Genomic DNA, 72,089 nt, shown 5'->3' with positions numbered 1-72,089 from the left:
TGTGCTGGTTTTAGGACAGGTCTTTTACAAACCCCGGCTATCCTGAACTTACTATAAAGACCAGGGTGGTCTTCAAATTCACAGAGGCCTCCTACCTCTTGCTATCATGCCCAGTTCAAGTGTTAACACTTTATGGATGAATTGTTAGTCCTAATGAATTAGTTTGCAACGTCCACTCCCTCCCTCTTGGTGGTGCTGAGGCTTCTTGGTGGTGCTGCTGCTTCATGCTAAGCAGCAAATGTTTAGCACAGAACTATGCTGAAACATCCAGACAGTATAATTCTTAAAAGATAGTTTATATTTAGAATTCAATTTGTACTTTTATGAATTCCCTGTACCAAGAGCTCCAACAAGCAGCGGACAAGTCAGACACAGATACTTACCCCAACCAATGGACAGAAGCTAGGGACCCCTATGACTGAATTAAGGAAAGGCTGAAGAAGCTGAGGAGGGGGTGACGCCACAAGAAGACCAGTAGTCACAACTAACCTGGATCCCTGAGATCTCTCAGACACTGAGTCACCAACCAGGCACCATACAATAGGGTGGTAGGAGGCCCCAGGAGATACCTGCTTGGTCTGACCTCAGTGAGAGAAGATGCACCAACCCTGAGAGACTTGAGGCCCCAGGGAGTGGAGGGTTGATGGGTAGGGTGAGCGGATAATGGGGACATCCTCTTAAAGACAGGGGAGGAAGAATGGGATGAGGAACAGGAGGGGGGATAACAACTGACTGTAAAAAAAAATTAAAAAAAATTAAAAACAAAAACCCCAAACCTAAAAAGGACAATTCTCTGTACCAACATGGTAAAAAGTAGAACATTTTTATTGTTGATTTCATGTAACCACATTAAGCAATGTAATGAATTAATTATATCCACATGCTCAAGAGACATCTTCTATGGTCAAATTCCAGCACAGACACTAGCGGCATGCATTGAACTGTAAAATGGATAGAAAAATAACAACCACCGTAGATTCCTTTAAGAAATCAAGAAATTCTCTCTGGGTGGGATTTGGGTATGGAGAGCTGTGGCACAGGCTTATCTCCGGGATGCAGATCGAAATGAATTAGGGGTAGCCACCAGAAAGTCCCAAATCTCAGGAAAGCCTCCAGGACCAAAAGGGGATGAGATTAGCTGAAATGTCCAACAGAGTGGACAGAGAACCTGTAGAGACCATATCCAGAGGTTAGGCACAGACCCTATCTGAGGGATGGGGCACCCAGCCATCTTCAAAAATTTAACCCAGAATTGCTCCTATCTAATGGAAGTATATAACATTTATTGTAATAACCACATCTTACAGTCAGGACAAATTGTAGGTCAAAGGTTCTGTGGCTGGGATGGTGTCTGGGCCCCTCCACTGGAAGCCTTAACGGGTTACAGTAGATGGCCTGTTCAGGCTCCATATATCCTAGTGCATAGAGTCTTAACCTTGGGGTTTCAATTGCACTAGATTTCTAGCTTGTTCCCAAGACACCCACAATTCCAGTTGATTCTTGAAGTACCCTTTCCCTCCATCTTCCTACATTCTGTCAAACGTTTTTATCTCATAGATTGATTTTAGTAGGGTTATTTCATTTGTTTAAAGAGTGTTTAAATGTTATTGAATTTTAACATGCGAGCCTCTTGTTTAATGACTTAAACCTGAGGTCATCTGAGAATAGCATAAATTAATCCACCTTAATATCAGTCTAGACTGTAACAATGAAAAACTATGTAAGAAACATTTATTTAGCACTATTGCTTTGAGATTATCTTCTAGATATTTAGAAACAGTATTGATGGCTAGCTTCTTTATCAAAAGGAGGTCTAGAGGCAGTGAAATATAAGGTCATTTTAGTGTTGGTGCCAACTGCTTCTTCAGTAGCAAATCTATGGATCTTAAATTGCTGTCCTTTTATTTGAACATTTTTAAGGAACAAATAAAATTTGTATTTGCTCTAAAGAGAGACTTACACTAGACTAAAGAGTATATCCTTATATCAACATTGAAGGAAATAAGTCAAAATTTTATGATTAAGAATAATGCAGGAGTGGGTTGGGGATTTAGCTCAGTGGTAGAGCGCTTGCCTAGCAAATGCAAGGCCCTGGGTTTGGTCCCCAGCTCCGAAAAAAAAGAAAAGAAAAAAAAAGAATAATGCAGGAGTATAAAATCTTAATTGCTGAGAGAACTTTAAAAATCTTTTAATTCCATTAGCTGCATCATAATTGCCTGACTCCTTACACAGAAAGGAAAATAAATAACCAACAAAAGTTTGTGATCAGACTAGGCATGCACTATTAATTTAAAATGTTTCTTTTAGTGAATTGATTATATTTTATGGTATAACCAGATCAGTGGAATGGAAATGTCAAAATGTTTCATTTGATATCTAAACAAGGGATAATGAAGGTCCTAAATGATCTTTTAAATAGAATAAATTGTTAAAATGTATAAGCATTTCATCAATGAAAATAAAGGTTTCTTGATAGAAAAAGAATATTCAGAGTTTATAATGACTGTTCATAGTTGATTTCATCTGTTAAATTTATTGTTCACATAAAGACTAACCTATTCTTATAATTTTAAAGAGTGATTATACAAGAATTTAAGAACAAAGGGAGTTACAAACCACTTTAATATCTGAATACTTATAATTTAACTGCCTGTAAGTTTCAGGAATTTTTTAAGATTAAGAAATGAGAGACTTCGTCTTCTGTAACTGATAGTTTTATTGGTATAACTGATTTGGAAATCTTTTTGTCAGAGAAATATATATATTCTCTGACAAAGGCATTTAACTTTAAATTTATAATCTTCAAATACAATACATGTATGGGGCAAATCACGAAGGTAGCTGAGTAAAATACCTCTCCATTGGCATGCATTCTTGAATAGCACATTCACTGAACTATCAGCTCAAGAGATATGAATATAAGAAGTTACAAGGCCTGCCTTGAGTAAATAGGATGAAGCTCATTATTAGCCTTCTCAGTGTAGAAAGAAGAGAACATTGAATCTAGGTCTACTACAGTATAACCTGTTGCTGCAGGGCAGATCTCATCAACTGCTTCCCAACTAGGCCAATAGCTGAAGACATTGCTAAGCCAGACATCCATTTTTAAACTATTTCTCTAGCACTGAGAGCAAAAATCAGGAGGTGGTGAAGAAAGAGACACAATTTTAGCTCTAAACTAAGTGTCAGGCCTATTGATGCAGTGTGACCCAACATTTCAGTAGATCCTGAAGTTTCTGTACATAACATCAAGCTTATAGACAGAGAGTACAGAACAACTTTGAAAGAAAAGATCTGAGATCTTTTGGGAAGTTTCCAGTTTCGTTCAGCATCAAGTTCAGGATTGGAAAAGATATAGGGAATATCTCCCCTCCTCATTTGAGTGTATAGGTCCATATAGCTATGAGATTGAGATGTAATCCGGATTAATGACATCTTTGTTAACCAAGGGACTATTTCTACCATTATTCTCCAAATTTTCATAGAATAGTATAATTTAAGACCACATTCACTTTGGATTGGATAGTGTTTTAAGCATAAGTCATTGCCCAGGACTTAGTCCTGAGGTGATGAAACATAACATTTGACTCCTACTCACAGACTGGATAAGATGTCTCTCAGACTAATTCAGTGGGAGGGAAATATGCACAATCCAGCACATATACATACAGTCACCAAACCTAGATAATATTGATGAAGGCAAGAAGTGCATGCTGACAGGAGCCTGATATAGCCCTCTCCTGAGAGTTTCAGCCAGAGCCTGACAAATACAAAGGCGAATGCTAGCAGTCAACAATTGAACTGAGAATGGGTTCCCTACTGGAGGAATTAGAGAAAGGACTGAAGGAGCTGAAAGGGCTTGCAACCCCATAAGAACAACAGTACCAATCAACCAGAGCTCCCAGGGACTAAACCACCAACCAAAGAGTACACATAGACAGACCCATAGCTCCAGCTGCATATGTAGCAGAGGATGGCCTTGTTGAGCACCAGTGGGAGGAGAAGCCCTTGATCCTGCCAAGGCTGGAGCCCCTAGTGGAGGGGGGTGGGGAGGCAGGAAGGGGTGGGTGGTTGGGGAGGAGGACACCACAGAGAAGAAGGGGGTGGAGGGATGGGATAGGGGATTTATGGATGGGAAACCGGGAAAGGAGATAACATTTGAAATGTAAATAAAAAAATCCAATAAAAGCATGGCAATAAAAGAAAATGAAATCAGAATCACAAAAAAAAATAAGTAGAAAAATTACCATGTATATAAAAAAAGGAAAATTATATGAAAACTACTGTATCTTATCTTTATTATTCCAAGCAGTAATATATTTGTGAATTTGGATCCCTCAGCTATTGCTTCTAACTTTACTCAATTGTTATTACAATAAATTAAGAGCCTTAAAAGTTAAAAAAAAAATACACACACAAACACACATATGGAATGGGAATATATACATTTATAAATATATTTATGTATAAACAAAAAAGTCTTAAATTTGACAGACAGCAAGATGGAACATGAGTTTGCAGGGAGGAAATATATGGTAGAAATGATGTAATTATAATATAATTTTAAAAAGTAAAAAAAAAATATTTAAATTTAAAAGAAAAAGAAATTCAAGTATACCTTGGGCTTCTGACTCCTTTTGCTTTTCTGATACTCACACTAACATAGATCTCCCATTTTATTCTCATTAAAAATAAATTACCATAATTATTTGCTAAAAAATAATATCATCCTAAATGAAGTAACCCAGACACAAAAGAACACACATGATATGTACTCACTGATAAGTGGATATTAGCCAAAAAGAATCTCAAAATACCCATGAAACAACTCACAGACCATATGAAACCAAAGAAGAAAAAAAATCACACCGAAGTGTGGGTGCTACACTTCTACTCAGAAAGGGGAAGGAAACAATCTCTGGGAAGTAGAGGGAGAGAGGTATCTGGGATGGAGAGAGGAGGCGAAGGAAAAATAGGGGGCATTCAGATATGGGAGGAGATGGGAGAGAAGTGAAGGGTCAGGCATTTGACAGTAGGTATGTAGCAGTGAGGGAGGGAGAACTCAGGGCAGCCACTAGAATGTTCCAGATGCCAGGGCCCCAAGAGGTTCTGAGGACTCAACGTCAGGGAGATTAGCCGAAATACCCAACAAAGGGGATTTAGAACCTGAAAAAACCATATCCAGTGGGTAGGCATGGCCCCCGGTTGAGGGATAGGGGCCACCCACTTATCTTAAAAATATTAATCCAGAATTCTCCTGTCAAACGGAAATGTAGGGACAAAGAATGGAACAGAAACTGAAAGAAAGGCCATCCAGAGACTGCCCCACCTAGGGATCTATTCTATCTGTAGACACCAAACCCAGTCACTATTGCTGATGCCAAGAAGTGCTTGCTGATAGGAGCCCAGTATAGCTGTCCCCTGAGAGGCTCTGCCAGAGAGCAACCAATATAGAAGCAGATGTACACAGCCAAACATCAGACTGAGTGCCAGGACCCCAGTGGAAAAGTTAGGGCAAGGACTGTAGGAGCTGAAGGGGTTTGCAACCCAATAGGAAGGACAGTATCAAACAACCAGAACCCTGCCAAGCTCCTAGGGACTAAACCACCAACCAAAGAGTACATGGGGGGTACCTATGGCTCCAGCTGGATATGTAGCAGAGGATTGCCTTATCTGTCATGATTGGGTGTAGAGTCCCTTGGTCCTGTGGAAGCTTGATGACTCAAGTAGGGGAACGCTAGGGAGCTGAAGCCTGAGTGGGTGGGTGGGTAGAGGAGCACATTCATAGAGGCAGAGAGGGGGGAGAGGTGATAGAGGCTTGTGGAGGGAAAAATGGGAAGGGAGATAACATTTGAAATGTCAATAAATAAAATAACCAATAAAAAGAAAAGATTCAAAAGTTAGGAATGGTATGCAGAAATATATTTTCATGTATTTTGTCAGTCTCTTTTCTTACTATGATCATGGTAAGTTATTTTTATTTCAAAGTAAATGGTAATCATTAGAAGATCATAACAACACAAATTAACAATCTAAACTCTCCCAAACAAAACAATAAGCAAATAATGAAAATATACTACTATATTTATTCAGTGGACTATGAAGGATACTTTAAGGGGTAGGAAAGGACTATGGCAGATTTAGAAACCTGTTATATGTAGCTGTTATATAAAAACTTACCTCTCAATAATGGACTAAATTCTTCAGGAAAAGAGTTGTCGAGTAAAAAATGAAACACTTAACTTGATATTATCAGCATAATACCTCCTCCCCAAAGAGAACATAAATGAAAGCAGGCTTGACCACATCAGTATCAGATTAAAAGAGTTTTGAAATCAAAAGCAGTACAAGGGAGTACAGGAAAATGTCAAGAGAGTATTTAAGGAACGAAGCCATACTGAGACTATACATTGTATAATTTAGTGCATGTGGATTTCTGTAAATGCCGTACTAGACAAAGATGTTAGAAATTAGGAGGGTAGTAGGCATGAGGGCAGTGTCAAGGGAACTGTTAAAATTCTACATCTTAATCTTTGAAATAGTAATAAATGTGTTTTACCAAAACTTCCCAAGGTATTTCCTTAAGATGTATATTTTCTGTACACATGTAATATCTTTGTGAAAATTTAAACATAAATATAAGTGGACTTTCACTGTGAAGACTTTCTATTGCCCAATTTTTCATCATTTCCAAACGACTTGCTTAATGACTTTAACATATTGTTACAAATTCTCATTAGTTTTTATTTTTCAAATAATGGAGGGATTATGTTAATCTTTTCCATTCCCTCAGTCTATTCATTTATAATTAATTGCTTGTGAAGGCATCAGGCAGGAGACAGAATTTATAGAGCCTCTCTATTTGCTTACATCAGGCAAAAGAATGTTTTGTTACAAACCTTACTGATTCTGTGACATTTAAAATGATACTTCCATGGGAACTTTCATGCCACCCTTCTGCCTAGAGTCATTTATAGCAACCATGAAAATTTTGAAATTAGATTGGGGATGTTCTGTCCCAAACCACATGGTCCTTGTAATAGGAAATTTGAAAAGTATACGGATATTCCTAATCCTGACAGTAATATCTAAGAACAATAATACCCTAACTACTTTGATATTATATCCCATTTTTCAAATAAAAAACCAAAATCTACCCTGCTGCACATCAAAATCAAGGTGAGGTATGTTTCTCGGTATGCATTAGGAATGAACATAAGTTCCTAGTAAAGGGAGGCCTCCTAGGTAAGCACAGGGCATATTCATTCAGATACAAAACCTTTCAACAAAGGAATTGCCACCTCATGAGTAGTGTGAGTGCAACCTTCCATTACTAGTGCATGTTGGAGTGTCTTCTGCATATTCTGCTAATCATTATGCTACATCACAGGCTTTTTGTAAGAAGTGTGATTTCCTCTGAAGTGGCTCAAATATGCTCTTCTTAGGCTTTTATCCCCATCCCTTACAGACAGTATCAAGTATATTAAGCTTCAAATATTAATTTCTTCTATTGCTCTCCAGAAAGCTCGTATAGGAAGATGCTGAGAAGCTAAAAATCTGAAGATGTTGCTGAGGTAATTTGTGGCTATAAGTGATGAAGCCTTTGGAAATGCAGGAATATTGGGGAAATTATTCTTTTTTATACTAAATTATAGCCTATACAATAAAGAAAACCCATGCATGGATAATCATTATGATTTAGGCTCAAAGCAAAATTAATCCTGAATACATGGAAATCACTCATTTAAATACTATTATAGATTCAGTGGTACTAAATAGCCAGATGGGATATGTAGAGTAATGCATTTGAGTGACTGTCATTCTTTTTTAAAACTATTGTACCATTCTTCCTAAACAGCACAACAGAACACAATTACAAACCCTAGTGGTAGCCTATGTGTTTTCACTGAGTAGAACACATGCTACAAAAATGATATAAACAGTATCATACCTTTATAATCACTTTCTCAAGTTGTTTATGATGATCTCTATTCTACCTCAAGATTATTCACTGTCTAGAATGATATGCATATATTAAATTTAAATACTCCATTTTAACATGAAGTTTGCCCTGCATTACAGGTTCGAATATAGTATCAAACTATGAAAAACTATCATATGCAAAGTTTATTCTGCTTTACTCCTAACTTTTCAGCTTACTGGTTTGCTTATTTTCACACACAGATACTCTTCATAGTAACCAAAACTACTGTTAAAAGTTCCGATAAGGCAGATAAATATCTGAGTTTCAGACCAGTTTAGTCTGCATAGCAAATTTCAAGACAGATATGGTAAATAAAGAGATGCCATTTAAAAAGAAAGAAAGAAAGAAAATATGTTCTGATCATATTTTTAAAATATTATTTCATGACAACCAACAAATAAGAAACCAACCCTAGAAAAAGAATTCATACTATATCTATATTTTAATTTTTCATGTGGCATGCAGTAAGATAGCAAAAATATAAAATAATTTCTAGTATACCATTCCACTGTTTTTATAATTCATACACACACACACACACACGCACGCACGCACACACACACACACGCACGCACACACACACACACACACACATACAATAAATAACTTTACAGGTTTAACTTTCTCTGAACTTCCACAAATGTTTTCTGTGTTATTCAGTCCTATACTACTATTTACTTCTGAGAATAAATAGCCCTTAGTTGCTTATTTTAGTACAAATAAGTATGCTGATAAATGTTATAACTTGCTACTGTGTGTACCTTTGCCAACTGGAGCTTAGCAGTTCATCATGCAATTTGGTGTGTGTGTGTGTGATTATGTGTATTCACATGTGGATAAACTTATCTGTGCACATAGAGAGGCCACATAAAAACACTGGATGTCCTGATCTATTGCTCTCTGTGGTTTTCCCTTGATACCATGTCTTTTCCTGAATCTGAGCTAAGGTAGCAGCCAGCAAGATCTACCAATTCTCTTGTCTGTGTCCACTCATAGCCACTAAGAGTACCAGGCCCTATCACTAGACTCTATCCTTCGTCAGGAATTTAGTCTTCAAAATTCTAACGTGTGCATAGTTATCATTTCATGTGGTTTTAATTTTCATTTGTTAATGACTAGTGATGATCAGTGTCTGTGCATGTCTCACATCAATTCACATTCTTTGCTGAGATTCTTACTCTTTTGCCTGTTTTATTTTCACTTGGTTGTATTATGTGTATGTACATACACATATTTATGTGTATCCTAGATTAAAATCACTTATATATCAATATTATAGATATTTTATTATCTTAATTTGATGAGGTCTAGTAAAATATTAAAAACTATGATAAAGAGAAGATACTTAGTTGATAAGTTTTGCTTTCGCAAAGTATTTTCTGAGCAAAGTCACCATGGATATAAAATAAAATATTTGAATTAATTATTTACATTAAAACCACAATGAATAAGCCTGTGTGCATTTTCTGTTTATCATAATTATCTTGAATTTATTAAGTGCTTCAATACTTGCACAGAGTATTACTGTCAGTCAAATGACATAAAGTCCAGCCATGAGAACAGGGCTTACAGAATCAACCAAGCAGGACTTGTGCAGGTTCACAGAGACTGAAGCAGCAATCACAAAGTTGGTATACATCTGTGCCAAGTCTTCAACATATATATTACAGTTGTTTAGCTTGGTGGTCCCAAGCAAAATGAATAAGCTGGAATGAAGAGAGCTCATGGAAACATTGGTACACTATTAAAAGTACAAGTTGCAAGGTAGCTGAACTGAGGAGGGAATTTAGAGAGGCAAAGGAATTAAAAAAACAAAAACAAAAAAACACCTTACTGAAAGAAATAACAAAAACTTTTCAAGTCTAAAGAAGGTTAAAGGTCTTGGTACTGCCAAGGCTGGACCCCCAGTGCAGGGGAATGTTGGGGGTGGCGGGAAAGGGGGTGATTGGGGAGGGGGAACACCCTCATAGAAGAAGGGGAGAAAGGGACAAGGATGGGATAGGGGGTCTGGAAACCAGGAAAGGGAATAAAATTTGAAATGTAAACAAAAAATATCCAATAAAAAATAAAAAAATAGTTAAAGGTCAGCATGTAGAACAAGTGAAGTCTGTGAGAAGATATAATTGAGCTCTGTTAAAGCATGACAAGGAAAATATGTTCAAGCAGCGAAAGAATATAAATTATATATAAAGGTGTTCCAGTTTACTTTTTTGTCACAATGTAACACAAACAATAAAGGTAAGAAGCTAGCAAGATGAGATTTCTAAAATTCTAATATGAATAAAAGTCTAATAAGAATATTTTATCCAGAAAAGCTACCATTTAGCTATGGAAAGGAAAGAAACATATTAAAAAAAATAGAAACTGAGAGAATATAGAACTATCATTCTGGTTCTTCACAAAATAATGAAGGAAGGTATTGGAAAGATGGATTAGCAGTAAAGAGCTGTTGCTGTTCTTGCAAAGAACTGAAGATCAGCCTGCAGAAGTAATTTACTGCTACTCACAATCACTTGTAACTCCATCCACAGGCTATCCAGTGCCCTCTTCTTGAACCAGAACACACTCACACATACATATGTTCACACAGAGAAACATGCATACATCTTATGAAAAATTAAGATGTATTAATCTTGAAAACTAGAAACGATGGGTTAAGAGCACTTGCTGCCCTTCCAGAGGACTTGAGTTTGAATCCCTTCACCCATATCAGATGGTTAGTTTGCTTCCTTCCTTCCTTCCTTTTTCCTTTTCCTTTTTTCTTTTCTTTTTTTAAGATAGGATCTCACTCTGTACCCTCTGTAACTCTGGTTGACCTGGGACTTGCTCTGTAAATCAGTCTGGCCTTGAACTCACAGATTGGCCTGCCTCTGCATTTTGAGTACCAGGATTAAAAACACACACCATCTGTTTGTAACCAACTGTGACACCCTCTTCTTGTCTCTTTTAAGAGGTGATTGGAAAAGCGAATTGCTGCATTTCTCCCCAGGAACATTACTCACTGATAAAAAGGAAATGAGCTATGAAAGAAAGACCTGGCAGAACCTTGTGTAGTTACTTCTAGCTAAAGAATGTAGAAATACGAAATGCTAATAAATTTAAATTCTATTAAATCCTGTAAAAATGGAAAATTATAGACATATTAATAAGTCTAGTGGTTACTTGAAGTTCTCATGGAGGGAGCAAGCTGGGGGATGATCAGATATAGAGGAAATTTAGGACAGTAAAGTTATTTTATTTAATACTGAAATAGTAGATATATGGTATGTTACATTTGTAAAAACCCATAAAATTCATCATGTAAAGAGTGATCTCTAGTATAAACTGTAGAACTTTAATTATAAGATATATAAATATTTGCTCAAGAATTTTAACAAATTAACATTATGATAACAGTGGGAAATTTTATGTATTATACAAAATGATCACTTGTGTCATTCAGGAAAGTTAATATTAAACTAGAATATTTGATTTGCAGTGTGAAGTTTATTCAAATGAGAGGAGTGGGTGATTTTGCATACATGAATTCAGGCCTTCGCCATTTCAGAAGTGATACTTTATAGCAGTCTCATCTTTTTTGCCTTAAAAATATCGTATTTCTTGGCTTATATAAATAACTTAGATAACAAAGTTTCCTAAATCATTACTTTTCAAATATCAAAGAATGTTGAAAAATGTATGTCTTTCTATTACTTATATAATGAAGTTCAACATTTTTAGTCTAAAATTAATAGCTTCTCTTGCCTTTGTAGCCAAGGAAACCAAAGAAATGGGCTTGTTTATTCTCATTCAATATTTGCTTGCTGTGGGTTAAAGATGAGCTAAGAAAATGTTTGGGGAAAGAGGGCTATTGATTACAGCTTGTAAGAATAACTAGTTGTTTTGTTGTTGTTGTTGTTGTTGTTATTGATGATGATGATGATGTTTGATATAGCACCAATTTTCTTGTAAAATTATAGAGGATATGAACTAGGAATTACTGTCTAATGCAAATCCATTCTAAGGTAAAACATGTCATACCTCAGAGATATTCAAGCTTCTATGGTATTACTGTGTGCATCACAGTTTTAATGTAGGCTTAATTGTCTGTATTTATAAATTTATACTATAAATGTGTGATGCTAAGGGATCTGAAAATGCACATGAAGACACAAATATGATATGTCTACTGGTCTAAGATGTTTGTCAAAAATGTAAACTCCTTGATGGCAGGGCACTGTCTGCTTCTCCTTACACTTCCCATCATAATTTCTATATGCTCATCACTTAAGACAGACTTGTATTTTAGTCTATACAGTGAAATATAATGTTGAAAGCTAATAAGGGAGATGGATCTAAACTTAGTGAAATAAATGCATTTCCTATTTTAACAATAGACTAAACATTTTTGGAGCAAATTATTAGTTTTCTTTTTCACTTGCATTAAATTAATATTTTTGTTTTTATGAATGAAAAATAACAAAATTATAATATTCATAGAAGCAAAGAAAAACCAGAGAAAGAGTTTAGAGTCCATTTTTGGTGATATGCTTATTATCTATCTATAGCTTATGAACAATATTGTCTTGAATTTATTCATTGCCAATATAATTTTATATTATATTCTTGAAATAACAATGCTATCTATTGTATATAATTATTTCTGAAGCAGTTAAATATGCTGCTGGACACACTTCTTTTTCCAGTTTTCTTCAATGTCACTGGCTATATCACAGTATAGACCAAAGGGAGTATTAAATGCTTGACCTCATGAAAACCACAGCTTGACTACAATCTAGTATTATCTAAATTGTATATTGTTCTTGTCAATTCCATATGGAAAAGAACAATGAAATAAATAAAAGGGCAATTTAATCACGAATGGGTCTATGTTCAAATTTTTGCTACTAAAGTTCTTAATTTCTGTTTTTTAAAACCTGAAAAATGAGAAATAACTACACATTCCACAGAATATATACAGAACTAAAACAATCCAATAGAAATGGAAATATAAGAACAAATAATATATGCAAAAGTGTATCCAAGGCCTGAACAGTCCCTTTCCAAATAAGGCTTGAAAATAGACAAATATCTATACATTTTCAGTGTCATTAATTACCAGGAAAATATAAATAAGAATTATAGTGAAATATTGCCTCACCCTAAATGGCTGTCATCAAACAGACAAAAGAGAAAGAATGTTGGTAGGGAAATAGAAAAAGGCAAATCTTTTATGTGCTTGATGTCAATTACTATTGGAAAACAGAGCAGAGGTGCCTTAAAATATCAACAAAAGAATTACAATATGATTTAGCAAACCAATACTTGTTCTATATTCAAGAAAAATGAGTCAATTTATCACAGAGATACCTATGCCTCATATGTTACCTGAAATACTATTCATCACATTGAAAGTATAGGAGCATTCTAAACACCCATAAACTGAAATATGATAAAGTACCTATAAAAGAATGAAGTGTACTAATTTCCAATAACATGTATGAATATGGAGAAAACAATGTTAAACAAAATATGTCAGCATCAGAAAGGCAAGTATACACCCCTCATGCATGCATTCTACATAAGTTGATTTCATAGAAATTGAGACAAGAATAGCAATTAGCAGAGGATAGGATGGATGACAGGAAGAATGGGAAATAGTGGTCAAGTGATATACAATTACAATAAGCCAGGAAGAATAGGTCTCCAAAAATGTGTATCATGGTGATTACACCAAATTGTCATGTATTGCAAAATACATAAAAGAGAATTTTATGAATTCTCACAATAATTGATAATTATGTGAATAATATTTTTAATCAGCCAGATGTAATCATGCTATAATGTGGATATACTTGGAAATATATCTTACATAATAAATGCACAATATTTTATCTTTCAGATAAATTTTATCTTTTAAAATAAAAACAATCACAGTATATCACTTTCTCACAACAATAAAAGATTCTTATCTTAGTTTAAAACAAAGGAACTTCCCATAATTTGGTACATAATTATTGGTGTATTAGCTCTGCAGCTATCCAAAAAATCTTTTTATCCTTATTCTTAACAATTGCTAGCCTCCTTTCTTTAATTGAGAATACTGCAATTGCTATACTGGAACACTATTTTCCTCAGATAACCATGTGATGTTCTCAGCTACTTCATGTAGGCTCTGACATGTAACCTCATCAGAGGATCCCTGTCATTACCAGTGCTAAGTAGTAAATAGGTAGGTGTACATGTATATTTTCATCCAGCACCAAGTACAGTTCTAGTTGAAAACCTTTGTTCATAAAAGTAATATCCCAGTATAGCTGTGTTTTCTTCTTAAATGGTTTATTGAGAATCATTTCTGTGCTAACAAATATATGTGTGTGTACACACACACACACACACACACACACACACACACACACACACACACAATGTAAAGAAATAAAAGAGTGATGGGGTGTCCCGCGCTATCGTCTCACCAGCAAGAACACGCGTGGACACCAGGATCCTTCTGTAGCAAAGCATTTATTACATCTTGAAGAGGAGAGACCGGGGCCCAGAAAGGCGCTGCTTATAAAACCCTAGCACGGCGCGTCCACGCCTGATTGGTCGCTTACCCATGATCTCACTGGCATGCCCCGGGGTGGGCAAAGACTTGGCGCGAACACACTCTTGCACATGCGCACACAGCTAGTTTCCTAAAAGGAAGTCGGGCTGGCGAGCGAAGCCAAGCGCATCTTGTAATGGCGAATGCACGCTATCCCGGCTTTCCGTGGGGCATGGCGGAGGCAGCGCCATCTTGTGATGGCCCGAATGTTATTATGACTTTCCACAATGGTGTCCTGTGGAATTGAGTTGTGTTAATTTAGAAATTAATGATTTAAATTCAAATTAGTTATTAGTACTTTGAGCCAAGTCCCTATGTATTACCTCACAAGGTATTTCCATGAAGCATAATAAGTTGCTGGGGTCAGTGGTTCAGCACTTGTTCTGCATTCCCCTAGGGACCATTTCCAAAAGTGATTTCTGTGGATCTTGCTGATATATGCCTGACATCTTGCACACAGGAGGATCTCCAGTCAAGGTTAGCCTGGTGTACATGGACTGAAGATAGCCTGAATAACACAAAGCAACTCTGTTTAAAATAAAAGTAAAAATACTAAAGCAAGCAAGAAAAGAACAAAACAAAAGTTTCCTTAAGCAGATGATTAGATCTTAGGTTTCTCTAGGAGTTCTGGAATTGATGATTTGTATTTCTAACAACTTCCTGAATAATGGCCATTATGCTGGTCTGGGGAATCATACCTTGAGAAACACCATTACAGAGTCATAGTTTCCTGTCAGACAGCAAAAGGCTCTTTAAAATGTTAGAATTTAAATCCAGATGTGGTATAATAGCTGTGAGACCAAGAAACTCCTTCATCCCTGTCATTGCCAGTAGGGCAATTTCACACTCTCCTGAACCTGTAAGAGATGTAATTCTTGTGTGAATTGTTAATTAACCAAATCACTAGTGAGACAAGGAAAATAAGGAAGGGAGAAACAAAGAAATGTGGTTCCTAAGTCTGTATCCTGGAACTACAGGTTAGGCTTTTATGAGAGGAATTTTTAGACACAAAACTGAACTCTTATTCTCTATGTCTAATGTCAGGCTATAAAATGGTCTGGTCAGATTTCATGGTTTAGCCTTAGGGAGTCAGGCTAAAAGGATAGAAAAACTGTCTACAGGCATATTCTCCAAATGTTTATGCTAATCACACACTACCTTCATTCACATTTAAATGTAATTTCAAGTTCAAATTTTTTCAATATTAAGGATTTTTTTAAAAGAAAAATATAATAGGAAAGCAAATTTCAAAATCTGCCCACTTTTTGTTGCCTGCTGAATGCTTTAAAATGACATGATGTTTCCAAAATCTAGTAAAGATTATGATTTATTTAAATATACCCACAATGATATTGTAAACATCATGTCCACAACCAAGTAAAATAAACTAAAATGTCCTTGGCCCTGAAGAATCTCTCTGCTAATGAGGTATTTCTGTGCTCTGTGTCACTTTCAAGCTTAGTGATTGGAACAATGAAAGCATGTCACATCCTTGCTCAGTGATAAGCTACATGGATCTAGATTAAGCATCGTTCATCTCATTCTTGAATTTTTTTGCTCCCTAGAAGAACTGAATGAAAGGAAAATAGGTATTAGGAAAATAACTGCATAAAGTGGTTGAATAATTGCTGAGCATAACAGCACACTATAACTTTAAGTGACATGGATAATGCTCAAATAGGTAGAAATAAAAAATGTTATACACACAAAAGAATACTGATTAAGCAGAGAATGTTAAGGTAAGTTTGCACTCTCAGCTTTAGGAGGCTAAGACACAAGGGGAAACATTCTAAGAAATTTATTACTTTAGCATTATTAGATATTGGCAAAATTCAACTTTAAAGTGGCTAAGAGACCTTTTTAAATTTTATTTTTCTTGGATATTTTATGTATTTACATTTCAAATGTTATCCCCTTTCCCCCCTCTTCCGTACCCCTCCCCCTGCTTCTATGAAGATGCTCCCACTCCCACCCACCCACTCCTACCTCAATGTCCTGACATTCCCCTACACTGGGGAAATGAGCCTTCACGGGACCAAGGGCTTCTCCTATCAATGCTGGACAAGGCCATCTTCTGCTACATATGTGTCTGGAGTCATGGGTCCCTTCATGTGTCCTCACTGGTTGGTGGTTTAGTCCCTGGGAGCTCTGGTGTGTTCAATCCAGATGTCCTTCAAAGAGGAATGGATACAGAGACTTTTTAAAATATTGTATCTGGGCTTCCCCACACTTTGTAGCTTTAGCTATGTTTGTTTTAACAATATTTCACTATCATTTCTTGTTTATAATATGAGGAAGGGATATTACAGAGTGCACCCAATGTCACACTGTGCTAGAAGTATGACTATCTGGGTCATGTGCTAGTTCTATTTTAAATGTTTGTGAAATTTCCAAACTGATTTCACAACGACTGTGTTAATCTGTACCCTTGCAAAAGTGAATAAGGATTCCTTTCTCTCAACATCCTCTTGAACATCTGCAATGATTATAGATATTCTAATTGGGGTACTGTGATATCTCAAGAGTAGTTTTAATCTTTATTTCCTTTATGGGTATGGATGCTGAACACTTTATTAGTTATCTTATTTATTTATATTTCAAGTGTTATTCCCGTTCCAGGTTTCCCTTCCTCAAATCCTCCATCCTGTATAAGCACAGGGATCCATGTTGGAATCCCCAGTGCCTATGTAAGAGGCAGGTACCTGTAACCCTGGCACTGGGGGTGTGAAATACAGATAGGTGCCTAAAGCTCATTGCTCAGCCAGGGTAGCATAGCTGGTGAGTCCCATGTTTAGTGAGCTATCCTATCTCACAAAATAAGACGGAATGTGACTGTGAAAGCTGCCTAATACTGACCTCCAAACTCCACATTCAGGTACATACGTGGGAATAGAAAATGGATGACTTTATAAATACACACACAAAGCATTATTTCATTTTTTCAAAGCGTATTCACATTTGGATGTTGTTTTCTTTTTTTTCATTTACTTAAGACTTTTTGTCTTTAATTGAACTCATTAAGTATCACAGTTCAAATTACTCATCCTTTCCTAAGAGATATGACTAGTAATGGTTATCCATATATATATCATATAAATGGATATATAAAAATAATGAATATAAATAATGAATATAAATAATAAAACATAATGAATATAAATAATGAATCGTTAATTATATATTCAATAAAAAAATCTCCAAAGATATTTGGGCAGATAAAAGTGAAAATCCGGGGTTGGGGATTTAGCTCAGTGGTAGAGCGCTTGCCTAGGAAGCGCCAAGGCCCTGGTTGGTCCCCAGCTCCGAAAAAAAAAAGAACCAAAAAAAAAAAAAAAGTGAAAATCCCTGTAACAACTGATCAAACAAAACTTTATTTATTTATTTATATATGTATTTCTTAAAACTATGTTTCTAGGATATTAGAAAGAACTGAAGTACCAATAAAAGCCAATTCTTTGTATATCAACATAGCAATGAATTAAAAAGACAGTTATATAAAAAAAAAAAACTCCATTTCACTGTCCTATGATTTTTCTGTGTGCCAACAATGGCAAAGTGTGTTTTTCAATAAATTAGCACCATAAAGTAATAATTTCTGTTCATTTTCACTCTATTAAACCACCAATCATCTTTCCTGACTTAGTCTCTATCCCCAGTATTGAATAAACCTACCTGTGTTGCCATCTAATACTAGTGCATTTTGCTGCCATATATTGATGCATTTACTGATGTATTTGACTTTCTCTACATTTAAAAGCATACTTTCTAAGAGTAGTTACTGTTCTAACAAGAACACATCATGAGCATCAAATAAAGTCTATCGACATGGGTATCTTAGGCATAAACATATATTCTAATAATTCAACTATTACTTGTTGAGTGCACAGAGTTGTAGCTAGACATTAAAATCTAAACATAATAGAGATATATTTTTACCATTATATTGAGATCTTGTTGGAGAGGTAGATTTTTTAAAAAGGTGTATTAATGCAGCACAATAATTGATGGATAAAGACATCCATAGGCAATATAGGTACAAAGCCTAGAATGCTCAGAAATATGTTTAAGACATATTCTTTTGGCAAGAAGTGTGGGATACATTCAGATAAAAATACGTGTAATATATTTCAAGATAGTTTTATTTTTCTCTAAAATTTTCTGAATATTTTGGAAGAAGACTTATTTGCTAATTTTCTTTTAGCAACCAATGTTTCATAACTTTATCAGTTCTGCTTCTTTGTTCTAGCACTTATATTGCCTTCTTCAATATTTATGGTAATAGATTCAGAATATTACTTCTGTGCTAACAAAGAATGGTACATTGCTCTTTTGTTTTCCACTTCCTATGACCTACTGATAAGTTACAAAACCTTTCCTTAAAACTAAACATATTGGTTTGTTAAGTGAGTTTAGTAAGATATATACATACATACATACATACATACATACATATATCTATATCTATATCATATATATATATCATATATACTGGCTTATGGAGTTATTGAAGTTTCCAAGTCACAAAATCTTGAGCCAGCAAGCTTCAGTTTGTGTTAGAAGACATCAGAACCTGAAGAGCTAGTACTGTGGTTCTTGTCTGCATTTCCCAGAGTCAAGATGCAGAACGAATGATTTTAAAATTCCCATATCTTACTAAGTAGCCCTTGGAACAAGACAAGTTTTCTCTTCTTTAGATAAAAGGGATACCTCTTTGGTGTATTAGGTCCAGAAATTGATGAACAATATGCTTTTACCAGTATATCAAATTGAAATTTTAAGATCATTATAAAACCTTTCATTCAAACCCAAACAATAACATTTGACTATGTTTTAGTAACCTGTATCCATGTTATATTGGCACCTAAAATTAATTATCATAGTTGCTTTGAGGGAAGTCAGCATTTCAATATTATTGTAATTGAGTCCTAGAGGGAGGCCCAAGCAGGAAGACATCAGACAATATTAATAGCAACTTGCTAGTTGTGTGAGTGAACTATCTTAGAACCAGATCTTTTAGGTCCAATCAAGCTGTCAGTTAGCTGCAGCATGTTTCTCTTCCTGAGAAGCCTGACTCTCTACTTAAAACAAGTAAGCATTTACCTTACCAGGCTTTGTTCTACTGACTGCCAGGGAATTTGGTAAATCAGAAGTTTGTAGCAAAATAATCAATCCCCATATATTTCTAATAGGCTTTGGCCAGCAGGGAAATCAAGTGGTCTATTTTGGAAAGCAAGCTGAATCCTTTGATTGACTTTTAACAAGTGACTTGTCAGGAAGGGTGCCTCATACCTGTAGTCCTTGCACTCATGAAGTTGAGGCGGGACGATCACTGTGACTATGAACCCAGCCCTGGGATACAGTGTGTAGCTCATGCCAAAGCATCTCCCTATCACAAAAATGAAACCAGATATTAGAATATGGAATCAATTAATGCATAATTGAAAATATATGAACTATATTAGGTGAGACTTAGCTTAACTGCTAGGAGTTTGTGTGTGTGTGTGTGTGTGTGTGTGTGTGTGTGTGTGTGTGTGTGTGTGTGTGTGTGTATGTTTGACTGAGTGTTGGGGTGGGCCAAGTTGGGAACATGGATCTGAGCCTGGGTGGAAGCTAAGCTTTATTTTTTAAGAATTAAACAGACAAACACAAATTATACATGTGCCATTTGCAATTGAGAGAAGTGCAAACACATGTTAATGACACATTATTAATTATACTGCATAAAACTATAATATGGGTGGATGTTTTAATCAGCTTTCAGTAATTGTAATGTGAGATAGTCAACACAAGGAAAGGAAGGTTTTTTTTAATTTTCTTATTTTCTTTTATTGGATATTTTTGTTATTTACATTTCAGATGTTATCTCCCTTTCCAGGTTTCCCCTCTGGAAAACTCCTATCCCATCCCCTCCTCCTGCTTTCCATGAAGGTGCTTCAATACCCCACCCCCCACTCTCTCCAGCCTTCCTGCCCTGGCATTCCCCTAAACTGGGGTATTGAGCCTTCACAGGACCAAGGGCCTCTCCTCCCACTGATGCACAATAAAGTCATCCTTTGCTACACATGCGGTTGGAGCCATGGGTCATTCCATGTGAACTCTTTGGTTGTTGGTTTAGTCCCTGGGAGCTCTGAGGTGTCTGATTAGTTGACACTGTTGTTCTTCCTATGGGGTTACAAACCCCTTCAGCTCCTTCAGTCCTTTCTTTGATGACTCCATTGCGGACTCTGTTCTCAGTCCAATGGTTGGCTGTGAGCATCCACCTCTTTATTTTTTAGACTCTGGCAGAGTCTCTCAGGAGACAGCTATAACAAGCTCCTGTCAGCAAGCACTTTTTGGCATCAGCAATAGTGTCTGGGTTTGGTGTCTGTATATGGGCTGGATCCCCATGTGGGGCAGTCTCTGGATGGTCTTTTCTTCAGTCTTTCCTCTACACTTTGTTTCCAAAATCCTGTGAGGATTTTGTTCCTCCTTCTAAGAAGGACTGAAGCACCAACACTGAGGTTTCAATACTTTGGTCCTGTTGCACTAGGCATGTTGGATACATGTAGTTTCATGGTGGATCATGGGTTGAGACCTCTTCCCTCATGTGACCAAGTAGCAGACAAAAATATGAAGAGGCCAAAACATCAACACTAACTTCCTTCTACTAAGTTCCACATGTAATGTATCTGCCACCTTCGAATAGAACCATGAACTAAGAACTAAGCCTCCAGTGACTAGTCCTAATGGGGCTATTTCAGATCTAACATGCAGGTATAGGCTTCTGGAATAGTTCCATTATCATTTCCTGATGCTATTGCAGTGAGTAGGGTACTTAGTATTTGCCCTATAACACTGATCTGTCTGTCTCTGTCTCTGTACCTGTCTCTGTCTCTCCCTTAAATTTTTTATTGATTCTTTGTGAATTTCACATCATACATCCCAGTCCCACTCCTATCCCAGTCTCTTTCACATACATTCTCTACCCTTGCAATCTCTTCAACCCCACAAAAAATAAATAAATAAAAAGAATTTTAAAAAAAAAATCACAGTGAAAGTTTCAATGACATAGTATATACCCTTTTACCCAAATAGCTTTACTTGCAGCTGTTCCTTGCAGTGATTTATATGTCTGAGTTCAGGCCCCTGGCTTCTGCTACAGTATCAATATGGAAACTTCACTGGGACTCCTATTGAATATTCTGTTATTGCCCTATACTGTGGAGGTCCTGCAGCTTTGGATTGGCAGGACCAGCCCCTTCACTTACTGTTTCCCAGCAGCTCATAGATTGGGTAGATTTTGGGGGTGGGCCAACTCAGAACCCTGGCTCTGGGACTGGATAGAAGCTGATTCAGTCACCCCCCCCCAGTGTTCCTGCACTCATAACACCAGGGCCAGCTCTTCAGCTGTGCCCATGCAAGAGGTGGTACCAGCTCTCCCATCCTTGGCTGGCTCGTCCATGCTCAAGCAACCATGGCCAGATATACTGTGGTGCCCAGGCTAGGTATGGAGGGTCAGAGCCATAGAGCTGGGTTTAAACTAGAATGAGGCCATACAACTAAGTTTAAGGCAATGAATTGTGAGTAAAACTATGTAACTTGAAAGTTAATTTTGGACATGTTTAATTTATGACACCTATGATGACAGAAGTTTAAACACTGGATTATTATCTTTGTTTAAATGCATAAAAGTAGAAATGAGATTTTAGTGAGAGACCATATTAAACACAAATAGGTAAATGAAACTTCCCTAACAACAGCAATGCTCAAAATTGAAGTTTTACCTAAAGAAATGTTCAACATCTTTAGTCATAAGGGAAATGCAAATCAAAACAACCCTGAGATTTCACCTCACACCAGGAGAAAGGCTAAGATCAAAAACTCAGGTGACAGCAAATGCTGGCGAGGATTCGGAGAAAGAGGAACACTCCTCCATTGTTGGTGGGATTGCAGACTGGTACAACCATTCTGGAAATCAGTCCGGAGGTTCCTCAGAAAATTGGACATTGAACTACCTGAGGATCCAGCTATACCTCTCTTGGGCATATACCCAAAAGATGCCCCAACATATAAAAAAGGCACGTGCTCCACTATGTTCATAGCAGCCTTATTTATAATAGCTAGAACCTGGAAAGAACCCAGATGCCCTTCAACAGAGGAATGGATACAGAAAATGAGGTACATCTACACAATGGAATATTACTCAGCTATCAAAAAAAATGACTTTATGAAATTCGTAGGCAAATGGTTGGAACTGGAAAATATCATCTTGAGTGAGGTAACCCAATCACAGAAAAACACACATGGTATGCACTCATTGATAAGTGGCTATTAGCCCAAATGCTTGAATTACCCTAGATGCCTAGAACAAATGAAACTCAAGATGGATGATCAAAATGTGAATGCTTCACTCCTTCTTTAAAAGGGGAACAAGAATACCCTTGGCAGGGAATAGAGAGGCAAAGATTAAAACAGACACAGAAGGAACACCTATTCAGAGCCTGCCCCACATGTGGCCCATACATATACAGCCATCCAATTAGACAAGATGGATGAAGCAAAGAAGTGCAGGCTGACAGGAGCCGGATGTAAATCTCTCCTGAGAGACACAGCCAGAATACGGTAAATACAGAGGCTAATGCCAGCAGCAAACCACTGAACTGAGAACGGGACCCCCGTTGAAGGAATCAGAGAAAGAACTGGAAGAGCTTGAAGGAGCTCGAGACCCTTATAACAACAATGCCAAGCAACCAGAGCTTCCAGGGACTAAGCCACTACCTAAAGACTATACATGGACCCGCCCTGGGCTCCAACCTCATAGGTAGCAATGAATATCCTAGTAAGAGCACCAGTGGAAGGGAAGCCCTGGGTCCTGCTAAGACTGAACCCCCAGTGAACGTGATTGTTGGGGGGGAGGCGGCAATGGGGGGGGATGGGGAGGGGAACACCCATAAAGAAAGGGAGGGGGAGGGATTAGGGGATGTTTGCCTGGAAACCAGGAAGGAATAACCTTTCGAAATGTAAATAAAAATACTCAAGTTAATAAAAAAAAAATAAGTTTTTTCCAAAAGCTTGATTGTCTGGGAAAAAATTGATACTTTTTTTCACAGCATTGTTTTACTGAAATCTATTTTTTCTATGTATTCTTAAAGGTCCACATTAAACCACTGCAAAAGTCTTCCTCAAACTTGTCGGCTCAAGTAGAACTATTCTGTTCTTTTACACAGAAAATATTTTGGTAAATGAATGAGCACAGTTCCAGTGAAGGCATCCAGGATCTTCCCACTGTTGAGCATTTCAGCTAATGTCATACCCAATGGGTCCTGGGAACCTCTCACATCCCTGGTGTCTGGGACTTTTCTAGAGATTCCCCTGCCCCCACCCCCCACTGCTACTTATCTCTATTCATTTTCCTGGTCCTCTGAGCTTCTGTCTTTCTCCTTACCTGATCTTCACCACCCCTTTTTCCTTATCCCTTCTCTCCCACTCATGTCCCTCTTCATCTGCTACTCATGATTATTTTATTCCCCTTCTAATTTGGATTGAAGTATCCACACTTTGTCTTCCTTCTTGAAACTCATATGGTCTGTGAATTGTATCTTGGGTTTTCTGAGCTTTTGTGTTAATATCCACGTATCAGTGAGTGTATAACTTGTGTATTCTTTTGTGATTGGGTTACCTCACTTAGTTCCATTTTTTCTAGTTCCATCTATTTGCCTATGAATTTCATGAAGACATTGTTTTTGATAGCTGAGTAGTATTCCATTGTGTAGATGTACCACATTTTCTGTATCCATTCCTCTGTTGAAGGGCATCTGGGTTCTTTCCAGATTCTGGCTATGATAAATAAGGCTGCTATGAACATAGTGAAGATGTATTGATTGTATATAATCTTTCTTGTTTTAGGCATTTTCACAATGTAAATAATGTGTTTTCATCATATTCATAGCCTTTATACACTTTTCTTCTCTCACTAAAACTCATTCTCTTTCTTCTTTCTAACTATTCTTTCTTCTGATTTCATGTATTTTTCTTTTCCGTGGAATCAGTGAGAGTCTCATTTGTGTTCATTTTCAGAGTATGAATCCCTCTAAAGTACTATTAAAAAAAGTTATTATTTATTGATGACTCTAGCCATGAACTATCTGTTCATTTGATTAGCATATTTATGATTGATTAGAAGTTTTGGTGTTTAATTACACAACACACACACAACACACACACACACACACACACACACACACACACACACACACACACAAACCAAATTTCTTTCCTCATCTTCAGGCTCTCTGTTTACCAATAATTTATTTTGTTATATAGGAGCCTTTTAAGTTCATGCAATCTTATCTGTCAGTTCTTTAATTTACTTCCTATGCTATTATAATTCTGTTTAAAAAGTTCTAACCTGTGCCTGATCTTGAATTTTGTCTTCATCTTGACATTCAACACTTCAAACTTTAAGTTAAGGTGTTTGAGTCATTTTGAACTGCTTTTGTAGGAGGTAAGAGATATAGGGTTAATTTCTTTCCTCTGCAGGTGAATAACAAAACATGGAGAACAGATAGTGCCAACAAGTCTGGTTATACGTAAGAGATATATTATCCCCCAGAAATGTTTTTATCTATTGAAAATTGCTGTGGTTATCATTTTTTGACCTCATCAATAATTTTATTAAAAGTTATTGGATTTAAAACCCAAATACAAAGAATAGTATCTAGTAATGAACTTGCTGAGAAAGAAGGTAGAAAAATATCATATTAATAATAGTTTGAAATACTAAAGTATAAATTCTATGAAGAAGACTTAAAAAGTGAAAACTTTAAGACATCCCAAACTAAATTTTAGAAGACACTTGATTTTGAAAAGGCTGTCCATGCTACTGGATTAGAAAATTTAATATTGTAAAAAAGTTATATTATCAAAAGTAAACTACAGATTTAATTCAATTAACAAAAATTTCAATAACATTCTTAACAGAAATAGAAAAAATAAAATGGAATGGAATAAAAACATATGTATCTCGATCATTTGTCTTTACAGTTTGTATGTGAATCCTTCCAAAGCCCATGTTAAACCTAGAAATCCAATGCCTACTATCTTATTCTTCAGAATTCTTCTGTTCCCCTATACTTTATGAATTTGAAAATAACATCTTGCTTATGTGTATGGTACTAACAAATATTTATTTATATTTCTGAAACGTTCTTAAATTCTTACTCAGTCATCTGGTTGTCAAAAAACTAATCTTCCTTCACTGGCATAAACATACATACTGCGGATGCTTTAAAGCTAAACGCAGCTATAGCATCTATTATTTGAAAAGCTAAGGAAATGCCTTTGTATCAATGTTACATTTACTTAGTGGATATTTGCGTCGTTACAAAAGAATATATCTTTGAACACAGCAGCCCCAGAAATGTACTTATGGATTAATGAATAGGATGTTTGGAATATCTCTATAAAAAGAGATGGAGACAAACAAAAAAGTTGACACAATGTTAATAATTAGTTGAATCAATTAATAGGCTCTTGTGATATCCTTCTGCAATATTTTTACAAATAAAAGTTCTCTCTATGTAAAAAGTTTGGGGGCAAGACCTCCATACTAATAAATTTTTTGTGACCATTAAATGCAAATGTCACATGAATTACTTTAATCATAATGTGAAAAGTAGCAGAATCCTTATTAATATGACCCATTGGCTGTGTGATCCTCGGGAATTCACTTGACCTTTCTAGAGCATTGTCATCATAAGTGAAACAGATAATTCTATTGGATTTTGGGGCTGGTGAAATGTTTCAGTGGTTTAGAGTACCTGTTGCCCTTCCTGAGAACCTGAATTCAATTACTAGCACCAACATGGCAGCTCCCAGTTGTTGTAACTCCATTTCCAGAGAATTCCTTGCCCTTTTCTGGCCTTGCCTGGCGACATACATGCACATGGTTAACATATATACATGTAGACAAATATTGGTGTGCGTATATACATATATATATATATATGTAAAATAAACTTTTAAAAAGTAATTGAAATGAAAAGACGCAGTATCCTCAATGAGTATAAATAAGCCAAAGGTGTCTGCACATTTAATTCAACCACTAAAAATATCGAAATGAGCTTGAAGGGGCTCGAGACCCCATATGTACAACAATGCCAAGCAACCAGAGCTTCAGGGACTAGCCACTACCTAAAGACTATACATGGACTGACCCTGGACTCTGACCTCATAGGTAACAATGAATATCCTAGTAAGAGCACCAGTGGAAGGGGAAGCCCTGGGTCCTGCTAAGACTGAACCCCGTGAATTAGATTGTTGGGGAGGCGGCAATGGGGGAGGGTGGGAGGGAACACCCATAAAGAAGGGGAGGGGGGAGGGGGATGTTTGCCCGGAAACCGGGAAAGGGAATAACACTCGAAATGTATATAAGAAATACTCAAGTTAATAAAAAAAAATATCCAAATGACATTTTTTCTAAGTAATGGAAAAATCAGCCTAAACATAGGACACTATGTAGCAAAAGCTTACTATAGACATGTGACATAAGACTCCTTCACACTAACATTGCTCACCTTCTGGTATGTTTTGTTTTAGTAAAAATGTTAGAGGTAGTTTTTATAGAAACTCTCAGACAAGGATAAGTGTTATTTGAATATCTTGGCCTTTCACACAATTATTGAATTATTTTGTATTGTGTATATCAGAAATAAAAGTGTCACATTTATCTCATTGAATAGTTTTTATTATTAAACTAAAAATAGTTTTATATAAAACAAAAGATCAAACAATTATAAATGTAACAAAGATATTCATCAGTATTCAAAACTAAGCCTACTAATCTTACTTTGTGAAGTGATTTTTCTTTTAGCATGTTATACACTAGAAATCTAAATTATATTATTGTATATAATGATGATTTTCCAAGATATACACATGTCTAATAAAGTCCTCCACTTTAATATTAATCTTTTTTCTGCTGCTTATGCATGATTTCATTTTTCTTTACTTCTCTGAAAAAGATGTATAAATTTATTTATTTATCTCATTTAAAAAATTCTACTGATGAAACACTAGCATGTTAGCATTTTAAATAAATCACTCTCCCAACTTCTGTGTGTCTAGAACAGCATTATTATTCTTGTGATGTTGCAACTAATAAATACAATTATATAATTAGTAGTAGAACCTATGTTGAGAGAAGAGAATTTCTGCTTTTAAAAGTAGAGTTTTAAATTAGCAATAAGAGCTTATCTCTTAATATGAACCTATTATGGGATAAATTTTCAGTGTCACTTAGGTCTTGAATATTGTTAAAATCTAGAATATTATCAAAACACCAATTTACATTAGAACAATAAGTCATAACTTCAAATAGGATTAGATTGTTTTACAAACTTTTTAAAAAATTTTACAAAACTTTTACACTTCACTGTTTTTTGTACAAATTTTGCAAAATGTTTGCTAACATAGGAATAAGTAAAATTTCCCAATATAAAAGCAAAGAACACCATTTTAAGTAACACTTTGTTTTTACATATGAGTGAAGAGTATACATGCACATTTGGGGGTACTTGTGTATATGTGGGTGTGCATGCATGCACTTTAAAAGTGCGAAGTTGATGTCTAGAGGTGCCTACTTCAACCAGTCTTCATTGTATTTACTTAAAAGAAGTCAGTCACTGAACCCAGAGCTCACTGGTTATGGATACTCTAACTAGCCAGCATATGCTAATAGATCCATCTCTTCCTCTCAAGTGCCAATATTAAATGTAACTGCCTGTATTTCATATGGGTTCTGAGATCTGAACTTTAGGCTTCAAGCTTGTAAACACACTGAACAATGTTCTAGCCTCTTGAATGTATACATTTTAGTCAATAGTTTATCTATTGATATGCTTTTTACACAATCTGTAGATGGGAACTTATGTCTCCTCATGTTTGTCAGGAGGAAAATATCACTAAAATAGAGAGTGATAGATATTCTGGTTCCATGTTATATGGACTCGAAGTAAGGGTAATTGTGCTACACCATTTTGGGATGGAAGGACGAACAATATCTACTATGAGAAGCATGGTGTTTTCTCAATTAATCCCATAGATATAAAAGTGAACAAATGGACAACTCATGGGCAAAGTGTTAGCTCCATTTCTAGTACTCTTCTATATGTAAAAAGAACATACTAAAAAATGGATGGACTTAAGTTGAACTTAGTATCATTAAAGAGTGTATCAAGACAAATGTTATCTATATCTGTTTAATTAATTACTTTTTGAATGTAAAATGTTGCAGTCTCTAAGCTTCTATCCAAATAAGTGCTCTATTGAACTTTAATAAAACACTGAGATCAACTCCCCATGAAACATGCAGGAGAAAGACATACCTCCATGAAAATATTCATCATAGTTCCTGATTTGGTCCCATAGAAATTAAAAACTTAAAGTAAAACAAATGTTTCATTAAAGATGAATCTACATTTTCATCATAGAAATATGTATCCCAAAGGAATAAACATTAACTGCCATTCATAATTTATCTACACTGATAGAAATGAGAGATATTACTCTTTCCAAATCTAAAAAATGTATTCCAGTGAAGTTGATGCTGAAACATCCATTTTTGCCTTGTGAAAATGAATCTAATGTGGAGTATATTAAGTTCCGTGATGTGTGCATATTATGTTAAAACTTTCAAGTTTGTAAAAATAATGGAGGTAAGATACAATTTATACATTTTTTTCTGGTGAGCATATGCAAGATAATTTTCAATAGTTGGTACATTGTTTCTTAAATCTCCCTAATATAATACATTCTGGACACAATTCTAATTTCAAGTAATAATTTGTTATAGATGTAATATTTCCAAATATATTTGGATATCGTGTGTGTGTGTGTGTGTGTGTGTGTGTGTGTGTGTAAGATTTCTTTTGATAGAATAAGTAAATTGATAGGGCTTTTATTTTATAATTCAATTTTATGGGATATTTTCTTTATTTACATTTCAAATGTTGTACTCGCTTCTGTACAGCACACACATATTGCAAATGTTATACCCTTTCCCAGTTTCCACTCAGGAACTCACTATCCCATAACCCCTTACCCCTGCTTCTATTAGGATGCTACCCCACCCACCCACCCATCCACCCCTCCCTCCTCATCTCCCTAGCATTCCCCTACACTGGAGTCTCAAGCCTTCACAGGAACAAGGGCCTTTCCTTCCACTGATGATAGACAATGCCATCCTCTGCTGCACATATGGGGCTGGAACCATAGGTCTCTCCATGTGTACACTTCGGGTGATGGTTTAGTCCCTGGGAGCTCTGGTTGGTTGGTATTGTTGTTGTTATTGTTGTTGTTATGGGGTTGCAAGCCCCTTCAGTTCCTTCAGTCCTTTCTCTAACTCCTCCAATGGGGACCCCATTCTCAGTTCAGTGGTTAGTTGCTAACACCCACATCTGTATTTGTCAGGTGCTAGCAGAGTCTCTCAGAAGACAGCTGTATCAGGCTCCTGTCAGCAAATACTTCTTGGCATTAGCAATAGTGACTGGATTTGGTGTCTGTATATGGGATGGATCCATAGGTGGGGCAGTCTCTAGATTGCCTTTCCTTCAGTCTTTGCTCCAAACTTTATCCCTGTATTTCCTATACACAGGAGCAATTCTGGGGTAAAATTTTGGAGATGGGTGGGTGGCCCAATCCCTCAACTGGAGGGCCAAGTCTAACCTCTGGATATAGTCTTTTCAGGTTCTCCCCTTTGTGGGCATTTCAGCTAGTATCACCCCCGTGGGGTCCTGGGAGGCTCTTGATTTTCTGGCATCTGGGACTTTCTGGTTGCTACCCCAGTTCCCTATCCCCCATTGCTACATGCCTCTGTTCAATTTCCCGACCCTCAGTATATCATCCCTGTCTCCTCACATACCTGAGCCTTTCCCTCTCCTTTTCTCTTCCCCTCCTTTCTTCTTCCCAAGTCCCTCCCACCCTCTACCTTCCATGACTTTTTGTTCCCCCTTCTAAGAAGGACTGAAGTATTCCCATTTTTGTCTTCCTTCTTCTTGAGCTTAATGTGGTTTGTGAGTTGTATCATGTGTATTCTGAGCTTTTTGTGTAATATTCACTTATCAGTGAGTGCATACCATGTGTATTCTGAGACCAGTACTCTATGGGAAACTGCTCAAAGAGGATATCAAATTTTCTCTATGACAACGAATCTGGCTCCATTCTGCCTATATTGTTAAAATTTTAGTGAGGCTGAATTAAAGTAATGGATTAAATTGTTGGGCAGAAAACATACCAAGTGACAGAGGACATTTCAAGATCAAGTACAAATAGGCTATAGTACAGATATAGTCTTTGTTTTTGTTTTGTTTTAAAGTTTGTAATAAAACTTCGAAGTAGGAAATATTGAAGATGTAGAAGTATAGTACAAGGAGGATCAGAATAAATCTGAAGCTGGTATCAGAACCTGGCAGCATTGTCCATATGATGATAATTTTGCAAACATAAAATTTTGAGAATTATGGGGTCTTGGGGTTGGGGATTTAGCTCAGTGGTAGAGTGCTTGCCTAGCAAGCACAAGGCCCTGGGTTCGGTCCTCAGCTCTGGAAAAAAAAAATTATAGGGGTCTTTAAGGAAATGTGACCAGGTAATACAGTCTGTGATAAGAAAGTCACTCAGAGGATACCATGTGAAGCTATCAAGATGTGATATAAGTTGTGATGGTTATTTTGGAGAAGCAAGGAATATGGGGAGTAATTCTTAAAGTATGGAGTGGATCCAGCCCTAGTAAAAGGTTCTAAGTTCTGCAAGTGCCATAACTGGAAGGGTAATACTTCTCAGTTCTGTTTTAGGTCAGATGATACCCTCGACAGCCCCAGATACCAGAAATGGAACTATGTGATACGATTTTTGCTCTTATGGGTCTAGATATTGTTTATGTTGATCTTTTCTTATTTTCCCACCATTTCTACCTTTCAGAATCAGAATATTTACTCCATGGCATTGCACATTTAAAGTATGCCACTTTTATTGTTTGTTATAGCCAGAAAATAATTTATTTTAGATTCAACATGCAAAGACAATAAATTTAAAATATCAGTGTAAAGAATCAATGTCACAAAATTTGGTACTCTGAACACTAAAATAGAGTGTGACAAAATTTTGTCTAAATAAGCCAAATAAGAAAATAAGGAAATAAATAATATTTGACATTTCACCATTAAACAAATGTCCTCTTGAGTACCAGAAGAGACTTTGAGGCTTTTGAACAATGTTAGAGCTGTTAAGAATCTGAGATGAGGGTACAGCTCTCCCCTGAGAGGCTCTGCCAGAGCCTGACCAATACAGATGTGGATGCTTGCAGGCAACCATCGGACTGAGTACAGGAACCCCAATGGAGGAGGTAGGGAAAGGACTTAAGGAAGTGAAGGGGTTTGCAACCCTATAGGAAGAACAAGAATTATCAACCAACCAGACCCCCAGAGATCCCAGGGAATAAACCACCAACAAAAGAGTTCACATGGAGGAGGCCATGGCTCCAGCTACATATGTAGCAGAGGATTGCTTTATTTGGCATCAGTGGGAGGAGAGGTACTTGGTCCTGTGGAGGCTCAATGCCCCAGCATAGATGGATGCTAGTAGGCCATGAGACAGGAGTAGGTAGGTGGGAGAGCACTCTCATAGAGGCAAGGGAAGGGGGATGCGATGGGGGTTTGCAGAAGGGAAACCAGGAAGGGGAACAACACTTGGAATGTAAATAAATAAAAATAACCAATAAAAGAAATAAAATTTTAAAAAGACTCTGAAATGAGTCAAATGTATTTTTCATTATAAGATAGGTAAGAGCCTTTTGGGGAACAATGAGAAATAATGTAAATGGAGGTGTCAAGTTGACAAAGGATAATTTTATGATATTATCTTCATTATCAATTTGTCTGGATTTAAAATCACCTAATACATAATTCTTATGTACCCATATTTGTCTTCAGGGATGTTTATGTGAGAGAAAAACTATCCTGAATATGAGTAGCACCATACCATAGCCTGGCATCTCAGATGAAATTAAAAATATTAAAAGAGAAAGCATGATCACTAGCGTCCATCACTCTTTGCTTCCAGACTACATTTGCAATATAACCATCTACTACCATTCCTGCCACCATAATTTTCCTACCGTGGTCGATTGAGTCTAATGAAACTTTCCTTAAGTTACTTTAAGTGTCGCTCTCTTCTTTTGAATTTGTTGCAAGAAAATTATTTCTTGTTTTTGCTAGGTATGGTTTCCCTATCCTTTGCAGAGCTGGATTTGTGGAAAGATATTGTGTAAATTTGGTTTTGTCATGGAATATCTTGGTTTCTCCATCTATGTTAATTGAGAGTTTTGCTGGATACAGTAATCTGGGCTGGTATTTGTGTTCTCTTAGGGTCTGTATGACATCTGTCCAGGATCTTCTGGCTTTCATAGTCTCTGGTGAGAAGTCTGGTGTAATTCTGATAGGTCTGCCTTTTTATGTTACTAGACGATTTTCCCTTACTGCTTGTAATATTCTTTATTTGTTTTGTGTGTTTGGATTTTTGACTATTATGTGATGGGAAGAATTTCTTTTCTGATCCAATCTATTTGGAGTTCTGTAGGCTTCTTGTATGTTTATGGGCATCTCTTTCTTTAGGTTAGGGAAGTTTTCTTCTATAATTCTGTTGAAGACATTTCCTAGCTCTTTAAGTTGGAGTCTGCACTCTCTTCTATACCTATTATCTGTAGGTTTGGTCTTCTCACTGAGTCCTGGCTTTCCTGGATGTTTTGGGCTAGGACCTTTTTGTGTTTTACAATATCTTTGATGGTTGTGTCAATGTTTCTATATCTCTGCCCCTCTTTTTATTCTGTTGGTTATACTTGTATCTATGACTTCTGGTCTCTTTCTTAGGTTTTCTATCTTCAGGGTTGTCTCCCTTTGTGCTTTCTTTATTGTTTCTCTTTCCATTTTTAGATCCTGGATGGTTTTGTTCAATTCATTCAACTGTTTGGTTGTGTTTTCCTGTAATTCTTTAAGGGATTTTTGTGATTTCTATTTAAGGGTTTCTACTTGTTTACCTGTGTTGTTCTGTGTTTCTTTTAAGGAGTTATTTGTGTCCTCCTTAAAGTCCTCTCTCATCAACATAAGATGTGATTTTAAATCCAAAACTTGCTTTTCCGGTGTGTGGGGATATCCAGTATTGGCTTTGGTGAGAGATGTGGGCTCCGATGATGCCATGTGGCCTTTGTTTATGTTACATAGGTTCTTGCCCTTACTTCCTAACATCTGGTTATATCTGTTGTTAGCTCGTCTTGCTATCTCGGACAGTGGCTTGACCCTCATGCAAGCCTGTGTATCAGCACTCCTGGAGACAGGTTTTCTCCCAGTGAGATCTGTGTACCAAAATCTGTGTGACCAGGTCAGTTCTGGCCACAGGCAGAAACCTGAAGGATCCTGTCCCAGACTGCTCCTGGATTATTTTGTCCTGAGTGTTCCAGGCGGGTCCCCCAGAGCAGGAGTGGTGATCTTACCTCTGCTCTCATGTGTGTCAGTGCTCCTGGGGGTTGGCTTTCAGCTCTGGGTACAGGCAGGGACCAGAGCATCCTGTCCCTGCCTGTTCCTATGTTCCTGTGTCCAGAAGGCATCAGGCATGTTCCTTTTGGTCCAGGGATGTGAGCAGAAGTGGTGGTCTCTCCTGAACTCTCAGGATTGTCTGCATTTCTGAGAGTCCAGCTCTCTTCCCCACAGGACTTCTAAATGAACATTTTTAAAGATTTTATTTTTATTTCATATATGAGTCTTTGACTGAATGTTTACAACAGTATTATGTGTCTACCTAGTGCCTACAGAGGTATTTAGAGGGAATATTCACCCTCTGAAATAACTGGAATTACAGATGATTGTGGACCACCATGTGGGTAAGAGGAATGGCCCAGTTCCTACAAGAGCAGCAAGTGTACTTAACCACTAACATATATCTCCAGCCCCATGTAAAATGTATTTTTAAAAATATAATGTCTATATGCTTTATTTTCTACTTTGAGTTATGATAATAGGGTGAATTAAATGTGATTAATAAAAAATCAAACTATGAAAGTCTACAATGGGCCGTTCTGTTAAAGATTATTTTTAATTACATTTCCTATGTGATTCTTTCCAGAAACTATGTTATTGCTCTGATTTTAATGGAAGAAGCACTTTCAACATATACTCTCTAGAGCATTTGTGTTTTCTGCTACTAGTGCTTGACGGTTTTCCTGGAGTATATCTCACTCTCAGGGAAATATGTAATAGTAAAAAAATGTAGGAACAATCGAATCATTTACTTCTGCATCATATGTATCCATTGTTTCTTCATCTCCAAGGAAGGAGTGCTATTGTAACAATCCAAATATAAAATAACTGCATGTGTACAGTAAACATAATGCATGAATTTATGATAAAATTTGAATTTTAATGAGGTACAAATATTTAGCCAGATAATTTATAGAGCAGTGACATTCAACAGAAATTTCTGTTGTGGTATAAATGGTCTGCACATTGTAATAACATTCTAATATGTTAGCCACAATCTAGAAATAATGATAAATTGAAATGAGACCACTGTAGCCAAATAACTGATTTGTAAATTAGATTTAAATAATTTAAACTTGAGTAGACAATCTGGCTATCAGATACAGCAGTGAACCAACACATCTCTAAGAAATGTCCTTGCTTCTATTATCTAGTGTTTATTTTTACAGCAATGGAAATGTCTAGAGAGTTAAATCCAGGGTCTCACCATAAAAATTGATTAAATTACTCTGAGCTTTAAAGTACTACTCAAGAAATTCCAGCCATCATCAGTTATATATTATTTTTCTATATGAGGCTGTCATTGACCTTATAAGCATAGCTAACTAGGTCATCTGATTTTATTACAGTCATAATATATTCCCCCAATTATGTCAATCTTCTATAAAAATATAATATATGAATAATTTATTGCAAATCCAATGCTTAGCATCTTTTAAAAGTCTCTTTCCCAAAGCTAAGTATTTTAATGAACCAACTTTGGTCTAGATAATATAAAACCACATTATCAAAAATTGAAAAAAATCACTTTTAACTATAATGAGCTTTGAAAAATCATTTGAATAGGTACTCTACTTGCTCAGCGAGGCATTATCTTAAAAGTACAATTGATGAATGAAATTTAGTTTTCTTCATGGGTAATATCATAATAGGGGTAATATTTGAACTTAATAGCCAATAAGATGAATAGATAATGGGCTAAAACATTAACATGATTTTAGTGTTTTCCTTGCATATGTTTAAAACAAGTTAATTATACAATAAATTATCTAGTAATATTTCTTAGGCAATTGTGTTTACACATGTAAGAAATTATCTTTAGGTTTCAGTTGCATAGTTATTACAATGCTATCTATTTATAATTATAGTTGATAAAAGTATAGGCAAAGGGTTTATACTAAGATTTTGATATCTCTGCTATCCTCTGATTAGTTTTAAATTGCTTATTCTAAATTTATTGATATTTTGAAATTATAATACAGATTATCAGTGAAAGGGGGAAATTTACACAATGTCTTTAGTTTAGACAATATTTTTAACACAAATGTAAAAATTACTTTCAAGGTCCACATCATAAAAAAATTACTTTCACAATAATTTGTTAACTTCATCATTAGAAATGTCCTACATTATTTTCTGATACTGTAAAAAGAATGAATTACGAAGTGCCTCTTAGTATCGTAGAAAAAAAATGGAGAATCAACAAAACTAAATTCTGCTCCCAACAGTAGTAGCCTTGTTATTCAAATCAAAGTGATTCACACACACACACACACACACACACACACACACACACACACACACACACACACACACACACACATTTATATATACTGATTTCAGAATTTTAAAAAACAAAAGAAGATATACAAAGAACTTGCCAAGATGTTATTACTACAATAATGCACCAAATGATGCTATTGTTTTAATACTAGTAGTAACAGTAGTTGGAATCTATTTTGCATATTGTTTTATCTGAAGAACATTATAAAATTATGGAAGGTTATTTTGACATTCACATACATAAAAACAATTTGGAGTTTTTATGTCAGGGCATGACAAATACAGAGGCAGATGCTCACAGCCAATCATTGGTCTGAGAACGGGACCCCTGTTGGAGGAGTTAGAGAAAGGATTGAAGGAGCTGAAGGGGTTTGCAACCCCATAAGAACAACAATACCAACCAACCAGAGCTCCCAGGGACGAAACCACTACCCAAAGAGTACACATGGATGGACCCATGTCTCCAGCTGCATATGTAGCAGAGGATGGCCTTGTTGGACATCAATGGGAGAAGTCATTGGTCCTGCCAAGGCTAGACACCCCAGTGTAGGGGAATGTCAGGGCAGGGAGGTGGGAAGGGGTGGGTGGTTGCATGAGAGAACACCCTCATAGAAGAAGAGGGAGGAGAGATGGGATAGGAGGCTTATGGACGGGAAACAGGAAAGGGTGTAACATTTGAAATGTAAATAAAAATATCCAATAAAAGAAAGAGAAAAGGGAAGCCATGAGAATATTGGAATACCTAGCTATTCCAAAAACATCTGTTTAGATGATCTGTGTTGGAACAATGTAGACTATGGTAACTGGAGGTATGCCTAAAGGCCTTGTATCTTTTGAGCTCTTGGTGAACATAAATTTGTCAGAGAATTAGGCAGGCAGGCAGAAGTTTCCATAAGCTAACAGTCTAAGTGATTCTCATACTGAGCATTTGTTTCTTAACCACTCTAAATTTCTTATTTTTGAGGCATCTGTGAAGTTACTTGTCGATAAAATTCAGAGAGAATTAGACAACTCTACTTTCTTCACAATCATGTTTCCCCTCACCCTTTCCAAGTTCTCAGATGATTGCTTCAGTAAGGTTGCTGCCTCACACTGGGGCATTCTTCCACCTCACCACAGGGTAACATGTTAACATTTGGGCTGATACTCTTTGCCAAGAACTAAATATACCCCATAAAGCATTAGGAATTGTGTCCATACCAGTTGTGCGATGTTATTCAGTCTCCAAAGCTTATTTATCCTATCCCTTTACCCATTTTTTTGGTAGAAAAATATCGAATTGATATCTTGTTTGTATACTACAATATGTAATTCTATGATATTTATTAGAAAATCTAAGGGAAATAGCAAAAAGGATGGATGGGAAGCAACAGAGGTGTTAGTGTAGCTCTGAATACGGATGCTTCACTCCTTCTTTAAAAGGGGAACAAAAATATCCACAGGAGGTGATAGGGAGGCAAAGATTAGAGCAGAGAGTGAAGGAACAGCCATTCAGAGCCTGCCCCACATGTGGCCCATACAAAAACAGCCACCAAACTAGATAAGATGGATGAAGCAAAGAAGTGCAGGCTGACAGGAACCGGATGTAGATCTCTCCTGACACAGCCAAAATATGGCAAATGCATAGGCGAATGCCAGCAGCAAACCACTGAACTGAGAATGGGATCCCTGTTGAAGGAATCAGAGAAAGAACTGGAAGAGCTTGAAGGGGCTCAAGACCCCATATGAACAACAATGCCAAGCAACCAGAGCTTCCAGGGACTAAGCCACTACCCAAAGACTATACATGGACTGACCCTGGACTCTGACCTCATAGGTAGCAATGAATATCCTAGTAAGGGCACCAGTGGAAGGGGAAGCCCTTGGTCCTGCCAAGACTGAACCCCCAGTGTAGGGGATTGTGTTGGGGGGGGCAGTAATAGCGGGTGGATGGGGAGGGGAACAATTATATAGAAGAGGAGGGGGAGGAGTTAGGGGGCTGAAGGACAGGAAACCAAGAATGGAAATAACATTTGAAGTGTAAACAAGAAATACCCTATTTAATAAAAATGGAAAAAAGTCTTAGAGCAAAAACTCATTGGAGCACTCTAGAGTGAGCAGAATGATTGCTTTTAGAGCCTCTACTTTGATGGGTACTTTCATTAGCCATGTTGGATAGATTCCAGATATTATTCAAACACAAACCTAGTGTGATGATGTGAAAATATGTCATGGATATAACTGACATCTAACATCCCATAAACTTTTTATGAGGAAAATTAGTCTCAATAATCTTTGAGGGTTTCATTTAAATATTTTAGGTCTAGAACCAAAGGTTTTATAAGTAAAAGAAGTTCCACCTGTAGTCTAAGGATTCAGCTAGTGCCAGACTTCCAGTCTTCTTCTCCTGACAGCTCACTGCGCTGGTTTTGAAATTGCCTTGCTAGTCCCTAGAATGTAAGCCAATTCTTACTGAGTCTGTTTCTCTAGTGGAATGCCTATCCTGATCCATCTTACCAGTGGAAAGACCAGGGAGGCCTAGTGCATCAATAGGAATGCTGTAGAAAACACCAAATTGATGGCAAATGGTATCCAACCACTACTTATTTCAGGAGCATCTCACTTGAAAGATCTGAGCAGCCAGGCTTCATAGCTTCCATATGCTTTTATAACAATCCATAAGGAATAGAAAAGTGGTAAATCAGGGAATTACAAACAGGACTTAAGTTATTTAAACTTCTGGCAAAACTTTATTATTCTTCTGTTTCAGAATCTTTTGTTTCCTCCTAATCTTTGGCTGTTGTTTCCATATCACTTAATGGGATAATTTGCCTTAATTGGTTTTAGATGATATCTCAGTTTGAGATGACCCAGATATGGACTTGAGTGAAAGTAGCTCATTTGGGAGGTGAGCAAAGACAACAACTACTAGTAAAATATAAAAGTGAGACATGGATGGAGGGTTTAAAAAATAAAAACAGGTCATTCTAAGCTTAGTTACTAAAGTCAATAAATGCAGTTTTGTCTGGTTGTAAAATTCTGGGTCTTTGGAATGCAATGTCTCAGAGCTATTGTATGCCAGAAAGTAAGGTAAATGGAATATTTATGTACCAGTTCCTGGCAGCCATGCTAAATGATCCTTATAGGGGGCTTAGGAGTTGGCATCAATGCACTTGGAACCTCCATGATGCCATATATGCAGGCAGAGTAGCATCCAATAGCCAGGGAAAGAACTCTCACAGTCACTGGCAACTGGAATCTTTGTAATACAGAAACGTGCCATGCCAAAGAAACGTGGGTGGAATAGTGTTAGCATCTGTTCTACAAGACCAACACAGGACACAGAATAGATGCTAGAGTCTTTCAGTTATTAAATGGACATGTATTCTTGGAAGATAGGTTTTATATTTGTGTGTGGGCTTATTTGTGTTCCTAAGTAGATTTAGCTGTAACTCTTATTCTTCGACAATATGACTTTCAAACTGAACAAGACTATATATAATGGTTTTCTAAAGCCATAAATCTCTGGTGTTATCCTAGTTTATAGTCACTGTCAAATTTGGCTCACTTGAAAGAAAATGGTAATTTCTGTCCCTAACTTTGTAATTCTTCAGAGACTATAAAATAAAAATTTAATGTAATCTAGCAAAAATCTAAATAAGAAGGTACAGTCTGTGGATAGGCATAGAAAATATGAGACATTTTAGAGGAACACTGTAGGAAAAGGACAAGCATCATTTTAATTAATGTTTTCCAAGGTTTTTCAAAAGGGAGAATACGTTATGACAAGAACAATTACTGAAGAGTTTTAAACCTTCAGGGCGCTTTCAATGCACATTCATACTACCTTGTCATCATGGTGGCAGGTTTAGTAAACAGGTATTACTTGAGAGGATTTCAGGAATAAAATGCATTAAACTGCGAGAGAAACTGGACTGTTGTTAAAAGTTAGACAATTGATTTACATTGCCTATGGGAAAAGTTCATAGCACTGAGCTACAAAACAATCCTTTGCTCTGACTACTCTTCTCTATGACGCACAGCTCTTTTGAAGAATCAATTCTTCACACTTTTACAATATACAAAGTTATTAGGAGAATAAATAGAACATTTAGCAAATATCTGCTACTATTATTATTAGTTTTAGTATGGATTTATGGGATCTGTTTCCAAACTTACAAAAATAGTAATGGTACGCCAGAATTGTCTTTATGGTGAAATAAATAGTAAATACATGTGTTAAAGTGTGGAAGTAATGGAGTCACCAACTTCTTTTTTATTTTATTTTTCTTGGATATTTTATGTATTTACACTTCAAATGTTATCCCCTTTCCCCCCTCTTCCATACCCCTCCCCCTGCTACTATGAGGATGCTCCCACTCCTATCCACTCATTCCAATCTCAATGCCCTGGCATCCCCCTACATTGGGGAATTGAGCCTTCACAAGACCAAGGGCTTTTCCTCCTATCGATGCTGGACAATGCCATCCTCTGCTACATATGCAGCTGCACAAATATCTGTGGGGTTATCTGTAAAAGGTCTATGGTACATGCCTGACCCAAAAGACTTTCAATGAATCCATTGGGAGGACCAGCTCTTGGTCCTGTGATGTCTTGATGGCCCAGTGTAAGGGAATGTCAGGGTGGGGGGAGGGAGGGAGTTGGTGGGTGCTTGGGGGAGTACCCTCATGAAGGCAGTGGGTGAGAGAATAGGATAGGGGGTTTCCAGAAGGGAAACTAGGAAGGGGGATAACATTTGAAATGTAGATATAGAAAATATCCAGTAAAAATGATATAAAAGGAATGAATAGCATTTGAATTCTAGAGGAATGGGGAAACCCATTTTTCTTCCGGGGTATGGTTCCTGGTATACACATGGTCCAATGTATAGCCAGGCACGCCTGCATATATGTACAGTAGGAGGAGGAGGGGGAGGAAAATTTTGCTAAAAAGTTTGTTTTGATTCATTTGTTAAAGTTTCTGATACACTTAAAAACATTTTTATCTCAAAGAAAAATATTTAAATTTATGTCATCCATTACAGCCACATAGTTTACAGTTAAATAAAAAAATTTACCAAATAACTTTCTCAATTGTAATTTCTCTGAAAGGTGGCTTGCTCAGTCAGGTGCAGATTATCATCCTCCATCAAGTTTCTTTAAGCAGTATGTACTCAGAGCGTAAGAACTGAGAGTCTGAAAACAGACTGGCCTAATTTGAAACCTTAGCTTTCTCAAGAGTAGGTACTTAGGTGACCGACTTTTATTAAATTCACTATTTTATGTTCTCTAAGTATAATTTTTAATCTATAAAAGTTAAATGCTAGCAGGATGTGAGAAAAAGATTTGCTGTGAGGGTAAAGTGAGATGATTATGTGTGAATTAGCATGACGTACCTTAAATTCTACAACTTTTAGATTATTTATTTTTTAAACTGTGTGCTTCTCTATTCAAATGCGGACAGTGATCAGGTAAGGTCTATATATGATAGTTTGGAATATCCCCTGTACCCAAGCAAACACACATGCACACTTATGCATCTTAAAAAGTAGGAAGCCATGAAAAAGTAATTTTTTAGTTTTTAATTATTTTTACTTTTTAATTTTTGAGATTATAACTATAATTACATTTGTATCTTGTCTTACCTCCCTTGTACCCATCCCATATACCCCTGCAGGCTCTCCCTCAAATTCAGAGCCTATTTTTTTTTACTGTTATTGGATGCATGCATATATTTGTATAGACATATATATTCCCAACTATTACCTGCTCAGTTCATACAATGTTGGTTTTATGTGTTTTCAGGGGTGACCATTTGTCACTAGAGAATGAATAGGTGTTTGTTTCCCTGGGGAAACCACCTCTCCTGATTCAAGCTTCCCTCAGTTACGATATTTCTTTCGATTGGGTTGAGTCTTGTGGGCTTTGCTCCATCTAGTGTGACATGTTCATTGGTGTCATCTTTGTTTAAATCAGATTTGGGTGGTCATAGTGAGACTTTATGGCTGTACCTTCTGATATTACTAGGAGACATAATCTCACAGCCAAACTCCCATATTCTCTGGCACCTACAGTCTTTAACCCCACTCCTCCACAATGTTCCCTGAGCCTTAGGTGTGGGGCTGTTTTGTAGTCTATTAAGACTGAGCTCCATAAGTCTGCATCTTGATTGGTTGTGGGTTGTTGTAATGGCTTCTGTATTTTACAAAGAGAAGTTTCCTTTATGAGGAATGAAGACTACACTTATCTGTGAATATAAGGATGAATAGTTATTGGCTGTTCTTAGTGATTACATTAGGTTAGTAAGTTAGAGGATGTATATTCTCCCTCAATAGCCATCACTTCACTGGCACAGAGTAGGCACTGGGATTCCAGTACCAGTCATAGTATCCTTTTGTTAAGCAGGTCTTAAGTCCAATTAGATATCTGTTGATGCACCCTTAGGGTTATTGAAACATTAATGTTTTCATAGATACCACTGCTTGTTGAGCTCTATGTTGTTTTCCTCCTTTGAAAGTTTGTGATGCCTTCTGGGACCATGAAAGCGAATCCTCAAGGAGATAACATTCAAGTCAGTTCCAGCTCAGGACTTTCTGGGCTCTATTTCTGAAATGCATGACACCTTTAATAACAGGGACTTATTTTCCTTTCACCTCTAGGGGCCCCGAAGGGCAATAGCAACAAGCTATGTGTTTTGGGATTCTCTTGGAAAGCACTGAACAACTCAAAAGAGGGCCTCTCTTGTCTGGTACTGGGCATTAGGTAGTCTTTGGGTATTTGAGAGGGTCCTGTCATCCCAGATGAGAAAAGTTAATTGAAACTACATAGTTATACCTTCATAGAATTATTTATATTATAAAGCTTATTTGATTTTTGTAAAGAACTAATGTTAAATTCCTTGTGCCTTTTCAGATATCTTTTATTATTATTTCACCTCTGCTCTCCTTCTGTATTTCTCATTCCTCTCTGAAGAGAGATCACTTGTATCCCTGATATTTCCCTCTTTATGGTTCCCCAATTCTTATCCTGGCAATGGTCCTGTTTTCTGTAGTTACTACAGACTATATACTAACGTCTGCACATTTAGAGCTAGGAGCCTCCAATAAGAGAACATGGGATGTTTATCTTTCTGGGATTGGGTTACTTCGTTCAGTATGAGTTTTTTTCTAGCTCCATCTATTTACCTGCCTAGTCAAAACCATATTACTTGGAAAAATCACAAGCCCTGTGATAGAGCTTCTTACTACTGTTTAGCTCAATTGACAGCATCAAACTGCATGTTTCTACACATAGACATGCTATTTTCAGTTTCAATCATAAAAGCCTCTCTTTTTTTAGTAAACAGCAGTCCAGTCAGTATAGAGACTTATGGTCGCTCGTGATTCTGAGAACACATGATGGATAAATGTTGACCCTAATTAGAAGAGTTTATGCCATTAACTCTAAGGCTTAGGGAACACTGTAAAAGAATTTAAGAGCTGGAAGAGAGACAGATTGCCAGATAACCACAGCTACAAAATATCATTTTGTTTGTATGTCACAACCATTACAATCATGAGCTGATAACAGTGTGGTTACCTGCAAGGGCCTGAAAAATTCTGGCTGTCAAGAGTCAGTCACAAGTGGAGAAGAGGCTCCTGGTGCTTGCCATTCCCTGATGAAATTTTGGCTACTGATGTTTTATGGGAGTGAAGGAATCACCATTTTCAATTGTGTACCCACTGATAAGCACCATCAGGCTCCCTCCAGCGGATAGTTCTAAACTCATTTTTACACAGATATCCCTGGTTAAACCCAAAGGTCACAAAACAAAAGACATGAACACGGCAAAGAACCGGGTTAGGGGTGGTAGGTTTACAGGTGTCAGGAGACTAGAAAGGCCTGAGATGAGAGTAATCGTAATACATTATATGCATATATGTAAATTGCCAAAACAACTAATTTAATATTTCAAAAACCTACAAAACTAGCTACTGGGGTCAATATTAGGATAAAACAGAGAAGATAACAGTTTGTGATGTATGATTTTATATTCTTTTCAGACTTTCCTACTTAGCTTATTGATACTCAAAAAATGTAATTTCTTGAACACCCATAAGAATGGTTATCATTTACATCATACTAAAAGCATGAGGGACAGTCTATTATGTGATTTATATATAATAATTTAATTAATCCACATTACTCACCGAACAGATACTGTTAATTACTCCTACTTTGCATATCTAGAAGCACATGTAATAAAATAGTAAGTCCCTAGAGAATGTAAAATTATAGTAAGAATAAAGATAAACAAAAATAAAGAAGTTAAAGAAGTAAGCTTCTTGTTACCTCACAGTGCATTCTTGTGTATGGATTGTGTATTGAACATTGCACTAAATTCTGATGAGTTTGCTATAGAACAGATCTTACTTTGTTTTACATAAAACTGGCAAACAGGTCCACCAATGAAAATTTTCTCATTTTCCAACAGCTAATTAAGCTGTATAGCTAGTATTTAAATGTCTACCCTTATCAGGCTAGGGTATGCTTTCACCCATGAAGCATTATATCTCAGGAAATACAAAGAATGAAAACAAACTGACAGGGCTCACTGACTGAACAGTGTTAGTAATTTCTTTCTTGTCTCATTTTAAATAGCAAGAGAATGAATGAAGTGTGTATATAAGAAAGCAATTAACAAAATCATGACCACTCTCTCCTGCAATCATAAAGCCCTCACATATTTGCCATTGATATTTAGTTAAAGTCTCCAACCTAATTTTCACATATTTAACAACTGTATTTTAAAAATGGAACAAATCCTAACTTTTATCAGTTACTTTCTTTCTTATTTTCTCAGATTTTCTTTAAAATATTTTAAGATATTATTTATTTATTTATTTAAGATTTATTTATTTTGTGTATGTTATTGTTGTCTGCATATATAATTGTGTGCCACATATATGGCTAGTGCCTACAGAGATCATAAGAGGGTGTTGGATCACCTAGAACTAGATTTACAGATGGATGTAGGCATCATATGTGTGCTGGGAACCAAGAACAGCTCCTCTTCAAGAAAAAGTGTGCTTAACTACAGAACCATCTCTTTAGCCCTCTTTTTTCATTCTTATTCGAAATGTGGTAAGAATGTCCTTTATGTTTTCAAAATAATTATCATGATTGTTATTTTTTCCATTCTTGTTGCTAAATGACATTTTTAGTAGTCTTGAACTTGGAGATAGATTTAAATTGTCTATCTCTTGGCCACAATTGACTTAACTGCACAATTCAAGTTATTCGAATGAAAATAATTAATTGGTATTTGAGATACTAAAATAAAACTCATTTCCTTCTACCTATGCAAGAGATAGATTTATAATCAAGAGATAGATTTATAATCAAAAATGTTTGGTTCTAGGCAGCCAGATAAAGAGAAATATGATTATGGCTTACTGCAAAAGTTCTAACCATTTGTATTTATCAGGTAATAACTCATACTTTGAATAGCTATAATGTATTAATTCAGTGCAGACAAAAATAATATTGCCTTGAGTTTTAACTTTCACTCTGTATTCATATGACTCCCACTCTTAAAATAGTCACTAATTAGTCAGTGACTCATTTTTATTTTCTAGTGAAGGACACAATTGAAAATTTTATACTTTGCATTAACATATATATATATATATATCTCACATTCAAAGTAATTATTTTAAGTCATCTAGTATTCTTCCTTTGAAATTCACCGTTCCTTCAACAGAATTCTCCAGAATCTACAATGATCTCCCCTATTAATATGTGGCAGAATATGTCTTTCTGAGGGCAGAGTAGCCTTAGAATTTGGAACAATATTTATAAAGGCCAGGAATTCATTTTCTCTCCCATTTCACCTGCTTAAAATAAACCCTGATACGTTTTTGGGTGCCCTTTGCAATAATATAATGTGTATTTAGGATGAAGTTGTAGAGACTTTTACTTACCAGTTGAAGTTTCAGTTTTCTTTCAGAATCATGTCGGTAAGAAGTATTTCTCAGAGTGGCTGATTTCAGGTAGTTTATCTTGTTAAATATAAAACAAAAAAGCACAATGAAAATTAAATTAAAAATTCAAAAAGTATTCAAAAAGTTGTTAAAAGCAAGAAGCATGGATTTATACCACCAGAAATTTTTTTGTTTAATCAAATTTTTAGTAAACAGATACCACGTGTATGAACTTTTTGTCTTAAATATATATATATATATATATATATATATATATATATATATCTTTGAGACTATCAATCAAATACAATGACTTGTTAACTTTTCTCATTCCTAGAAGTAAAGACTGACTAGTTACATATCAGAGGACAAAGATGCATTCTTCTTCTTTTCCCTTCTATTAAATCTCACACCAATCTCCCCAGTAGACTACCTTGAGCAAGGAGAAGCTAATTACCTCTCCAAATGACATGGGATGACTAAAGTGTATGACTTTGACACCTGTGGTTTTGGAGGATCTAGGGTTGGGCACCAGTACTAAATCATTTCACGATGTGAGCAAACTAATTGGATTAACTCTTCAAGATGTAGACTAAACGACCATCTGGTAGAGTTGACAGTAATAAAATACCTCTTTAGATCAGTTCAAAAATGGTTATTGGCATTAAAAATAAAAAATAAAGATGAGCTTTTAACATAGTTATGGAGGGTATTTGATAAAAATAAAGACACACAGCCAACAATTCCTCTATTATTATCTTTGAAATTCAGTATGTGCAAATAAGCTAAAATCAAGATGATTTTATTGATTTCAGTACAATATCAATTTAAATAAATATTTTATAACTTGAATAACCTAAAAATATTTCAGGTGAAAGGGCATAGGTATCTTTGTGGAGAGCTATCTATTAGTTATTTTCTCTTGTATTGAAAGTAAAATAGATATTATAGATGTAGTGTTTGATTGCTGTCATTTCTACTGGATAGAAAATGAAGTGCTGCCATAGAAGCCTGTTAATTATGAACAAGATACTAAAAAGGAAAAACGTGTTCATGGCAAACCTCAGGCTCCTCTCTTCATTATGGGGAAAAGAATGGCAACAGAAAATATTTTGGTGCTTCATCTGTCTACTGTTCAGGAAATATTCATTCAGCATAAGTCACAGGAATGGGGCTGTGTGCCCATTCTATTATTCAGTGCTTCAGTTCATGAAACCATTGTCTTAAAATGACACTAAGATTCTCAGGAGTATAAAATAAATAAAATTGTAATTTAAAAAATAAAATTTACTAATATAATATACTGCAAAGCTCTTTTAACAATTATGAAATAAGCATATTTATTAACTATATAATTTGAAATATCACCATCAAATGTTCATGTAGCTTCTAATGAAAATATGTGTTTGAGTTGAGATTCCATTATAAATTTAAGGATGTGTATTACAAGGTGATGTGATTTTTGAACTGTCATATTTAATATGGGATTATTACAATAGTCAAAAGAAAAAAGAAAACCATAAAACACACAAACAACAATAGTTATTTAGTGCATAAGACCCAGGTGTATTTGGATTTTCCTAGGAGGAATGTTTTTCCAATTTCTCAGGGTTGTGAAGTCTTGATCCTTGACATGGCCATGCATAGTTTAATGGTATTTACGTACTTCATTGCTATTTATACATTCACTCAAGGTTTCCTTGACTCCCCACATGCCAAAATTGATGATCAAGGAACATGCCTTTTTCTCCTATGTGTCTCCTACTTTTGACTTCTATATAGAATGGGCCTGGAAGGGAAGGATTGGTGTTTGGCCTGAACACCCTAGGTTTTAGGAATGGAGCTAAATAATTGCAGTTCCACCTGGCATGGTGTATTGTACTTGCTTGTAATGTCCACACTTGGGAGGTGAGGGCAGGAGAATCAGGGTAAGGTCAGTGGCTACATAGTAAGTTTGAGGCCAGCCTGCAGGAGACCCTACCTTATGTAAATAAAAGCTCAAGTTGTATTCTTGTCTCTGTGATTTTAGGCTCTCAATGCTTTTGTTTTCCTCTCTGCACCATACTTCTTGAAGAATTGTGATGATTGAACAGCATAATTGATTTCAATAGTTTAATACTGCCTGGAACAAAATCAAGTTCAGGAAGATAGTTGTTGCTATTAAAATTAATTTGATGATTACTTGAAGGGGTATTAGATAAGTTTTCTCTCAAGGTTACTGAGCAATATCTATAGAAAATGGCTGTCCTTTCTTCGGAGCTACACCTTTTAGTGGTAATCAGCAAACAAATTTTCCTCTATATTGAGTGTTTATTGTGATTATGTGAGTGTAAACTGAAATACTAATGTGACTTTGTGTCCATCCTAATAAAAGTATTAAAAGAACTAGTTGGTTGTAAAATTATTGAGTCAAACACCTTATTCATAATAAAGCACCAAATTGTAACACAAACATGTATTTTTGTCTTAGAGAAAATATTTATGGTCTCATCCTCTTATATATTCCATATGAATGATGGTATGATATAATGGGAATGTTGAATACATACTCACACAAACACACACATACAATGTATAATATATAGAACTTCATATGCATGGGGGTTGCTCATACCATCAGTTATTATGAGAGTATATTCTAACATTTCAGAATAATGGCACAATTATTAAAATTCATATATATGTAGCAGACATACAACTCTGTCTCCATGTGGGTCCCCTAACAACTGGAGCAGGGGCTGTCCCTAGAGCTGAGCTCTCAAAATCTGAACCACCAATGAGAAAATGAACACACACAGAGACTGGAATGAGAGCCCTGGCATATATATCATAGAAGTACAACTTAGTTTACATCTGGGTCCCCCAACAACCAGAGCAGGATCTGTCCCTAAAGCTGTGGCCTGACTGTGGTATCCTTTCTCCAAAGGGGCTCCCTTGCCTGCCTCAGTGGGAAAGGTGCACATAATTCTTCAGAGACTTGATGCACCTGGAGGAGACAAATATGGGAGTTGGGGAGAATGCTCTCTCAGAGGAGTAGGGGACTGGAGATGGGAAGGGGAGGAACTCTGTCAGAGGGTTCTGGGAGGGGGCAGCAGTTGGCATGTAATTAAGTAAGTAAGTAAATAATTAAAAGCCATAGCCTGACTGTGGAATCCATTCTTTGACAGGGCTGCCTCTTCTAGCTTCAGTGGGAGGGTATGCACCTAATCTTACAGAGACTTGATGTATCAGAGTGGGAGGATACTCAGGGGGGAGACCCTCTAAGAGGAAAAGGGCAGAGGATGGGGTGAGGGACTCTGTGGGACAGGGACTGGGAGGTGGGGCAGCATTTTGGATGGATGGATAGATAGATGGATGGATAGATAGATAGATAGATAGATAGATAGATAGATAGATAGATAGATAGACAGACAGATTAGTTTATACAAGTGAGATTACATTGTGATTTATATGATAAGTAGGTACTTTAAGGATAAATTTATTATTTAACTATGTATATTTTTATTGAAAACATATTTTCTTTATCAAATATTATGATTACATTCATCTTCCATGACTCTTACCAAATTCTTCTCACCCATCCAAATCCACACCCTTTCTCTTGCCCTTTTAGTAGAAAACAGGTATCTAAATAATAAAATAAGGTAAAAAAAAACTAGCAAAAAACAAACAGAAAAAAAGGTAAATAAAAAAGCACAAGAAACAGAGATACAAAAAGCCACACACATTTGCACACACAAAAATGCCACAAAAACTTAAATCAGAAACAATAATTTGTAAGCAAAAACCTGTCAGGTATAAGATAAATGCCCATTCAAAATATTGTGAGACAAAACAAAAAAATCCTTCCAAAAATTTCGATAGTTCATTTTTGTATACAGTTTTTGAATTATAAAACATTTCAGATATATTGCTAACATATGAAAATATAACAAAAGTCTGTATAACTGGTATTATAGATTGAACAGATGATGCCATGTTTCCATGTAGACTTTCAATCTTTAGAAGAACAAATGCTTATGATTTTAACAGTTATTAGTGATGCTGGTTAAATTTTTGGGTAGAGTGTAGGTTCTTATTCTGATGTATGGTTATCTTTATATCCATTTTAACAGTGAGTTAATATCATGAATATTTTCAGATGGAAATGTGGTCACTTTAAGAATTTTCATCATATTCTTTCTACTGTTGCTATTACACCATATAATTAAGTTGCATTTTATCTTGCCATACAAACTATAGTAGTTATAGATTTATCCTTTTCTTAAACCTAAAGTTAGCACATATACTAGAGCATTGATACATGACTAAGGTTCATTGATGGTGGGAGCAATGGCACAGTTAGTTGGTTCCAAGCAATGACAAGACAAGAGACCAAAAGAATGCAGACCACTGGGGCTGGGGATTTAGCTCAGTGGTAGAGCGCCACCTAGGAAGCGCAAGGCCTGGGTTCGGTCCCCCAGCTCCGAAAAAAGAACCAAAAAAAAAAAAAAAGAATGCAGACCACTGAGCCCTGCTGCCCAGGAAACCCTGCACCTCCCCTTACCATTGGATAACAGTGGTCTGTAACTCCAGTTTCTGAGGATCAGGCTCCTTCTTGGGCCTCTATAGGCATTTCATGCACATTATGTACATACACACATATATACATACTTACACACATGCTAGCATTATTATAATATATGAGATACATATAAAATTTAAATACATGTAAAATGTAGGGTTTATAAAACCATATTGTCCCTTTCACCAAAAGTCCTGTTAAAAATTGGAAATCCCAGGGCTTCTCTGAAACCCATGAAATTGGAATGTAAGCATCAATATAATTCACAGGAAGCATGGAGTCGGAGGACTGCTGTGGTGAAAATCGCCATCTTTGCACTCATTAGCCCCTAGCTAGTCTCTCTCCTGCTTCTTCCATGATTTCCTCCAGGCTCATTTCCTATAGTGACTTTTATAATAAGCTAAATCACTTCTTACCAGTTCCATGCCTATATTTCCCCACTGTTTTGGCTTAAAACAAATTCCAAATTACTTTAAAAGGGATACAAAACTCCCTCTTTAACCATCTCTTCATGCTCTGCATGCTTTCTTCCTCATAATGTTCAGACTACTCTTAGTTATATCATTTCTTATATTACTCAGATATTCCAATTTCTTTTCCCACTCTTCCTTGTTCTTTCTTTCTCTTTACATTATTTTCTCTTTAAAGCCATATTTCTCTATAATAAGCTTTTGGAATATTGCTGCCTTAGGGAACTCTTGATTCCTCTTGGTTAACAAGATAATAAAACCTTATATGCATTACCATAAGTAAATTGACAAGATTTTTCTGCCATCTAGATATTACAAAGCATATCTGAATAATAAAAATAAAATAATAATAATAATTTATTATAGGTCTATAACATAAGGAAGGGAATATGAGACTCATAAAAGAGTATGTAGTATCACAAACGGTTGCATGTAATGGTCTATGACAATAGGTGGCAAAGTGAGAGAGAACTTTGAACCTTCCAAGTTTCTAACTTAACAGAAAGCTAAAAGATATATGTATTGATAGGCAACCAATCCACTGACAAAGAAACTTCTTAAAAAGGTGTACTTAATGAGTATAAGTAAACAATTACAATGTAGAGTGAGGGCACCCTAAATTGGGTATTGAGACATTGCAGACATATTTGCCATATGATTCTGCCCAGTAACATACTCATTGAAAATAGAATAACTGAGCATATTGTCTTGTGGTAGAGTGCTTGCTTAACTTTTAAGAGGGTCTACAGTCAATCTCTACTACAAAAGTGTTTCCTAGAGATAGATATGAATACTTTAGATGTAGTACTATATCTCCTCTATTTCTATACATATCTTAACTATATATTTTAACAAAATAATTAAGATAGTGGGCCATCTTTCGTTAGCATTTCTCTCAGGAGAATGTGGGTGGGTGGGTAGCACACTCATAGAGGCAAAGGGGAGGGAGGAGAGGAAGGTTGTGAGATGGGGGGGCTTGGGGTTGGGTAACCAGGAAGTGGAATATAATTTTAGAAGTAAATGAATGAATGGAATGATTAAGAAAAAAATTAAAAAATACTGTGCCATTTAGTTTTTAAAGTCAAAAGTCCTATTTGCCTCCAAAACCCCAAATAGCATTTAACTTACAGAATGCAATAATATCTACTGTGGTTATCTATCTTTCTCTCTGCTTTTCCATTTACTACTGAGTTTATAGGTAGTAGAATAAAAGTGGAAATATTTGTTAAATATGAACAGATGTAAAGTCAAAACCTCTCAAAGGTTATTAAATTACAGAAAGTACCATCTTCTAGTACAGTACCAGTACAAGTTGAGAACCACTGGTCTAGAAGAAGTCCTAAATGCCAGACCAGGGACCTAAAGTTGATTTTATGCAATCATAGACCAAGATATTTATTAGGTCATGTCCATTATCTGATATATTTCAGCCACAACCAAGTCTAGAACAAAAATAGCTTTCAAAATTCATGCCTCAGGATCCAATATACTATTTCTAACCCATCATTTTTAACTCAGCTTGGCAGATATCTAAAGATGACTTGATACCTAGTATATAACACTGAACATCTATAAATTTCTTGCCTTAAATGGCAATAAAGATTTGGAAGAAGAACCAGAGATAAGAAGACCTGGGATAATTCTGGAATCCCATGATTAATGAAATAATATTAGTTCATACAATTTATCATTTTTCAATTTATTTTCTGGATGGGAGGAACAAAAATGTAACAAATTGTAATGATTCAATAAACTTACAGAAGAGTATGATCCAGTCTCAGTTCTGTTTTGTTTAATCTATAATCCATTTGTGGCTTTGTCTATTCAAGCTCAAATAATTATAAAATGAGTTGCATAATTGCATAAACCACATACAGTGAGTTCGCATCTCTCTGTATCTCATGGCTACTGTGTTATCAAGCACAGATTACTGAATACTGTTACAGAATACTGAATACTGAATTACTGAATTATTGTTCTGTTCTTGGTTATTCCCTCAGTCCCCTATCTCCGACCAGTACAAACATCTCTCTCTCTTTTTGTTGGGGAAGAGGTCAGAATACTCATTGCAGAGTGCATGCAAAAAACAGCTAGGAAATCTTTTCCAAAATCATTAGTTTAGCTTGCTATATATTTTATAGAGAAATTGACTCAAAATTAAATAATCAAGCAAATGCAGGACTTCTTTAGGTATAAAGAAATACATGATGGCTCTTCAAATTATATTTTCAGATCTTAAATACAAGGCCGATCCTAGTGTTTTTACAGAAAATGATTAGTGTTGAAATTCCATGTAGGAGAATCTCATTAAAATGATGGAGAAATGGGCAGATTTAACACTCTATGTGCAGGCAAAGTTCTCTGTAGCATAATAATACTGATGTTAAGGAAGTGTATATATTGAACTAATATAGAAACCTTATTACCAGTTTTAGAAATAAAGAAGGCATTCAAAGTGCTTCAGGCTGTCAGAAAGGCTAGCTGATGATAGAAATATTGAACACATGGCTCAAAATGATGACTACAATGACTTGAGAAGGAAATAGAATTTCTCTTCATCCTCTGCTTCAGAAGAGCTTTATGCTTCCTCTCCCTGAAGCCTGAAATTCCATTAGGGAAAAGATGCAAGCCAGAAATAAGAAAGATGGGTATACATGTAATAGACAATCAAAAGATTTAATATAAAAGCAGTCCAATACCTGTGCGGTATAAAGTTTGAATGCCTTTTGCAGAAGCCACAAATATTCTATTTCCTTGATGAGTCATCTAGTCTAGCTATACAGGGGCAGAATACTTCAACTCATAGGACACTACAGGATGATAAAGTAACCCATGCCTAATTTCCTTCCTTCCTAGACAACATCTCACTAGGTAGCCCTGGTTGGAACTCATTATGTAGAATTATGCTGGAGCTGAAGTCATCATTAGAGCAAATACAATTGATGTGACCACCATACATGGCTAGAAATTACTTGAATTCTCTTTCTTCTACACAGTGCTGAGATTGAACACAAGGCTCCTTATAAGGCTGGTCCACCAGTCGACCATTGAGCTGAAGGCTCTATTCTCTCATTTGCATTTAAATTATATTTGTAGCTGTCATGATAACATCAGTAACATTTTTCTTTGTATACAAATAAATGATCACGCTAAAGAACAAATATATATTGAGTTATTCTTTGATAAGAGGTATATGGTAGGTTGGAGAGTTTAGAATACATCTTTGGCTGATGGGGCCTGCATTATAATAGGATACACTCCAGATCTTTCAACTCGAGACCTTTGAAGGAGCTCATCTTTAGTCCTAGAGTCTTATCTATTACACCTTCAATTGTTTAGGTTCCTGTCAAAGTTATCTGCAGAATTTATATGGAAGCAAACACCTTACGGTTTCATTGCCCTCAAAAGACAAAGTCAGGATTTACCTGAACACTGAAAAAATTCTCCAATATGTTTCAAACATTACATTTTTGTTACAGGATTCTTTTGGACTTACTATGAAGTGCCAATATGTCTCCATTTACACTTCATGTCTTATTCTATTTTCATCTCATTTTAATATATAGGCTTGCCAATTAGTTAAGCAAAACTGATAAACCACTATGATTCACTGATTATCCTGCTCTGGCAGATTTCATACTTGTTGTCTAACATCATGTTTACACTCCAGGATACCAGATTTCATTTTATTACAATACATTCTTAATGTTCTTGACTGTAGTAATTTCTCAAACACTTATGTTTTAGGTGACTTCACAGTTTATAGATTGTTAACCAGGGATTTTAGAGAATGTCCATTTTTCTAATGTGTTTTTTAATGGTTAAATTAAGGTTGTGTATTTGAGGGAAGAAGAACAAGAAAATGTTCATCACATCTTGCATGTTACCATGAATCATCATTGTTAGTGCAAAACTTCACCAATTGTTTGAGGCATTTTTTAGGTTTCTCTAACGGAATGTTACTCTTTTATTTCAATTTCCATATAGTATTTTTGGAGGGCACACAAGAGTCTAACCTTGCTATAAATTGTGGTAGTTTTGTTCCATCTACTTGGCAAAATATCAACAGAAATTACTTGAAATATTTCAACATAGAACTGTCACTCATTTTACTGTTTTATTTATAAAAATAAACAAACCAAACATGTGTATGTAATACTTTGGAATTTATAAGCTGACAATTACTTAGTTGTTCAAACTGTTCAGGTTTGGGCTGAAAGGAAATCTTTCCACTACCATTATTATTTGTATTGAAAATTCCCTCATATTTTAATATCTGAAAAGGTTTTACAATTATTTTATTTCCTACCCAAATATTTGAAGTGTTTTAAAATCGAAAATAGATTCTTCCAGGGCTGGTAAAGTGCACTGACTGCTCTTCCAGAGGTCCTGAGTTCAATTCCCAGCAACCACATGATGGCATCATTACCCTGTGTAATGGGATCAGAGGCCATCTTCTGGTGTGTCTGAAGGCAGCTACAGTATAGTCATATAAATAAAATATAAAAATGAAAGAGAAAAAAAGAAAGGAAAATAGATTCATTTATTATACAATAAATATATTCTCACCTGTTTTCCTTGCCCCCACTCCTCCCAGCTTCTCCCATCTCTCCTATCTTGAAGATCGACTCCCCCTCCCCCTAAGGTCAAAAAAAAATGAGCAAGCCACTGAGACTCAACAACCAAATACAAAAAAGAAACTGTACAGACTATATGGATGTAGCTTAAAATCCCACTATTAAAAGTACAAAGCAAGTTTCATAGCTTTATAATTTAAGCATGCATACATACATCACATGTTCTCTCTTTTATAAGGACTCTAGCATTTAATATTTATATAGATGCATTTATGAGTATAGGTATAGGTCATAAAACTAGTAAAGGGCCAATGAAAATGGAAAAAGAGGTAGATGAAGAGGATGTAATTAAATTCATGTGCCATAAAACATGAAAAGAGGCTACAGTGGTGGAAGGGTACAAGGACATCCAAGAGGATACGGGGAAATGTAATCAGCATGAACAAACTAGAAATAAAACGATCTCATAATAAAGCCTAATGCATATACACTAATTAAAAATAAGATTAATAAGATTTTTAAACACAAAATTCTGTGTGTTACTTTTTTAATTCTATGATTTTTGTCTGGGTTTATTTAAATGTGAATTTACACCGGCATTTGTGATTATATGCACCTGGAGACCTGAGGGCAGTGTCTGTGGTTAACCACAATCATTCTTAAGCCGGTCTCTCACTGAACCTGGAGCTAACAGATTGGCAGATCAGCAACCCCCAAAGACCCTCTGGATTACTAATCATTACTATTCTGTGTATCCATGCAGACACCAGCGTTAAATGACTAACTTTAAGTAACTGGTCATATTTTGCAAAGACAAATACAAAAAATAGATATTATATTTCTCTGATGCAAAAAAAGAACTTCTTACATAGAAAACTTATAATTATCAATTGATTCTCTATATTTATCAGCATTTTGAAAGTATAAAAATACTTTCTAGTTTTATAATTAAAAAAAAAAACTTTTCAAAATCTTGAGTGCCAGGTCTTTGCTCATTAAGGAATATAGTGTCCTTGTCTCTGATTATTAATTTGTTGTTGTCACCATTGGATAGTAGCATCCTCAGATTAGAAGATTCCTCTACAGAAAGTAGTTAACTGGCACAAATAGCCAGACAACTAAGAGAACCTGAGATGAACTGGGTGTGACATATATTTCCACCAAGTCCACTTAGTGTAAAAGTATTTCTTCTGAGGATATATAAATTGTATGTGTGTGTGTGTGTGTATGTATATATATATATATATGTATGTATGTCTAGATATAGATATAAATTATATATGGTCAATTATATGTACATGATTATATAAAGGGACAAGATTTTTTCTTTGTAATCTCTCCAGCAGATTAATTGTGATACACATTGCATACTGGTATAATGCTTATTCAGTAGTGAAATGGTTTCCTTAACTTATGCCTTTGGTGAACAATTCATCAAGATGGTAGCAAATGTTTTATTAATCTACTTTCCAAATACATTCACATTTTAGATATATATCTATTGTTCATCATTATTTTCTTATTTTAACATACAAATACATGAAGACATTTAATCTTTTTACTGTCTCAGATATATTTAAATACGTTAATGCAAAATAAGATACTAGCTGTGAGATGTTTAAAAGAAACACAATAAGTAGTAATGGGCTTAGTACATTAATTTCATACATGGAATTTTAAAAACTATTTCTAAACCGTTCTAGATTGTGACATCAACTTGGCCTCAGTACCTCCTTTTAACAACTTTCCCTGGGATGGAAAAGCTCTAACATGAATTATCAACAAGCAGGAATTTCCACCTTTTTATGGAAGTTCTGAACACAGACTGGAGCAAAAGAGAGCAACTGCATCCTTTTCTTGTGAAAATAGCAAAGTAACATCTGCCTTTGTTCCCATAGCTCACTTTAGGATTTGCTATAGAAGGACAAGAGACAGAGAAAACATTTTAAGAGGTACAAAAATTATTTCATAAAATTATAAAATTAAATCCACAGGAAAAAAATCATGTAAATAGAAACAATTAAATAAAATGATTCAAGAAACCCAAATATCTATCTCAGTGGTTCCAGAAAGAATTCATAAGATAACAATAAAATATGCATTTATGTGTTAGTTATGACCTATGTAAACTCTTTTCTGGGGAGAATATATTATATGTCAACAATGAGGCTCTTTGAAAAGATCAGCATAAATATGGTCAAGAATATGTAAGAAATACTTGAATTTCAATAAAAAAATGGTCACAGGGAAGGTAATTCAAATATAAAAAAATCACCATAATCATTGATCATAAACAAAAACTTAAAAAGATGAAGACGATATCATTATTAGATTAGTGAGATCATAATTGATAGATAGATAGATACATAGATAGATAGATAGATAGATAGATAGATAGATAGATAGATAGATAGATAGATAGATAACAAGAAATTACCCGCTGTTGGGATTTTAGTTGAATACTTTCTAGAGATAATTTTCTTAATAATTAATTAAATTAACTATGAATATTTATATACTGTGGAATTGTAAATAGGAAAAGGCAAATTGTGCTTTTAGCTTGATATACTGCCTAGTGTTCTTTTGATCTCTTCTAGTAAACTTATCAAAATCACTTAATAAACAGTCCTTTTTTTCATCTTTATTAAATTGGGTATTTCTTATTTACATTTAGATTGTTACTCCCTTTCCAAGTTTCGGGTCAACATCCTCCTAACCCCTCCTCCCTTCTCTGTAGGGTGTTCCCTCCCCACCTCCCCCCCATTGCCGCCCTCCCCCCGACAGTCTAGTTCACTGGGGGTTCAGTCTTAGCAGGACCCAGGGCTTCCCCTTCCACTGGTGCTCTTACTAGGATATTCAATGCTACCTATGAGGTCAGAGTCCAGGGTCAGTCCATGTATAGTCTTTGGGGAGTGGCTTAGTCCCTGGAAGCTCTGGTTGGTTGGCATTGTTGTTCATATGGGGTCTCAAGCCCCTTCAAGCTCTTTCAAACTTTTCTCTGATTCCTTCAATGGGGTTTCTGTTCTCAGTTCAGTGGTTTGCTGCTGGCATTGGCCTATGTATTTATTGTATTCTGGCTGTGTCTCTCAGGAGAGATCTACATCCGGTTCCTGTCAGCCTGCACTTCTTTGCTTCATCCATCTTATCTAGATTGGTGGCTGTATATGTATGGGGGCCACGTGTGGGACAGGCTCTGAATGGGTGTTCCTTCTGTCTCTGTTCTAAACTTTGCCTCCCTATTCCCTCCCAAGGGTATTCTTGTTCCCCTTTTAAAGAAGGAGTGAAGAATTTGCATTTTGGTCATCCTTCTTGAGTTTCATGTGTGAGTACCATGTGTGTTTTTCTGTGATTGGGTTACCTTACTCAAGATGATAAGTTTTTTCAGGTCCATCCATTTGCCTATGAATTTCTTGAAGGTTTATTGTTTTTTGATAAGCTGAGTATTTCCATTGTGTAGATGTACCACATTTCTGTATCCATTCCTCTGTTGAAGGGCATCTGGAGTTCTTTCCAGCTTCTGGCTATTATAAATAAGGCTGCTATGAACATAGTGGAGCATGTGTCTTTGTTATATGTTGGGACATCTTTTGGGTATATGCCCAAGAGAGGTATAGCTGGGTCCTCAGGTAGTTCACTGTCCAACAGTCCTTTCTTATATCCTATTTTGTTTTGATAACTATTTGTAGGGAAACTCTTCTAAGCATAGTGCCTGAGCCAAATAATAAGCATCTTTCTTTTTGTTCTCTTAGGTCACAGTTTTGTAACACATGGGAGCAATGAAGGAGGGACAACTTATAACATTAAGATCAATCAAATTAACCCTGTTAATACACAGAGTGACATATTTGTATTTCTGTTTATTTCTCAGTTGGCTATGAAAACCATTAATATACCTGAACAGTTGACATAATAATGACTCTTAAGTGTAGTTTGGGATCTAGATAGGCTGTCAACAAGCCTTACTTTCACATATTAATATATGTTATATATAGATAATACACAGCAATTAAAATATTTTATAAAAAGAAAATAATGTCATGGTTTATTGTTGCCCCAGAACTCTTTAAGTGCTCTCTGTAGAATACCAAGTGAAATTCACTCGAAGCTACACAATTTGATAGTGGGTTTTATTTTTTAATTGTCAGCAAACAATTGTTTTGTTAATTCACATTTGCCATTGTGTTTCAAATAAAGAAGACTAAGTTTCTTTTAGATTGTTTTATAATAATGAGTGAACCTACACAGTAGATTCCTCTAATGTTGAAAATTGGGGTAAAATGGTCCCCATTTTCTACTCATTTTTTTAAAAATTGGCCATATTACTAATATAAATTTAATGTATATAAGAAATACTCAAGTTAATAAAATATAAAAGAAAATTTACCATCATGGAATATATATATAACTTATTTTTCTGCTAAACTATTTACATCCACTTCTCATTTATGATTGTCCCACACTCACAGATTTAAAACAAAAACATTTATTGTGATTAACTCTAAGCTCACTTTAGAGTAAATGAATCCAATATAACCTGGTGAAGAAAACTATTCTTTTTTTTTAATTTTTCTAAATTTTTTAATTAACTTGAGTATTTCTAATTTATTTGAATGTTATTCCCTTTCGGTTTCAGGCAAATATCCCCTCCCCTCCTTCCTTGTATGGGTGTTCCTCACCTCCCCATTGCGCCCTCCCCCAACAGTCTAGTTCACTGGGGTTCAGTCTTCTTGGGACCAAGGGTTTCCCCTTCCACTGGTGCTCTTACTAAGCTATTCATTGCTACCTATGAGGTCAGAGTCCAGGGTCAGTCCATGCATAGTCTTTGGGTAGTGGCTTAGTCCCTAGAAGTTCTGGTTGCTTGTCATTGTTGTTCATATGGGGTCTTGAGCCCCTTCAAGCTCTTCCAATCCTTTCTCTTACTCCTTCCATGGGGGTCTTGTTCTCAGTTCAGTGGTTTTGCTGCGGCTTTTGCCAAAACTATTCTTATGAAAAAATACTTCAATTAAATCAGTATGTTATGGATATGAGAATGTTCATGCCCAAATGGTGTTCACCATGACCAACTTCTAGAAATGTTACTAAAATATAGCACTGCGCTTCAGTCTTGAGTAATCAACATGGAACATTACAATTAAATGGTAAAATCAAATTACAAATGTTACATGAATATGGAACAGTAACATATTTCTGGTTTACCCTAAAACATAATACCTAATAGAGGCATACTACACTTAATAGTCTTGTTCAGTTTGAATAATCAGCTAGCCTAGTTGAAAAACTTCAGTTGGGAACTATGTGATAAATACTGTGTGAAACATTGTTTTTAGGCAATTATAGTGATAACCATTTTCCTTATGCACTCAAATAACTACACTTGGAGTTGGCAAGATGGCTCAGTGCTTACGAGCACTTACTGTTCTTGCAGAGGACCAGGACTCTGTTCCCAGGACCTATCTGGCAACTCAAAACCAACTTTATCTACATTTCCAGGGTATCCAACTCCCCCTTCTGGCCTCTGAAGGTACTAGGCATGCCAACGTAAACAGACATAGACATGCATATTAAAAAAAAAAAACTCATTCACATAAAATATAAATACATTAACTGTATTTGTTTTTGACCACTGGAAGCCACACTTAAAGTAGATTATTATTCAACAAGTCCCTTATATTTAAAAAATATAGTTAAATCTTGAAGGAAGGATAAAACATACTTGCTCTTCACAACTCAAACTACACTAGTATACATTACTAGGCACACAAGTGCACAATAATTCTAACTTCAATATATTTATTGGTTTACCTATGGCACAAATCTTATTACTTCAAGAATATTCTGATCCAGCAAAAAATGATTGTACTTTCTCTCTAAACAAGTGATTTAATTAAAAGGATTAGTTTTTTTCTTATTTATTTCCAAATTACTGAGTATGACTTTTATTGAAAAATATCTATATATTTTTCAACGTAAATAATCTCAACAAATTTCTAAAACATTATTTATTCCAAAATAAATGCTTTCTAACAGAAAACTTTTTGCATTCCTCTCTGAAGCAAGCATTAAAACAATGCAAAACTGTTCTCTCTTAGCTTTTGAACAGCTCACTTGGTTACAGAAAGTATTTCCTTCTAACACTTTCTCACATTCAAGAGCTATTTTTCCTAAGAACATGACAAACTGTCTTTATTTCATTTTGTTTCCACAGTAACATGGTGAGATTCCTTGGCCACCATAAGCCACATTAGTTGTTGGTGTGATTTCTTAATCATTACATGTTTAGTTTGGTCTCTTCAATACACCAACCAAAATAAATCATTTGTCCTATCGACACACAATTTCCACCAACATTCGTACATTTGAGAGCCACATACACCTTTATAGTGTTAATAGGGCATGATTTTGAACAACACTAGCTCCTCTGGTCTGAAAACTCAGGCATCTGGCCTCAAGAAGAATGATAGCGGCCAGAAAAGCTGTTGGCAGACAATACAGGCATAATATCATTCCTTCCTCCCTTCACAACCATTCACCATTGCCAGGTACAAATAGTGTTGTGATGTAGAAAGGATTATGGAGTTTTTATGATATAAATTCAGTGTTTTATAGTTTATTCCATTTAAATATATATCTTATGAACAACTAAAATGACATAGAGTTTCTTAAAGCACTAGCCTTCATTTATTTTCCGAACACCATGAAAGAGGACAATAGATTGTTATATTGAGGAAACTTTATGACAGAAAGGAAAATGAAGGCTTAGGGAGAAAGTTTACTGACAAAAAATTGTTTTCCATAAGAAAAACAAAAGAATCAATATTTATGATTATCCAGAGATTTCCTTTAAGACCCTAAATAGGATTTAAATACTAAAAGGAAGGACAAGATGGTGCAAGTTACTTGAAATTTCATCCTATTTCATGTTTGTTATATTTTTGTATTTCAAAATCAATCATGTAACACCTATGATATGTGTACTATAAAATGTCAACATTACAGAACAAGCAAACAGAAATGCTATAGATATTCTTTTTTTCTATGTTTTAAACAGAGATGTAGACCATTCGGGTGATCATTTTAAAAACTGACTTGTCTTTTGGTCGCCAGAGAGGCTTCCTCCAGCAGCAGATGGGAACAGATGCAAAGACCCCAAACTAGAGTTATACAGAGGTGGGAGAGAAAGGAGAAAGTTAGAGAGATAGAAAAAGTTGTAAAAGGGAGGAGGGTGTGGGGAGAGGGGGGGGTTTGGAGAGGAGAAAGGGTGAGGGAGAGGGAAGGGAGAATGGGAGGAGATAGGGGGAGTCTAAATGGAGTTCTCAATTGGGCCCTCCATTTTGAGCTCAAGAACTTTAACAGTGAAAATGGTAAGTCCAAAGGAGTAATAAAGGGACAGCAAAAGAACATGGCCTGAACTCAATTAAGCAAGACTATCCTTGGGCTCACAGAGACTGAACTCATAAGCGCTGGACCTGCCTAGGTCTGTACTGGGTCCTCTTGTATCTATGTTATGGCTGTTCAGTAGATCTATTTGTGGGACTCCTAACAATGGGAGCAGATGTATCTCTGTTCTTTTTACTGTTGGGGGACTCACTTTTCCTTTAATTAAGGTTTCCCCTGTCCAGCCTTGATATGAGGATTTTGCCTTTTTTTTTTTGTTGTTGTTGTTTTTTTCTTTTGTTTTTTTAATCTTGTTTTGTTGTGTTTGGTTGTTGTCTTTTGGAGGCCTATTCTTTTCTGAAGAGAAACAAGGTCAGTTAGATCAGGGAGGGTGGCACTAGGCAGAATACGGGGGTAACACTGTGGTTTGGATATGTTGTATGAAAAAAGAATATTTTCAATAAGAATAAATAAAAATAGAGAAGATGGCTTTTAAAGACTTAAATAAACTTTTCTTACCCTGATAGTTTTAGATAGCTCATAAACATTTTGTCTCAAGGACTAAACTTAGTGAAATACAATTACATACAGTGCTGATGCTTTTATGTAAGATGTTGATATTGATTGTTGTTCATGGTTGCTTTTAAAATGCAAGCTATCCCTCAGTATTCTCTGCCTCTTTGTAGTCTGCTGTTGATATTATTTTCTGGACTTATCATTTGGCTGGGTCGATAAATGATTAACTGCAGCTTATTGTCTTTTAGCTATGCCATTGGGTAGACTACATTTCTCACTTTGTCTTCTCAGCAGTTGTGTGGATTATGGAGATGAGCTGTGGCTAGAGCAGAGAATGCATCATTTATATATGTCACAGTTGGATGGCATCTGGCCTGCTCTGGACTGTTTTCAAGTCTGTAGATTTATGAGCATCTGAATTTTCCCCATTGATCATATTTGTAGGAAACTGTGTTCCTTCTGCTGGACTACTATTCAAATAATCAGACAAATAGGAAAAGATGATTTGGATCTTTTTCTCAAAATGAAAGAAAATTACATTTAATTTTTGTTACCTATTACTCAGTACAAAACAACAATAAAAATAGTAGAAGAATTATTTAGAGCAAAAAACCAAACCAAACCAAACAAAACAAAAGATGAATTTCCTTTTCAACACATTCGTCTTGGGGAAAAGCATACATGCATTTTTATGAATATATATTTAGTGTCAAATGTATGAAATTGCTCAGCCTCATTGAGCTACAGTAATATCCATGCTATCATATAGCAATAGTATTGCTACTGTTCTTTCAACGTGTTTTGTGTGTATGTGGGTGTGTCTTTGTCTACATGTGCAAATTACAGTTATTATTAGGTATTATGTTAATGTGAATTGATTTTATTCAGGAAGTATTTGCTAAGGCACTCACACAACTGAAGGAAATTCATAGCATAGTCAGAATGCCAAGGGAAAACTGTTTCACAAACAACCACTGAGGAAGAGGGAGAGAGTACTGGAGATTTCCTCTGTCGCTCCACCAGCAAAGCAAATTTTAAAGCCTGATGGATAGTTTTTAAAACTGGCACTAATTAGCAAATATCCCCAAGCAAACAATATATCTATACTATTTGTAGAGGATGAATTGCTTTGTGTAATTATGTGAAGATAATATAAAATATTTGATTATCTAAGCCAGCATTTCCTAACCTACAGGTTGCAACACTTTGGAAGAGTTAATGACCCCTTTTACGAGTGTCACACATCAGATATTTCCATTATGATTCATAAGAGTAGCAAAGTTACAGTTATGATGCAGCAATGAAATAGTTTTATCATTTGGGGTCACCATGACATGAGGACCTGTATCAAAGTGTCATAACATTAGGAAGGTTGAGAACCACTGACCTAAGCCTAGAAATAAGTGTCATAAGGAAATCATGTTGAAGCTGCAGCTTCCTGCATATACATTTCCCCTCTTTGGTGATGTCTTTTCTGTCAAATAAAAAAGAAAACTTAGAAATCAGTCAAAAATATAGTTAGAGGAGCATGTAGAACCTGAGAAACCATGCAATTATGTTTTGGTCAGTCTGATATATCAACATTAAATTATATCTGTATCAATATATCTATACTGACACTACCAACACACATAGTATATTCATGAAAAGAGGTAAATACTAGGAAATAAACTTTGATTTTGAAAGTGAAGCATCTATACATAGTTGTAACATGACATAGTTATGACACTAATTTCTATGCTTGGATCAGTGGTTCTTAACCTTTCTAATGCTATGATCCTTGAATATAGGTCATCATGTTGTAGTGATATTCAACCATAAGTTTAGCATTCACTTTTTTATTGCTTCTTTCTTGTAACATCCTCATAGGCTAAAAGTGCCTTTTTCCACTGATATTCATCTTTTTAATGTAATCCTTGTATAATCCTTAATGCTTTTGTTCAAAACTTAGTAAATTAGTAAAAATGCAGTTTACTTATACTGCTATATTTACCTAATAAGCATGCTTCAGAGTTGGTCTGATTGATAAGGAAATATTGCTATTACAGTACTTATCTAGAACACTTGACAGCTTTAGGAAAAACAGAATGAAGAGCAAAGTAAAAGTCCTGGTATGAACTGCTTTTATTGTTGATTCATTAGTTTGTCTAAAGGATTAGCTCATGAAAAGTGGATTATACTGAGCCTCGGTCTCTGGAGAATGGTAAAGTCTGCTTGGTTATTCTTGTATTGTTATCAATAAAACTCATGTAACCACTAAATTATATAATAGGAAGCCCTCTTATTATACTAATAACACAGGAGATATATTGTACCTAATTTTACACACTCAAGAAAATTTCAAAATCAAGAAAGATCACAGAATTATTTTTAAAAATTTCAGTCTTAAAAAAGTAAAGACTAAGATTTAAGGGAAATATGGTAACTTGACTACTTTATACATTGCTTATTACACTGGTCTAATAAAATATATTTTCAAATAAATCATTTTAGCAAACTGAAAATGTAACTCTCTCTCTCTCTCTATATATATATATATATATATATATAATGTGTGTGTGTATTTCAATTTATGAAAAAGTTCTTTAGTACTGTTTTTCCTTTATCTTAAGTATCTTCTTATATAACTAAGAGAAAAAAATCAGCCTTTTAAGTAATAGTCTTTATGATACTTTTGTGAGGTATTTGAAAGGCTTTTGCCTATTTTGTGTGGCAAATTAAATCAGAAGCCCCAATCTGAGATTTTCAGATCATTGTATAATGGAACTGATCTATCCTTGGAAAAAACATAACCTTCCATTTAAATGTCTGTCTACTTTTGACAGGGAGGAGGCTAGAGATGTGTGAGCTTTCACAGCTGGGATATTCTCCCATTACAAGATGCCAGAATATCTGCAAATAAAACTCCTTTGTCAAAATCAATTTTATATGAAGCTTGATTTAATGAGCATTTTTTATGGGGCGTAGAAAATGCTGGCACCTTTCTTTGTTTTGGCCAAGCAGTAATATTAATCACAGCATACCTAGACTTCAGAACTAACTTTCTCTCCTTTAGAGTTGATTGCTAGAACTTGAACAAGTTTCATCTCAAAATTTTCCACAGAAGAGAGTACATTCCTTTAAGAACACAAGGTATTGAACCTCCAATTCTGTAAGGCAAAATAGTTGTTCTCATTAATAGGTGTTGATGAAATATATTTTATAGTAGGTAATATTAACAAAGCCAATTCTACTATTGTTTTTGCACAAAGTTTGCCCTAAACCCTTAGTACCTCCCCAACGAGCAGAGGATCAACAATATTTTGGCTTTAATAATAAAAGATATGGTCATCTCTACAAAAGCTTCCTAAACTGCCAAATGCCGATCCAAAATGCATGCTGGAATTTGAGATTTTTTTGAAGACAGTTGCCCTCAGGGTCTGGTTTACAAGTTCCTGCAGTGCTGTTACTTTTTACGTTGTCATCATTGACTCTTTTGGTTCTAACTGTCATAGCTACATTTCATGTTCTTCTCACTCTTTCTGGAACCAGAAAACATTTTCATAGTCAAGGAGCGTTGAAAAGAATATTGTATTTTCTGAAGAGTTCACAAATTCATGATGTTTGAAACAGCCTGCTCCTCAAATTATAATAAAAGGGCTACTAATAAAGACTCAGAAACAAAATTTCATACGCCATTACATATCAAACTTATGGGTGCTCTTTAATTGGCTTATAAATGCAGAGCCTTAAATGAATGTCAGGGGAAAATAACAAGGTAAACATTAATATCCTACTCACCCAATATAACAAGGTAGGAAATATAATTACTGGAAAATATTAGAAGGTAAAAAAATAACAGAGTGAAAATCATAAGGACCATAAAAGTGTCTGAAAAGGATGAAGTATTAGTTTCTTATTGGAATAGTTACACATCTTTCTATACTCCCATTTGCTGGAATGGTAAGTTTCAAATAAAGGACACAAGTAGAAGAACTCTATATTCAGAAACAACCAAATGATGCTACAGAAAAAAATGAAAAATAAGTTTCCCATTCCCAGCATAGAGAAACTAGGCAGAATTCAACAAAGACAGAGACACAAACAGAGGAGGGAGGAAGAAATAGAGTGATAGAGAAGAGGGAGAGAAAGAACATAAATGGAGAGGGGGTTAATAGAGAATGAAAGGAGAGAGGGAAGAGGCAGACAATGCAGGAATAAATGTGGAGGAGGAACCTAAATTTCCATGTCTGAAAAATTATCTATTATTGAACTTATATAAAGATGTGGTTGCAATGATTAAGAACAATCCCAAAATAAACAAAAATATCCAAGAACAATGATGAGCAATGGTTCCCAAAGGAAGACAATTTTAAAAAAATAGTGCAGCAAATACTTGAGAATACTTGATTCAAACATACTAGAAATAAATGAGTGTGAGAAACCAAATGTTATTAAGGGTGACAAAAGTAAAGAATGATAAAAGAAACACACAATACACTGTGATTGAAATACTCAGTCACACAAGCATATAGCACTGTGAAGCAATTTTAATAGTGCAGAAAGTGATGACACAGAAATTTAGTTAGTTGTTATTATATGACAAATAGAGAATCCCTTGCCCTTTTGCTGCAGAAAGTTCAAATACAGCAATACACATTTGTCTTTGCCATGTGTGTGTGTGTGTGGCGGGGGGGGGGTATGGATATGTACTTGCAAACACATGCCCCCTCCACACACACATGTAACTTATTTTACTGACATATCTGCTCTTTATCTGTCTCCACTTTTCTCTATGTTTGGGAAGGTGAATAAGTTTAGACTTCATTATTCAGCTTTTTTGACTTCCACTTGTTCTTGATTCTTCTGATAATAGGAGAGACCTTTAGGCTTTAGAAATTGTTGAAGGGGAGAGTAGAAAATGTCATAGCTCCCATCAAGGTCATGCAAAATTAGCTGCACTTTCTTTTCATGAAAAACACATTTCTTATCAGATAGTCCCTCATATTCCACCTTGCGTTTACTGTCTGAAAGTTTGGTTAATTGATTTTTTTTTCCCTTCAGATCAGTGATAGTGTGGGGTTCTTCATTGTTCCCAGGATTGGGGTATTACATTATCCAATGTAATTTCAAAATACATCCTTTAGTAGACTCTATTCGATTTAATAAATCTTGGATTTGTCATCTGGCTCTAGTGGGGATTCATTCTAATACAAATTCAATCATAAAATTCTAATGAAATGGAAAAACAATCTTGCATTGCACTGATACGATTGCATGAAGTTCTAAAATTAAAATGGAGTAGTAAATAGAAAAATTACAGTTGCGTGAATTTTATAACTCATTGCTAATGAAAAAATCAGCAATAACATCTAAATATTACTTAGGAAACAGTGTAAAATAGAACCAAAAATATGTGTACAAATATACATATATACACAAATATTTGGATATGTGTATTTTTGTCATAAAGCTATAAATTAAAGCCAAAACTAAAAGAAATAGTTGTTCTTGTTTGGATGGAGATTTGATTGTGTAAATGAATTCAGAGTGTTTGAATTAATTGGTAGCATTTTCTTTTTTAAATGAACAGTAGATGTATATTTTCCTTGATAATATATGCAGGCTGGAGCTTTTGACATGGCTCAATGGTTTAGAGCACTTGATGGTCTTTCAGAGGACCTGAATTTTGTTCCAAACTCCCATGTTAGGAAGCTCACAACCATCTGAAGTTCAAGCTTTAAGGGATCTGGCACCCTCTTTAGGACACTTTGGGTACCTGCACATATGTTCATGAGCACTAAAGTGCACGCAAACACACACACACACACACACACACACACACACGCTATAAAATGAAATTATTCTCTAAAAGAAATATGTACAAGCATGATGTATCTCCTACAAATTGTATATATTATTTAAAAATAAACCATATATTTTAATTCACTTAAACTGTTTGATTAGTAATTTATTATTCTTTGGTACATATAAAGAAACATTTCATGTTTTCCACCCTGGTTTAGCTACTTGTTACTTAAAAATAAACCATATATTTTAATTCACTTAAACTGTTTGATTAGTAATTTATTATTCTTTGGTACATATAAAGAAACATTTAATGTTTTCCAGCCTGGTTTAGCTACTTGTTACTTATGGAAAAACAAATTTTAGAAGTCTTTGATAATTCCGATATTATATCAATTATTTTTTACTTCCAAATGAATTCTTGTTTTCCCAGAAGCTCACCACCAATGAGTTGATCTACAGAAAGGTATTTTCATGTTAGCTTGTTCATTGCTCTGAGGTCACACTACATCTAAAGATCAATATGTAAGAGTGTTTAAAAGATATTATTTATTTTATTATTATATTACTTAATTTATATGTATATTTACTTATATTATTTATATTATTTCATTTAATATATAATAGTATATGTAGGGTTATGTTATCCCGCGACTGCTGTGCCACTGGACAAGAACACTTGGGGAGGCAAATTGCAGGGAGTTTGACTGTATGCTGCTGCTGGGCCAGGGGTGCAAGGCTTTAGGGAAGCACCAAGGCACCAGGCGAGGGTGTGGGAAGGCACAGTCTGAAATATGAGAAAGCCAGAGCTTGTTTGGGGGTCCCTGGGCCATGGGGTTCTCAGGATGTTGGCCATGGAAGAACTGAGAATGGACTGGGGACCCATGCGCTAGATCCAGCAACGGGAAGAGGTGGTACAGGGAGGGGAGTCCCTGCTTATGGGGAGCTGAGAATAGAGCAGGGGGCCCGTGAGCTAGATCTAACCACGGGCAGGGATGGTACAGTGAGGGGAACTCCTGCTTGTGTGTGTGTGTGTGTGTGTGTGTGTGTGTGTGTGTGTGTGTGTGTGTGTGTGTGTGGCGGGGGGTCCTTGGCTTGACAGCAGCAGGTTTGGTGGCAGTTGTGGCTGGGAGTGCAGAGAGAACTTTTACAGGAGATTAGACTGCAGCTCTATAGGTAGAAAGGCCTTCTTCATAGGTTCCCATGGGGGATCTCAATGAAAAGAAGTAGTCCATAGCTCTAAACTAAACTATTTATTGTCATGGTGGAAAATGGATGCATAAAGTCATACTCCACTTCTCAGGGTGGGCCTGAGATTATATACCTTTTGCTGGGAGGAGTGTCTGGGAAGGAAAGTTTGTTGGCAAGCCCTCCCTCAAGATCTCTAGGTACCTTATAAGCATGAAGAACTGAGCCTACTTGACTGTGGTCACATCTCTTTTCCTATTGTCTTGGTCTGAGATACTAGGGATGCCTCACCTACATGAAGAAGGGCTTGGGGGAGTTGCCCTTATGTGACTGATGGCCACAAATCTATGGGGGTCTGCAGCTATATGACGGGCATGATGTCAGGAGCAGGCGAAGCTCTGGGGCTTCAAGCCTTTAGCCAAGGACCAGGCTTCCTCTCATGCCCACTGCCCCACAAATATTTTTATTCTTAATTTTAATTTTTCTCAAAATATAGGGCCCTCTGTTTCAAATCAGAGCACTTAGCAAGTACTCTTACTGGCGTTAGAAATGAATGTTCTCTCCATCTATGTGTATTCCTAGTGTAGGGTAATGCCAGGGTGTTGAGGTGGAAGTGGGTAGGGAGTGGGAGCATCCTTATAGAAACAGGGGAAGGTGGAAGGGGTATAGGAGGGGGTAGAAGGGAGGGGGATAACACTTGAAATGTAAATACACAAAATAACCAAGAAAAATAAAGTTAAAAAAGAAAAGAATCCTGGAGGCAGATGGGAGGAAACAGTACAGATTGAATGGTGTTTGTCTGCAGCTGGAGGGGTGAGGGTGGCAAGGGAAGGTGATGCTGGGCACGACAGACAAATGCCATTTAGACAAGAGAAATATATTCAAGACTTCTATTGTACAATGTGATGACTACAGTTAGTAGCAATATATAATATTCTTGAAAGTGTTGTAAGTAGATTTGAAGTACTCTCACCACAAAAATGTGAGATAAGCATATCTTCTTTACCCCACATAAACCATTCCATAATGTGTATTCACACACACACACACACATACATATATATATGTATGTATATATGCATATATACGTATATATACACACATACATATACATTATGTAAATGCAAAGGTATTTTTTAAAAAGTAAAACAGTTTAGGGGGCTCAGTGAGTCAGATGCTTATTGTACAAATTCAAGGACCTGAACTGAGTTTCCCCTAGCCCATGTAAAAAGCCAGGTATGGTTATATGTGCTTATAATTC

This window comes from Rattus rattus, chromosome X (genome assembly GCF_011064425.1).
Source record: "Rattus rattus isolate New Zealand chromosome X, Rrattus_CSIRO_v1, whole genome shotgun sequence".
NCBI classification, from domain to species: domain Eukaryota; kingdom Metazoa; phylum Chordata; class Mammalia; order Rodentia; family Muridae; genus Rattus; species Rattus rattus.
Note: the sequence above shows the minus strand (reverse complement) of the source record.